We start from the raw sequence: 72,089 nt of genomic DNA on the forward strand, positions 1-72,089 counted from the left end.
ATATATTTCGATATTCTGTTATACTCGTGAAATACATGTTATATTAAACGAGAAACCATTCAATATTCTCTATATATTGGGTCACTGACATAGAACTAGAACGTCATACTGGGTCACTGACTGAGAAATAGAACGTCATACTCGGCTACTGACATAGAACTAGAACGTCATATTGGGCAATTGACTGAGAGCTAGAATGTCATATTGGGCCACATTGCATATTGTTCTTCTGGATTTTATATACATCCGACCATCATATGTTCCGTACTCTACAAGGCGATGAACCCCCGCCATTACAACTGTACTTTACTCAATCCGTATGTCGTTGTATAGTATTTCCTTATTAATCGTCGGGACCGGGAGCCATTCCGATCCACTGGGTAGTCTGTTTGGCGGTTCCGCCATGTTCTAGAGAGACATTGCGTGGCTGGGATGGCGTTGGAGGCCATCTGTGCCTGGTATCACAGCCCTAAATCTTGTAATCCCCATCAATGTGGTCGTAAGGAGTTACAGGTTGATTTGAATTCGTCGTCACATTGTTTAAACCGCTGTTAACCCTAATAGCGCCAAGTCGCCATGTTTACACAATATTTTCACCACTGAATAGCAAATATTGTTCTTTCGTCGAAAAAAGATGAGCTCGATTTTCAAAGGAAATATTCAAGGAGTTTGTTATGATTAAAGAAATGAAGTATGTTCAGATCGGAAGTTTTTGTTTTCCGTCTTGTTAAAGCTAACAAGGTACGACGCTAATTAGTGACTCCTATAGTGATGTACTGTGGCCTGGACTGCACCGGGCTCTACACAAAACAGTCCCTCTTTAAAAAGAAAAACCAACCATTTGATAAGTTTTTAAGTGATGAAGCATTCGTTCATTACTTTGTATAAAGGTTCAGGTTGAAGATAAAACGAAGCTTTATCTCCTTAAAACACTGAAACAGATAACAAACCTACAGCACGTAGAAAAACAAACGATGATAATGTTTATAACGACGACCCTACCCTTGTGTACCCACGTCCACACCTTTTTACTTTATTTAGTCTTTGTTTTTCTTACATATCTGAAATGTTTTCTGTCAATTTCATTCAGTGCAGTCCAAGCTAACTGTCTCTAGTAAGGTTACACTTATTAATGTTATTGCGGAGAAAGCGTTGTATCTCACAAGAAAAATGAACCTGTTGTTTCAGGAATTATTGGCATTGTGAAATAAGATTTTACCCAAATTTGCCAATCATATTTTTTCCGAATGACTAACTTCCTGAACTTTTCGATCACGACTCACCAGTCGTTATGCGAGACATCGCTGCCGTTTTCAAGTATAGATAAAACGCTTAAGTAAAGACGTTTTTGTGCACGAAAGTAATTGATATTTGAAGCAAAATGAAAAAAAATACCTCAAAACAAAAACAGCGACCTCTGTATGCAGAAACATCGGGTGATCTCCTGATAACAGAAGTGTCGCCATTACCATAAGTCGGTACCCTGTACGGATATCGGGGTGTCGTAAAATGAAAACTTTATTACGGTTTATCTTGAAGCGGTAGAAAGGTAAGAAATATACGCGTACTGATATCTGTACTGACTATATCAATGTGGCCTTTAAAACCTTGTCGACATCCGCATTAGTGGCTTCATAGATTGATCACAAATCTGCCGTTTTCCATAATGATCGTTATCTATAGTTAAAAGTGAAAAAGTTCTTTGATATTTTCAGTATCTTTAAATCCTAATATTACGATGTCACCACACTAAATACACGTCTCAATTTTAAAGGAAATTTTAAGGGTCATATAAATTGTACTGTTACACTAACACAAACATTGACATAAAACTAGTTATCCGAAAATGTCCTTATGATTCAAATATTGACCTCTACGACTTATATTTTCACGATGTCCGATTTCATTCAAAGAGTATCAGATATACCAGGTTTGTCACAAAACATTTATAACGCGAAACTCTGAGAAAATCCCTTCCTCAAAGTAACAGTTATAAAACAATCATCTAGAGAAACCCAACACCGTCAGGAACTCTTTGGTAACAGTTATAAAACATCACCTAGAGAAACCCAACACTGTCAGGAACTCTTTGGTAGCAGTTATAAAACATCACTCAGAGAAACCCAACACTGTCAGTAACTCTTTGGTAACAGTTATAAAACATCACCTAGAGAAACCCAACACTGTCAGGAACTCTTTGGTAACAGTTATAAAACAACACTCAGAGAAACCCAACACCGTCAGGAACTCTTTGGTAGCAGTTATAAAACATCACCTAGAGAAACCCAACACTGTCAGGAACTCTTTGGTAACAGTTATAAAACAACACTCAGAGAAACCCAACACTGTCAGGAACTCTTTGGTAACAGTTATAAAACATCACCTAGAGAAACCCAACACTGTCAGGAACTATTTGGTAGCAGTTATAAAACAAGACATAGAGAAACCCAACACTGTCAGGAACGCTTTGGTAACAGTTATAAAACATCACCTAGAGAAACCCAACACTGTCAGGAACTCTTTGGTAGCAGTTATAAAACATCACCTAGAGAAACCCAACACTGTCAGGAACTCTTTGGTAGCAGTTATAAAACATCACCTAGAGAAACCCAACACTGTCAGGAACTCTTTGGTAGCAGTTATAAAACATCACCTAGAGAAACCCAACACTGTCAGGAACTCTTTGGTAGCAGTTATAAAACATCACCTAGAGAAACCCAACACCGTCAGGAACTCTTTGGTAGCAGTTATAAAACATCACCTAGAGAAACCCAACACTGTCAGGAACTCTTTGGTAGCAGTTATAAAACATCACCTAGAGAAACCCAACACCGTCAGGAACTCTTTGGTAGCAGTTATAAAACATCACTAGAGAAACCCAACACTGTCAGGAACTCTTTGGTAACAGTTATAAAAAAAGACATAGAGAAACCCAACACTGTCAGGAACTCTTTGGTAGCAGTTATAAAACATCACCTAGAGAAACCCAACACTGTCAGGAACTCTTTGGTTACAGTTATAAAACAAGACATAGAGAAACCCAACACTGTCAGGAACTCTTTGGTAGCAGTTATAAAACAAGATCCAGAGAAACCCAACACTGTCAGGAACTCTTTGGTTACAGTTATAAAACATCACCTAGAGAAACCCAACACCGTCAGGAACTCTTTGGTAGCAGTTATAAAACATCACCTAGAGAAACCCAACACTGTCAGGAACTCTTTGGTAACAGTTATAAAACAAGACATAGAGAAACCCAACACTGTCAGGAACTCTTTGGTAGCAGTTATAAAACAAGATCCAGAGAAACCCAACACTGTCAGGAACTCTTTGGTTACAGTTATAAAACATCACCTAGAGAAACCCAACACTGTCAGGAACTCTTTGGTTACAGTTATAAAACAAGACATAGAGAAACCCAACACTGTCAGGAACTCTTTGGTAGCAGTTATAAAACAAGATCCAGAGAAACCCAACACTGTCAGGAACTCTTTGGTTACAGTTATAAAACATCACCTAGAGAAACCCAACACCGTCAGGAACTCTTTGGTAGCAGTTATAAAACATCACCTAGAGAAACCCAACACTGTCAGGAACTCTTTGGTAACAGTTATAAAACATCACCTAGAGAAACCCAACACTGTCAGGAACTCTTTGGTAGCAGTTATAAAACAACATCCAGAGAAACCCAACACTGTTAGGAACTCTTTGGTAACAGTTTTAAAACATCACCTAGAGAAACCCAACACTGTCAGTAACTCTTTGGTAACAGTTATAAAACATCACCTAGAGAAACCCAACACTGTCAGGAACTCTTTGGTAGCAGTTATAAAACATCACCTAGAGAAACCCAACACTGTCAGGAACTCTTTGGTAGCAGTTATAAAACAAGACACAGAGAAACCCAACACCGTCAGGAACTCTTTGGTAGCAGTTATAAAACATCACTAGAGAAACCCAACACTATCAGGAACTCTTTGGTAGCAGTTATAAAACAAGACATAGAGAAACCCAACACTGTCAGGAACTCTTTGGTAGCAGTTATAAAACATCACCTAGAGAAACCCAACACTGTCAGTAACTCTTTGGTAGCAGTTATAAAACATCACCTAGAGAAACCCAACACTGTCAGTAACTCTTTGGTAGCAGTTATAAAACATCACCTAGAGAAACCCAACACTGTCAGGAACTCTTTGGTAGCAGTTATAAAACATCACCTAGAGAAACCCAACTCTGTCAGGAACTCTTTGGTAGCAGTTATAAAACATCACCTAGAGAAACCCAACACTGTCAGGAACTCTTTGGTAGCAGTTATAAAACAAGACATAGAGAAACCCAACCCTTTCAGGAACTCTTTGGTAGCAGTTATAAAACAAGACACAGAGAAACCCAACACTGTCAGGAACTCTTTGGTAGCAGTTATTAAAAAACACTCAGAGAAACCCAACACTGTCAGTAACTCTTTGGTAACAGTTATAAAACAACACTCAGAGAAACCCAACACTGTCAGGAACTCTTTGGTAGCAGTTATAAAACAAGACACAGAGAAACCGAACACTGTCAGGAACTCTTTGGTAACAGTTATTAAAAAACACTCAGAGCAACCCAACACTGTCAGTAACTCTTTGGTAACAGTTATAAAACAAGACATAGAGAACCCCAACACTGTCAGGAACTCTTTGGTTGCAGTTATAATACAAGACATAGAAAAACCCAACACCGTCATGAACTCTTTGGTTGCAGTTATAAAACAAGACATAGAGAAACCCAACACTGTCAGGAACTCTATGGTAGCAGTTATAAAACATCACCTAGAGAAACCCAACACTGTCAAGAACTCTTTGGTAGCAGTTATAAAACAAGACACAGAGAAACCCAACACTGTCAGGAACTCTTTGGTAGCAGTTATTAAACAACACCCAGGGAAACCCAACACTGTCAGGAACTCTTTGGTCGCAGTTATAAAACATCCCCTAGAGAAACCCAACACTGTCAGGAACTCTTTGGTAGCAGTTATAAAACATCACCTAGAGAAACCCAACACTGTCAGTAACTCTTTGGTAGCAGTTATAAAACATCACCTAGAGAAACCCAACACTGTCAGGAACTCTTTGGTAGCAGTTATAAAACAAGACATAGAGAAACCCAACACTGTCAGGAACTCTTTGGTAGCAGTTATAAAACATCACTAGAGAAACCCAACACTGCCAGTAACTCTTTGGTAGCAGTTATAAAACATCACCTAGAGAAACCCAACTCCGTCAGTAACTCTTTGGTAGCAGTTATAAAACATCACCTAGAGAAACCCAACACTGTCAGGAACTCTTTGGTAGCAGTTATAAAACATCACCTAGAGAAACCCAACACTGTCAGGAACTCTTTGGTAACAGTTATAAAATATCACCTAGAGAAACCCAACACTGTCAGGAACTCTTTGGTAACAGTTTTAAAACATCACCTAGAGAAACCCAACACCGTCAGGAACTCTTTGGTAGCAGTTATAAAACATCACCTAGAGAAACCCAACACTGTCAGGAACTCTTTGGTAGCAGTTATAAAACATCACCTAGAGAAACCCAACACTGTCAGGAACTCTTTGGTAGCAGTTATTAAAAAACACTCAGAGAAACCCAACACTGTCAGTAACTCTTTGGTAACAGTTATAAAACAACACTCAGAGAAACCCAACACTGTCAGGAACTCTTTGGTAGCAGTTATAAAACAAGACACAGAGAAACCCAACACTGTCAGTAACTCTTTGGTAGCAGTTATAAAACATCACCTAGAGAAACCCAACACTGTCAGGAACTCTTTGGTAGCAGTTATTAAAAAACACTCAGAGCAACCCAACACTGTCAGTAACTCTTTGGTAACAGTTATAAAACAAGACATAGAGAACCCCAACACTGTCAGGAACTCTTTGGTTGCAGTTATAAAACAAGACATAGAAAAACCCAACACCGTCATGAACTCTTTGGTTGCAGTTATAAAACAAGACATAGAGAAACCCAACACTGTCAGGAACTCTATGGTAGCAGTTATAAAACATCACCTAGAGAAACCCAACACTGTCAAGAACTCTTTGGTAGCAGTTATAAAACAAGACACAGAGAAACCCAACACTGTCAGGAACTCTTTGGTAACAGTTATAAAACATCACCTAGAGAAACCCAACACTGTCAGGAACTCTTTGGTAGCAGTTATAAAACAAGACATAGAGAAACCCAACACTGTCAGGAACTCTTTGGTAGCAGTTATAAAACATCACCTATAGAAACCCAACTCTGTCAGTAACTCTTTGGTAGCAGTTATAAATCAACACCCAGAGAAACCCAACTCTGTCAGTAACTCTTTGGTAGCAGTTATAAAACATCACATAGAGAAACCCAACACTGTCAGGAATTCTTTGGTAACAGTTTTAAAACATCACCTAGAGAAACCCAACACTGTCAGGAACTCTTTGGTAACAGTTATAAAACATCACCTAAAGAAACCCAACACTGTCAGGAACTCTATGGTAATAGTTATAAAACAACATCCAGAGAAACCCAACACTGTCAGGAACTCTATGGTAATAGTTATAAAACAACATTCAGAGAAACCCAACACTGTCAGGAACTCTTTGGTAACAGTTATAAAACATCACCTAGAGAAACCCAACACTGTCAGGAACTCTTTGGTAGCTGTTATAAAACATCATCTAGAGAAACCCAACACCGTCAGGAACTCTTTGGTAACAGTTATAAAACATCACCTAGAGAAACCCAACACTGTCAGGAACTCTTTGGTAACAGTTATAAAACAAGACATAGAGAAACCCAACACTGTCAGGAACTCTTTGGTAACAGTTATAAAACATCACCTAGAGAAACCCAACACTGTCAGGAACTCTTTGGTAGCAGTTATAAAACAACATCCAGAGAAACCCAACACTGTTAGGAACTCTTTGGTAACAGTTATAAAACAACATTCAGAGAAACCCAACACTGTCAGGAACTCTTTGGTAACGGTTATAAAACAAGACTCAGAGAAACCCAACACTGTCAGGAACTCTTTGGTAACAGTTATAAAACATCACCTAGAGAAACCCAACACTGTCAGGAACTCTTTGGTAGCAGTTATAAAACATCACCTAGAGAAACCCAACACTGTCAGTAACTCTTTGGTAGCAGTTATAAAACAAGACTCAGAGAAACCCAACACTGTCAGGAACTCTTTGGTAGCAGTTATAAAACATCACCTAGAGAAACCCAACACTGTCAGGAACTCTTTGGTAACAGTTATAAAACATCACCTAGAGAAACCCAACACTGTCAGGAACTCTTTGGTAGCAGTCACATAATATAACACAGACGCCAGGGAAACCCAGCATTGCCTCATGGGTATGAACTCTCTCGTAGGAGGTATAACAACGAAAAAGCAGAGAAACCCAATGCAAAGCTTGTTTGACTCGGTTATAACGGACAGAGAGTTATTGTAGCTATTATAACACGTACACCAGATGCAGATAAAAACTCTTTGTAACGGTTATATAACACAAACGTCGAGAGGAAGCCCAACACAGGCACGAACACTTTAGTAACTGTTAAAGAAAAACTCTTTTGTCATGGTTTTAACTTCGAAAGCAAGAGACAAGCACCGACATTTGCATGAAACTTTGACAAAATGGTAGTGTGACGTCATACGATTTCGGTTAAAGAAGCAGTACGAGTTCATGAAGTTGACGCCTTTACAAATCGCGTTCATTGTCAAACAGTGTGTTTGAAGTCGTGAGGTCGTCCCTACTACCGTAGCCCGACCTATAGCACACCTGAGCTCATTTGGAGCGGCCGAACAGGTGAAACAATACTTCAAAGGCTATTTGTCCGTCTTCAAATTTGACCAAAATGACACCCATTTGAAATATCGCCAGAGCCGGGAAACAGCGTTATTAGTAAATTGAAGGCACACATTAGCCTTCATCTTCACCGGCCTAGCCGAGATTTTTGACACGATAATCAGAAATACTTTATTAAGTGTCACAGGTAACAGGTCCTGAGCCTTTGATGTTTGCCGACCACACTGGACCACATTACTCTTGATTACACTCACAGCCACACATTATCAACACGCGGAACATTTCCTCAATACTAAAATAATCAGGAATTGTATTAAAAACGAAGGCCAAAGAAATATACTAGTAGAACATTTGGTTTTAGGTACACACGAAGTAAGGGACGGGATTGGTAAAGGGGTTTGGGTAAGAGGTTCGGGTCAGGGCTGGTAAAGGGGTTTGGGTAAGAGGTTCGGGTCGGGGTTGGTAACGGGGTTTAGGAAAGAGGTTCGGGTCGGGGTTGGTAAAGGGGTTTGGGTAAGAGGTTCGGGTCGGGATTGGTAACGGGGTTTGGGTAAGAGGTTCGGGTCGGGGTTGGTAAAGGGGTTTGGGTAAGAGGTTCGGGTCGGGGTTGGTAAAGGGGTTTGGGTAAGAGGTTCGGGTCGGGGTTGGTAAAGGGGTTGGGGTAAGAGGTTCGGGTCGGGATTGGTAACGGGGTTTGGGTAAGAGGTTCGGGTCGGGGTTGGTAAAGGGGTTTGGGTAAGAGGTTCGGGTTGGGGTTGGTAAAGGGGTTTGGGTAAGAGGTTCGGGTCGGGGTTGGTAAAGGGGTTTGGGAAAGAGGTTCGAATCGGGGTGGGTAGGTAGGCAAGTAGTAAGCGTTGTGTCACATCAACAATACAAATGATGTTACAATTTCTTTTTGTTTCTTTCAATTTGTCACATTTTTCTTATCATTGCCATATTTAAATTCCAAAGGTCAGTCTGCATGCCGACTTTGAAAACTTTATTGAACATGATTTGGACTGGATCGAGCCTTGGGAATTTTTTCATTCATGAAGAAACTCTTGACCAGGTTCGTATAGTCTTGTGTACACCCAGATACATGTCTCTGGTACACCTGTCTCTGGTACACCTGTCTCTGGTACACTCTGGTACACATGTCTCTGGTAAACCTGTCTCTGGTACACCTGTCTCTGGTACACCTCCACAATAATTATATACGGTAATCAAATCGGGATGGAGATGTCTCATCCGTCCAAAAATAGCTATGTTTGTACATCAAAGGGTGCCATCAAGTATTTCACGTATTAATTATCTTTCAAATTATATTGTTACTAAAATGTGCAAATGCAGAATTGTATTGTATATAGTGGTGATTAGGTGAAAATGGCCGAACCCGATATCAATGACAGCAGCAGCGAATTCTGCAATATCGTCTAACAATACGGTTCGGATTATTGTTTGTTTCATATATCATCACGATACAAGGGGATAACTACGTTTGACCAATACACCAATCTTTGTAAAAAGAAGGAAATCAAAGGTTGTTGCAAAAGAAACACGAGATATTAACAAAACAAATAGAGAGTCAGATACAGTCGGGCTACTAACACGAATTAAACTGAACCATACAACTGTACTGTCAGTGATGTTAGGGACATCATATAACTGTTTCGCCCTCAAGGACTCCTCAGTGACGTTAGGGACACTATACAACTGTGTAGTCCCTCTAGGACTCCTCAGTGACGTTAGGGACACTATACAACTGTTTCGTCCTTCTATGACTCCTCAGTGACGTTAGGGACATCATACAACTGTTTCGTCCACCAAGGACTTGTCTGTGATGTTAGGGACATCATACAACTGTTTCGTCCTTCTAGGACACATCAGTGATGTTAGGGACATCATACAACTGTTTCGTCCTTCTAGGACTCCTCAGTGACGTTAGGGACATCATACAACTGTTTCGTCCTTCTAGGACACATCAGTGATGTTAGGGACATCATACAACTGTTTCGTCCCTCTATGACTCCTCGGTGATGTTAGGGACATCATACAACTGTTTCGTCCCTCTATGACTCCTCAGTGATGTTAGGGACATCATACAACTATTTCGTCCCTCTATGACTCCTCGGTGATGTTAGGGACATCATACAACTGTTTCGTCCTTCTAGGACTCCTCGGTGATGTTAGGGACATCATACAACTGTTTCGTCCTTCTAGGACTCCTCAGTGACGTTAGGGACATCATACAGTTGTTTCGTCCTTCTAGGACTCCTCAGTGACGTTAGGGACATCATACAACTGTTTCGTCCTTCTAGGACTCCTCGGTGATGTTAGGGACATCATACAACTGTTTCGTCCCTCTAGGACTCCTCGGTGATGTTAGGGACATCATACAACTGTTTCGTCCCTCTAGGACTCCTCGGTGATGTTAGGGACATCATACAACTGTTTCGTCCCTCTATGACTCCTCAGTGACGTTAGGGACATCATACAGCTGTTTCGTCCTTCTAGGACTCCTCGGTGATGTTAGGGACATCATACAACTGTTTCGTCCCTCTAGGACTCCTCGGTGATGTTAGGGACATCATACAACTGTTTCGTCCCTCTAGGACTTGTCGGTGATGTTAGGGACATCATACAGCTGTTTCGTCCCTCTAGGACTTGTCGGTGATGTTAGGGACATCATACAGCTGTTTCGTCCCTCTAGGACTCCTCGGTGATGTTAGGGACATCATACAACTGTTTCGTCCTTCTAGGACTCCTCGGTGATGTTAGGGACATCACACAGCTGTTTCGTCCCTCTAGGACTTGTCGGTGATGTTAGGGACACTTTACAGGAATAATGGAGGGAATGGCAAACAGAAAAAACCGCTTACCAGAGATGAGGAGGGGACGGAATGTACCCTGAAACATCAAATTTTACGTAACATAACATACAAATGTCTACCTAGGATTTTACTAATGTCATCAAAATATCGTATCGTAGATGTATTCTCTTAGTAAAGGGTACAATATGGAATAGAATTAATAAAAAAATAAATCCAAATTAAAGAAAGCACGTGTTTGTGAACTTTTTATTGCACACAGCCTAAGTGTTGACTAATAGTAATCCTCTGTGCTGAGTACAGAAAGTATGTTTACACTAGTAAGTTCTCATAACAAATTACGCTCTCAAACTTTTATATATTCGCTTCTGATATCTGAATAAATGCTTTTCGAACAGTAAAAAAAATATGTTTTGTTTGCCCGTGTTGTGCATAAGAAAACTTCAGCATTATTGCTATTTACTTATCATATTGTTGATGGATTTAATTTTATAAATTTGAAGTAATTCTAATATAACACTAATTTTTCAAGACTTTCATACAATGTCAATCATTCTACAATGAAAGTGTTATATATGTATAGGGGGTTTTCTCATTATGATCAACATACTAAACCTCAATCACTACTTGTTGAAGACGAAATGATGTTCACGTGTTGAGAGGGTTGGCTAGCCAAACTATCCATTGCTTAGTCCGGACAGAAGGGTAGGGCACCTGGGATAACAAATAAATTATAGATGACTGGAAAGACTGACAAAACATCAGAAGACTCTCTGTCATAATGGAATAATACAACTACACTGAAAAATTAAAGAATTCCAACAATCTATTGTTGATAAAATTCAAAACGAATGTAAAGTCCGATACACATGCTTGTTGTGTCTACTGTCGTCTATTGAGTACGATCACAAAGCTACACACATTGTTTTGTTGTTATCGGTAGGGTCAACGAGTGCAATCTCCTCTCATCAACACCAGATCAATGCGATCAATGATTTAAATCGATTTTACCCGATGTTCGATAATTCAGATTATTTGAAATATGATATCAATGGAATGTTGGAATTAGCCCGTGCTAAGTATATATATAATTAAAGATAAACGAGCATAGTTAATAGCAATCCATTTGTATGGTACCTTTACATTGTTAACTTCCCGTGCAAATATTCGTTTGTCGACTTTCATTACATACCTAATCTAGCGATCATATGTGTATATATAGGTGTCAGTGTGTTTCAGGGCCAGCTGGAAATACCGGATGTGTCCGAACCGGAAGTCAGTTTTCGGTAACTTGGTAATTAATTGTAATTGCCAGGATTCTCACTGTTTTACCTTCGTTAGTTTTCGGCAAATAATTCAGTCCGAGTTTGTGTCCAAAGACGAGAAGGGGAAATACCGACGTGAGAATAGTCACGGTTTACACAATAATTAGACAAACAGTTTGATTGAAAGATGGTGGACCAAGGTGGAATGCAGGAGGAAATATCTTTAATTAAAAAAAAAATAGTATTACGGTACGGTTAATTCATTGTAGGTCTAGTTACATTGAATATTATCGTTAATCACTTAGCTTCAATTTCATAGATCTCGTTCAATTTCTGTGAAATACCATTGTGCTAGTCGATGGATAAAGCGCCGGGTCATGACGTGTTGGGTACAGGTAAACCTTCCAACAGGTGTGCTGTTTGTAGATATTGATTAGATTTTACAGGTTCAAAAGGAAATAACTTAATTCACGCAGTTGGATATCAAGGTACACCTTTCCATACCTCCGAACGTCGAACGTGCTGGGTGTTGTGTTTACAGGAAATTAATGACGTGGTTTTACTTTAATTTGAAGAATATTTCGCTAAGATTTGAAAATACCAATAACATGGTATTCCGTAAAAAGCGAGGAAATTGTTATTCGTGAAGGATTCCCGAACGACACGTGTGAAATACTTTATTGTTATTATCCAGTTTTTTTCGACATAAGAGGATACATTCTGATGACGTGTCGCCTATATTTAGTTTACGTGTAAACAATTTAGAAATGTTCACATCAATGTTGTACATGTAAATTAAAACTTTTTGAAGCCTGTTTCAACACCCCAAGATTATAACGAGAAATTTAATGGCTAACAGGCACGTGAAAGGGTCATTATGGTGAAGCATGGGAAAGGTACATCACTCACCTCGCCTACAATGTACACGAGATTCGGAATCAACATGGAACTGACTGACTAATCAGTCGAAAATCGATCATCGATTAAAATCAATATTGTCACCCATTGCATAAAGGACCTGAAATATTTTAATAAATTGCCTCGATTTAAAGGGCAACTCCCAAACATTAATTCTTTCTCTTTTGTAGTTCAGCAATTATTTAACAGATTTTTACTAATTCTTTTCACCGTTGATTGAAGTTTCGAGTTACACATTTTAAGAACGACTTTCTCCTCTTTTGAACATGGTAACATGCTAGGACAATCACGGATCTGCCTAACTTACGGCCCAGAGGTTACCTCCTTGTCCTATAGGTATTTTGATTGATTCGATCCCGGGTAATATTTCCTTTAACCTTGCCTCAATAGTTTGAAGCTTATGTAGCAATTTACGCACGCCACTGTCAATCACCAATTTAATTAATTATGAAAAGCATGAGTGAAGTTCTATCCCTGGGAAATGAAATACCCGTCCCAGATCGGAGTGTTGTATACTCGAAAATACAATACTGGACACCGATGATAACATTTACAACCTAGAAACGTCTTCTGTTTTCTAAAGGCTGTTTTAGACGAGTTAGGTCATTTGTAGAGTTAGCTGAACTTGAGAAACACTAACGCAGTTTAACAATACAAACTATAATTTAACATTGTTTCGCCATCTCAGTACACATATTAGCTATATATAGGCTACACATGGATAATATCATACAGCAAACAAGAGGATGAGCATGTCTATATTATCAGATATAAACATGAATGTGCGATAGTGCGCTTACATCGGGGACGGTTGAAATATAATAATTCCACTTAGTCTGAACACGTCATAGAGATAAGTAGTACAGAAAAGGGTCCCTAGCGACAGACCGAAGGTATGGAATAGCAGAAATAATTCCACTTCCGTTTGGAATTGATAAAAATTATTTTGAAATATAAAGCTGATGTACTAACTTTAACAGCAAGATGTCTTCCAGAACTTAACGAACTTTTAATAATATTCACTCTCAGTTGGTGATAAATATTATATACACTTTTTTTCTTCCAAAAAATTGACCCTCCCGTCGTCGAAGGCAATACGGCAAAATAAATAATGTACTGTACACTGACATTAATTTCGTACCGAATGTGTGTTCTGTATCGGAACCCAATGTGAGATCCTCACTAACATCGTACAGGTGATAAGGGATCGTTTTGTGAAGAGAGAGGTATCATCAGGATAAAAATACGCAGAACACCTTCAAAGGGACTTCCCGGAGACGGCCGGATAACAACAACCGTATCACTACATGTGATAGGTTCAAAGGTCAGTTTCAATACATACCGTCAAGTGCACACAAATAGGTCTTTGAAAAACACCATTGACATGAAACCCCGGAGGACTGAGAGCCATCCGTAGAAGTATGAGAGTGTTATAGCCTTGTTAAACTTAACATGTATAGATATTAGGCCGTCTCTAGAGTGTTATAAGGCTACATGAGTGTCATGACCTTTTCAGATGATAAAAGAAGCGAGAAAACATAAATGACGACTTGGTACAGAAAACAGTTTGTTTCGCCAGCAAAGGTCAATCCCCAACACGAGGGCACCTTGTTAGAGTCTTCTCTCTTACTTTTAATGTGAAGCGGGATTTGTACAATTCACGGTAAAACACGAGCTAAAAATACTGGCCATACCAGAAATAACCTGACTCTGTCGACACTACTACTTGCTTTCAAATACAGACAGGGACTACATCAATTACGCGACATTTTATTTCCTGACCCAGAACATTTGGATTAGAGGTGACGTAAAACTACGTTAAATTCGATCACCCAGCTGTAAAATTACAGCATCATATCAACATCATATCGAGGAATTCAGAGAATCGGAAATGAAGACATTTCATTTGCATTGCTTTGTGATAGACTGAGGAAGACGGCCACTTATCTGGTAGACGGAGAGAATCCTCGCCAAGGGCAGCGCTGCTCTAAGGTCGAGCCACGACGGGCCGCATTTAATGTTCACACATAACTTTACCCTTTAATATTTGCACTTTATCTTGTTTAAGTGCAGACCTTTTCCATATGATCAACCGTTTGCCCTACAGCTTTGATAGATGAGACAGAATAGCGGCTATAGTGCAGCATGTGACCTCTTAATGAATTAATATCTGTTTACATAATAAGGTGACATTTAATGGCAAGTAAACACTTCGAGAAAAAAGGCGAAATACCAATGCATAAACAGCTAACACTGCATAAAATTAGAATGTATATACAACAAAGAAAATTAAAATGCAATATAGCGGGCACAACTAGAAACACTATCTACATAATATAGGTTACAAACATACGAAAGCAACAAAAGGAAATACTACAGGACAGACATCACAACAAAAGGAAATACTACAGGGTAGTACAGACATCACAACAAAAGGAAATACTACAGGGTACTACAGATATAACAACAAAAGGACATACTACAGAGACAGTACAGACATCACAACAAAAGGAAATACTACACAGTAGTACAGATATCACAACAAAAGGAAATACTACAGAGACAGTACAGACATCACAACAAAAGGAAATACTACAGGGTAGTACAGACATCACAACAAAAGGAAATACTACAGAGACAGTACAGATATCACAACAAAAGGAAATACTACAGAGACAGTACAGATATCACAACAAAAGGAAATACTACAGAGACAGTACAGACATCACAACAAAAGGAAATACTACAGGGTAGTACAGATATCACAACAAAAGGAAATACTACAGAGACAGTACAGATATCACAACAAAAGGAAATACTACAGGGTAGTACAGACATCACAACAAAAGGAAATACTACAGAGACAGTACAGACATCACAACAAAAGGAAATACTACAGAGACAGTACAGACATCACAACAAAAGGAAATACTACAGAGACAGTACAGACATCACAACAAAAGGAAATACTACAGTACAGATATCACAACAAAAGAAAATACTACAGTACAGATATCACAACAAAAGGAAATACTACAGGGTAGTACAGACATCACAACAAAAGGAAATACTACAGAGACAGTACAGACATCACAACAAAAGGAAATACTACAGAGACAGTACAGACATCACAACAAAAGGAAATACTACAGGGTAGTACAGATATCACAACAAAAGGAAATACTACAGAGACAGTACAGATATCACAACAAAAGGAAATACTACAGGGTAGTACAGATATCACAACAAAAGGACATACTACAGGGTAGTACAGATATCACAACAAAAGGAAATACTACAATACAGACATCACAACAAAAGGTAATACTACAGGGTAGTACAGACATCACAACAAAAGGAAATACTACAGAGACAGTACAGATATCACAACAAAAGGACATACTACAGAGACAGTACAGATATCACAACAAAAGGAAATACTACAGGGTAGTACAGATATCACAACAAAAGGACATACTACAGGGTAGTACAGATATCACAACAAAAGGAAATACTACAGAGACAGTACAGACATCACAACAAAAGGAAATACTACAGAGACAGTACAGATATCACAACAAATGGAAATACTACAGAGACAGTACAGATATCACAACAAAAGGAAATACTACAGGGTAGTACAGATATCACAACAAAAGGACATACTACAGGGTAGTACAGATATCACAACAAAAGGAAATACTACAGAGACAGTACAGACATCACAACAAAAGGAAATACTACAGAGACAGTACAGATATCACAACAAAGGAAATACTACAGAGACAGTACAGATATCACAACAAAAGGACATACTACAGAGACAGTACAGATATCACAACAAAAGGAAATACTACAGAGACAGTACAGACATCACAACAAAAGGAAATACTACAGAGACAGTACAGATATCACAACAAAAGGAAATACTACAGAGACAGTACAGATATCACAACAAAAGGAAATACTACAGAGGACAGTACAGACATCACAACAAAAGGAAATACTACAGGGTAGTACAGACATCACAACAAAAGGACATACTACAGAGTACAGTACAGATATCACAACAAAAGGAAATACTACAGAGACAGTACAGATATCACAACAAAAGGAAATACTACAGAGACAGTACAGATATCACAACAAAAGGAAATACTACAGTACAGATATCACAACAAAAGGAAATACTACAGAGACAGTACAGACACCACAACAAAAGGACATACTACAGGGTAGTACAGACATAACAACAAATGGAAATACTACAGAGACAGTACAGATATCACAACAAAAGGAAATACTACAGAGACAGTACAGACATCACAACAAAAGGAAATACTACAGGGTAGTACAGACACCACAACAAAAGGACATACTACAGGGTAGTACAGACATAACAACAAATGGAAATACTACAGGGTAGTACAGACATCACAACAAAAGGAAATACTACAGAGACAGTACAGACATCACAACAAAAGGAAATACTACAGAGACAGTACAGATATCACAACAAAAGGAAATACTACAGAGTAGTACAGATATCACAACAAAAGGAAATACTACAGGGTAGTACAGACACCACAACAAAAGGACATACTACAGAGACAGTACAGACATCACAACAAAAGGACATACTACAGGGTAGTACAGACATCACAACAAAAGGAAATACTACAGGGTAGTACAGACATCACAACAAAAGGACATACTACAGAGACAGTACAGACATCACAACAAAAGGAAATACTACAGGGTAGTACAGATATCACAACAAAAGGACATACTACAGAGACAGTACAGATATCACAACAAAAGGAAATACTACAGGGTAGTACAGACATCACAACAAAAGGAAATACTACAGGGTAGTACAGACATCACAACAAAAGGACATACTACAGGGTAGTACAGACATCACAACAAAAGGACATACTACAGAGACAGTACAGATATCACAACAAAAGGAAATACTACAGAGACAGTACAGATATCACAACAAAAGGAAATACTACAGGGTAGTACAGACACCACAACAAAAGGACATACTACAGGGTAGTACAGACATCACAACAAAAGGACATACTACAGGGTAGTACAGATATCACAACAAAAGGAAATACTACAGAGACAGTACAGATATCACAACAAAAGGAAATACTACAGAGACAGTACAGATATCACAACAAAAGGAAATACTACAGGGTAGTACAGACACCACAACAAAAGGACATACTACAGGGTAGTACAGATATCACAACAAAAGGAAATACTACAGAGACAGTACAGATATCACAACAAAAGGAAAATACTACAGAGACAGTACAGATATCACAACAAAAGGAAATACTACAGGGTAGTACAGACACCACAACAAAAGGACCTACTACAGGGAGTCACAGACATAACAACAAAATGGAAATACTACAGAGACAGTACAGATATCACAACAAAAGGAAATACTACAGGGTAGTACAGACACCACAACAAAAGGACATACTACAGGGTAGTACAGAATCACAACCAAAGGACATACTACAGGGTAGTACAGATATCACAACAAAAGGAAATACTACAGAGACAGTACAGACATCACAACAAAAGGAAATACTACAGAGACAGTACAGACATCACAACAAAAGGAAATACTACAGGGTAGTACAGACATCACAACAAAAGGAAATACTACAGAGACAGTACAGACATCACAACAAAAGGACATACTACAGGACAGACATCACAACAAAAGGACATACTACAGGGTAGTACAGACATCACAACAAATGGAAATACTACAGAGACAGTACAGATATCACAACAAAAGGAAATACTACAGGGTAGTACAGATATCACAACAAAAGGAAATACTACAGGGTAGTACAGACATCACAACAAATGGAAATACTACAGAGACAGTACAGATATCACAACAAAAGGAAATACTACAGGGTAGTACAGACATCACAACAAATGGAAATACTACAGAGACAGTACAGATATCACAACAAAAGGAAATACTACAGGGTAGTACAGACATCACAACAAATGGAAATACTACAGAGACAGTACAGACATCACAACAAAAGGACATACTACAGGGTAGTACAGACATAACAACAAATGGAAATACTACAGGGTAGTACAGACATAACAACAAAAGGAAATACTACAGAGACAGTACAGACATCACAACAAAAGGAAATACTACAGAGACAGTACAGATATCGCAACAAAAGGAAATACTACAGGGTAGTACAGACATCACAACAAAAGGACATACTACAGGGTAGTACAGACATAACAACAAATGGAAATACTACAGAGACAGTACAGATATCACAACAAAAGGAAATACTACAGGGTAGTACAGATATCGCAACAAAAGGAAATACTACAGAGAGAGTACAGATCTCACAACAAAAGGAAATACTACAGAGACAGTACAGACATCACAACAAAAGGAAATACTACAGAGACAGTACAGACATCACAACAAAAGGAAATACTACAGGGTAGTACAGATATCACAACAAAAGGAAATACTACAGTACAGACATCACAACAAAGGAAATACTACAGAGACAGTACAGATATCACAACAAAAGGAATACTACAGGGTAGTACAAGACATCACAACAAAAGGAATACTACAGAGACAGTACAGATATCAAACAAAAGGACATACTACAGAGACAGTACAGATATCACAACAAAAGGACATACTACAGAGACAGTACAGATATCACAACAAAAGGACATACTACAGGACAGACATCACAACAAAAGGACATACTACAGAGACAGTACAGACATCACAACAAAAGGAAATACTACAGAGACAGTACAGATATCACAACAAAAGGAAATACTACAGGACAGATATCACAACAAAAGGAAATACTACAGAGACAGTACAGACATCACAACAAAAGGAAATACTACAGGGTAGTACAGACATCACAACAAAAGGAAATACTACAGGACAGATATCACAACAAAAGGAAATACTACAGTACAGACATCACAACAAAAGGAAATACTACAGGGTAGTACAGATATCACACCAAAAGGAAATACTATAGGGTAGTACAGATATCACAACAAAGGAAATACTACAGAGACAGTACAGACATCACAACAAAAGGAAATACTACAGTACAGATATCACAACAAAAGGAAATACTACAGTACAGACATCACAACAAAAGGAAATACTACAGGGTAGTACAGATATCACAACAAAAGGAAATACTACAGTACAGACATCACACCCAAAGGAAATACTACAGAGACAGTACAGATATCACAACAAAAGGAAATACTACAGGGTAGTACAGACATCACAACAAAAGGAAATACTACAGAGACAGTACAGATATCACAACAAAAGGAAATACTACAGAGACAGTACAGATATCACAACAAAAGGACATACTACAGAGACAGTACAGATATCACAACAAAAGGACATACTACAGGACAGACATCACAACAAAAGGACATACTACAGAGACAGTACAGACATCACAACAAAAGGAAATACTACAGAGACAGTACAGATATCACAACAAAAGGAAATACTACAGGACAGATATCACAACAAAAGGAAATACTACAGAGACAGTACAGACATCACAACAAAAGGAAATACTACAGGACAGATATCACAACAAAAGGAAATACTACAGAGACAGTACAGATATCACAACAAAAGGAAATACTACAGGACAGATATCACAACAAAAGGAAATACTACAGAGACAGTACAGACATCACAACAAAAGGAAATACTACAGGGTAGTACAGACATCACAACAAAAGGAAATACTACAGGACAGATATCACAACAAAAGGAAATACTACAGTACAGACATCACAACAAAAGGAAATACTACAGGGTAGTACAGATATCACAACAAAAGGAAATACTATAGGGTAGTACAGATATCACAACAAAAGGAAATACTACAGAGACAGTACAGACATCACAACAAAAGGAAATACTACAGTACAGATATCACAACAAAAGGAAATACTACAGTACAGACATCACAACAAAAGGAAATACTACAGGGTAGTACAGATATCACAACAAAAGGAAATACTACAGAGAGAGTACAGACATCACAACAAAAGGAAATACTACAGAGACAGTACAGATATCACAACAAAAGGAAATACTACAGAGACAGTACAGACATCACAACAAAAGGAAATACTACAGGGTAGTACAGATATCACAACAAAAGGAAATACTACAGTACAGACATCACAACAAAAGGAAATACTACAGGGTAGTACAGATATCACAACAAAAGGAAATACTACAGAGACAGTACAGACATCACAACAAAAGGAAATACTACAGAGACAGTACAGACATCACAACAAAAGGAAATACTACAGTACAGATATCACAACAAAAGGAAATACTACAGTACAGACATCACAACAAAAGGAAATACTACAGGGTAGTACAGATATCACAACAAAAGGAAATACTACAGAGAGAGTACAGACATCACAACAAAAGGAAATACTACAGAGACAGTACAGATATCACAACAAAAGGAAATACTACATGGTAGTACAGACATCACAACAAAAGGACATACTACAGGGTAGTACAGATATCACAACAAAAGGAAATACTACAGAGACAGTACAGACATCACAACAAAAGGAAATACTACAGTACAGATATCACAACAAAAGGAAATACTACAGAGACAGTACAGATATCACAACAAAAGGAAATACTACAGTACAGATATCACAACAAAAGGAAATACTACAGGATAGTACAGATATCACAACAAAAGGAAATACTACAGAGACAGTACAGACATCACAACAAAAGGAAATACTACAGAGACAGTACAGATATCACAACAAAAGGAAATACAACAGAGACAGTACAGCTATCACAACAAAAGGAAATACTACAGTACAGATATCACAACAAAAGGAAATACTACAGGGTAGTACAGACATCACAACAAAAGGAAATACTACAGAGACAGTACAGATATCACAACAAAAGGAAATACTACAGAGACAGTACAGACATCACAACAAAAGGACATACTACAGGGTAGTACAGATATCACAACAAAAGGAAATACTACAGAGACAGTACAGACATCACAACAAAAGGAAATACTACAGGGTAGTACAGATATCACAACAAAAGGAAATACTACAGTACAGACATCACAACAAAAGGAAATACTACAGGGTAGTACAGATATCACAACAAAAGGAAATACTACAGAGAGAGTACAGACATCACAACAAAAGGAAATACTACAGAGACAGTACAGACATCACAACAAAAGGAAATACTACAGTACAGATATCACAACAAAAGGAAATACTACAGTACAGACATCACAACAAAAGGAAATACTACAGGGTAGTACAGATATCACAACAAAAGGAAATACTACAGAGAGAGTACAGACATCACAACAAAAGGAAATACTACAGAGACAGTACAGATATCACAACAAAAGGAAATACTACATGGTAGTACAGACATCACAACAAAAGGACATACTACAGGGTAGTACAGATATCACAACAAAAGGAAATACTACAGAGACAGTACAGACATCACAACAAAAGGAAATACTACAGTACAGATATCACAACAAAAGGAAATACTACAGAGACAGTACAGATATCACAACAAAAGGAAATACTACAGTACAGATATCACAACAAAAGGAAATACTACAGGGTAGTACAGATATCACAACAAAAGGAAATACTACAGAGACAGTACAGACATCACAACAAAAGGAAATACTACAGAGACAGTACAGATATCACAACAAAAGGAAATACAACAGAGACAGTACAGCTATCACAACAAAAGGAAATACTACAGTACAGATATCACAACAAAAGGAAATACTACAGGGTAGTACAGACATCACAACAAAAGGAAATACTACAGAGACAGTACAGATATCACAACAAAAGGAAATACTACAGAGACAGTACAGACATCACAACAAAAGGACATACTACAGGGTAGTACAGATATCACAACAAAAGGAAATACTACAGAGACAGTACAGACATCACAACAAAAGGAAATACTACAGGGTAGTACAGATATCACAACAAAAGGACATACTACAGGGTAGTACAGACATCACAACAAAAGGAAATACTACAGAGACAGTACAGATATCACAACAAAAGGAAATACTACAGGGTAGTACAGACATCACAACAAAAGGAAATACTACAGAGACAGTACAGACATCACAACAAAAGGACATACTACAGGACAGACATCACAACAAAAGGAAATACTACAGGGTAGTACAGACATCACAACAAAAGGAAATACTACAGGGTAGTACAGACATCACAACAAAAGGAAATACTACAGAGACAGTACAGATATCACAGCAAAAGGAAATACTACAGTACAGATATCACAACAAAAGGAAATACTACAGTACAGACATCACAACAAAAGGAAATACTACAGGGTAGTACAGATATCACAACAAAAGAAAATACTACAGAGACAGTACAGACATCACAACAAAAGGAAATACTACAGGGTAGTACAGACATCACAACAAAAGGAAATACTACAGTACAGATATCACAACAAAAGGAAATACTACAGAGACAGTACAGATATCACAACAAAAGGAAATACTACAGGGTAGTACAGATATCACAACAAAAGGAAATACTACAGTACAGACATCACAACAAAAGGAAATACTACAGAGACAGTACAGATATCACAACAAAAGGAAATACTACAGGGTAGTACAGACATCACAACAAAAGGTAATACTACAGAGACAGTACAGATATCACAACACAACAGGAAATACTACAGAGACAGTACAGATATCACAACAAAAGGACATACTACAGAGACAGTACAGATATCACAACAAAAGGACATACTACAGAGACAGTACAGACATCACAACAAAAGGAAATACTACAGAGACAGTACAGATATCACAACAAAAGGAAATACTACAGGGTAGTACAGATATCACAACAAAAGGACATACTACAGGGTAGTACAGATATCACAACAAAAGGAAATACTACAGAGACAGTACAGACATCACAACAAAAGGACATACTACAGAGACAGTACAGACATCACAACAAAAGGAAATACTACAGAGACAGTACAGATATCACAACAAAAGGAAATACTACAGGGTAGTACAGATATCACAACAAAAGGACATACTACAGGGTAGTACAGATATCACAACAAAAGGAAATACTACAGAGACAGTACAGACATCACAACAAAAGGACATACTACAGAGACAGTACAGACATCACAACAAAAGGACATACTACATGGTAGTACAGACATCACAACAAAAGGACATACTACAGGGTAGTACAGATATCACAACAAAAGGACATACTACAGGGTAGTACAGATATCACAACAAAAGGAAATACTACAGAGACAGTACAGACATCACAACAAAAGGAAATACTACAGAGACAGTACAGATATCACAACAAAAGGACATACTACAGGACAGACATCACAACAAATGGAAATACTACAGAGACAGTACAGATATCACAACAAAAGGACATACTACAGGGTAGTACAGACAACACAACAAAAGGAAATACTACAGAGACAGTACAGATATCACAACAAAAGGACATACTACAGGACAGACATCACAACAAAAGGAAATACTACAGAGACAGTACAGATATCACAACAAAAGGACATACTACAGGACAGACATCACAACAAAAGGAAATACTACAGAGACAGTACAGACATCACAACAAAAGGAAATACTACAGGGTAGTACAGATATCACAACAAAAGGAAATACTACAGTACAGACATCACAACAAAAGGAAATACTACAGAGACAGTACAGATATCACAACAAAAGGACATACTACAGGACAGATATCACAACAAAAGGAAATACTACAGAGACAGTACAGATATCACAACAAAAGGAAATACTACAGAGACAGTACAGATATCACAACAAAAGGAAATACTACAGAGACAGTACAGATATCACAACAAAAGGAAATACTACAGAGACAGTACAGATATCACAACAAAAGGAAATACTACAGAGACAGTACAGATATCACAACAAAAGGAAATACTACAGAGACAGTACAGATATCACAACAAAAGGACATACTACAGAGACAGTACAGATATCACAACAAAAGGACATACTACAGGGTAGTACAGATATCACAACAAAAGGACATACTACAGTACAGATATCACAACAAAAGGAAATACTACAGAGACAGTACAGATATCACAACAAAAGGAAATACTACAGGGTAGTACAGATATCACAACAAAAGGAAATACTACAGAGACAGTACAGATATCACAACAAAAGGAAATACTACAGTACAGATATCACAACAAAAGGAAATACTACAGTACAGATATCACAACAAAAGGAAATACTACAGGGTAGTACAGATATCACAACAAAAGGAAATACTACAGAGACAGTACAGCTATCACAACAAAAGGAAATACTACAGTACAGATATCACAACAAAAGGAAATACTACAGGGTAGTACAGATATCACAACAAAAGGAAATACTACAGAGACAGTACAGATATCACAACAAAAGGAAATACTACAGAGACAGTACAGATATCACAACAAAAGGAAATACTACAGGGTAGTACAGACATCACAACAAAAGGACATACTACAGAGACAGTACAGATATCACAACAAAAGGACATACCACAGTGTAGTACAGACATCACAACAAAAGGAAATACTACAGGGTAGTAGAGATATCACAACAAAAGGAAATACTACAGAGACAGTACAGATATCACAACAAAAGGAAATACTACAGAGACAGTACAGATATCACAACAAAAGGACATACTACAGAGACAGTACAGACATCACAACAAAAGGACATACTACAGAGACAGTACAGACATCACAACAAAAGGAAATACTACAGAGACAGTACAGACATCACAACAAAAGGAAATTCTACAGAGACAGTACAGACATCACAACAAAAGGACATACTACAGGGTAGTACAGATATCACAACAAAAGGAAATACTACAGAGACAGTACAGACATCACAACAAAAGGACATACTACAGGACAGACATCACAACAAAAGGAAATACTACAGTACAGATATCACAACAAAAGGAAATACTACAGGGTAGTACAGACATCACAACAAAAGGAAATACTACAGGGTAGTACAGACATCACAACAAAAGGAAATACTACAGTACAGACATCACAACAAAAGGACATACTACAGGACAGACATCACAACAAAAGGAAATACTACAGGACAGACATCACAACAAAAGGAAATACTACAGGGTAGTACAGACATCACAACAAAAGGAAATACTACAGAGACAGTACAGACATCACAACAAAAGGACATACTACAGGACAGACATCACAACAAAAGGACATACTACAGGGTAGTACAGACATCACAACAAAAGGAAATACTACAGAGACAGTACAGATATCACAACAAAAGGAAATACTACAGGGTAGTACAGATATCACAACAAAAGGAAATACTACAGAGACAGTACAGATATCACAACAAAAGGAAATTCTACAGAGACAGTACAGACATCACAACAAAAGGAAATACTACAGAGACAGTACAGACATCACAACAAAAGGAAATACTACAGGGTAGTACAGACATCACAACAAAAGGAAATACTGCAGGACAGTACAAAGACAAAAAGCACAACAAAGACAACACACAAACCAAAACAAGAGGAAACACGACAGAGACAGAGGAGAAACCAAAACAACAGGAAACACGACAGAGACAGAACAGGAACCAAAACAAGAGGAAACACGACAGAGACAGAACAGGAACCAAAACAAGCGGAAACACGACAGAGACAGAACTGGAACCAAAACAAGAGGAACACGACAGAGACAGCAGAGAAACCAAAACAAGAGGAAACACAACAGAGATAGACCAGGAACCAAAACAAGAGGAAACACAACAGAGACAGAACAGAAACCAAAACAAGAGGAACACGACAGAGACAGAACAGAAACCAAAACAAGAGGAAACACAACAGAGACAGAACAGGAACCAAAACAAGAGGAAACACGACAGAGACAGAATAGGAAACAGAACAAGCGGAAACACGACAGAGACAGCAGAGAAACCAAAACAAGCGGAAACACAACAGAAACAGAACAGGAACCAAAACAAGAGGAAACACGACAGAGACAGAATAGGAACCAGAACAAGCGGAAACACGACAGAGACAGCAGAGAAACCAAAACAAGAGGAAACACGACAGAGACAGAACAGGAACCTAAACAAGAGGAAACACGACAGAGACGGAACAGAAACCAAAACAAGAGGAAACACAACAGAGACAGAAGAGAAACCAAAACAAGCGGAAACACGACAGAGACAGAACAGAAACCAAAACAAGAGGAAACACGACAGAGACAGAAGAGAAACCAAAACAAGCGGAAAAACAACAGAGACAGAACAGGAACCAAAACAAGAGGAAACACGACAGAGACAGCAGAGGAACCAAAACAAGAGGAAACACAACAGAGACAGACCAGGAACCAAAACAAGAGGAAACACGACAGAGACAGAACAGGAACCAAAACAAGAGGAAACACGACAAAGATAGAACAGAAACCAAAACAAGAGGAAACACAACAGAGACAGAAGAGAAACCAAAACAAGCGGAAACACGACAGAGACAGCAGAGAAACCAAAACAAGAGGAAAAACAACAGAGATAGACCAGGAACCAAAACAAGAGGAAACACAACAGAGACAGAACAGGAACCAAAACAAGAGGAAACACAACAGAAACAGTACAGGAACCAAAACAAGAGGGAAAACAACAGAGACAGAACAGGAACCAAAACAAGAGGAAACACAACAGACACAGAACAGAAACCAAAACAAGAGGAAAAACAACAGAGATAGACCAGGAACCAAAACAAGAGGAAACACAACAGAGACAGAACAGAAACCAAAACAAGAGGAACACGACAGAGACAGAACAGGAACCAAAACAAGAGGAAACACAACAGAGACAGACCAGGAACCAAAACAAGAGGAAACACGACAGAGACAGACCAGGAACCAAACAAGAGGAAACACGACAGAGACAGAACAGGAACCAAAACAAGCGGAAACACGACAGAGACAGAACAGGAACCAAAACAAGAGGAAACACAACAGAGACAGACCAGGAACCAAAACAACAGGAAACACAACAGAGAAAGCACAGGAACCAAAAGAGGAAATGCCTACGATATTCTTCTTCTGATGGTTGAGCATCTTGTTTAGAGTACGCTGTGAGTATGTATCGAATTCTAAAGGGAATGTTCATGAACATATGGAGCAAAATTATTGCAAAAATGTAACATACCAAACCATATGTGGCATAGCAATACCAAACGCTCGTGGAATCTGATAAATTGTTCATTGATTAGAAATCTTGGTAATGTTAGCGATTCCAACATAAAAGCCATTGTTTTAAAGAAAACCAGACGTAAAGTTATCGTTCGTATTGTCATAAGTCACGGCTCAAGTGGGGAAACAAGGGGGTTTAAGTGTGTCGGCTATCACACAAGGTAAATATTTACAGTACTGAGGCGATTTGACCCGCGTGCTCGTCAGAATGTAAAGCGCTGTTAGCTAGCTGCTATCCTGATGGCATTTTCAAAATAACAAACTTGAATTGTTCTCTTTAACGTTCCGTTTTACGGTCCTAACTTTTCTCGGTAGACTTTTGTACCTTGACCTGAAGCTTGGCTTTAATGTTATTGTTTCAAAATTTCATGAAGAGACCTATCAATACAGGAGTAAGATAATCTAACCGATATATATATACTTCACCGATATGGGTAATAATTCACCGGATACGGCTCACCATTAATGCAGACATAAACACGTACAGTGCTGTTTTATGGGAGGTATTGCTCATATATAAACACCTATGTTTCCAGGTTTACTCCAGAGGTATTCCAAATGTGATGCGGAGAGGTTAACCGGAAGTACCATTACTCGGTCGGAAGTTACATTGTATGACAGACCGAATACGACTATAGATAAGAATGGAGACACGTTGGTATCGGTGATCAGGGGTAATAGAGAATTGCACTTGTTACGCTGCTTATTAGTGATGTATATTTGCATGTTTAAGCTAGTCTGAACAATTACACGGGGTAGAATATTAGCTATTGACACCTATCCATTCTTGTTTCACGTTCTCCATACCCCACTGTCAGCTATCAGCGAACATTACGTAAGGCGATAAGAGGGGAGGTCACCCTGATACTGATGTTGTTTCATGGTACATGTACTTAACGAACCCGGAGGATACAAACTTAGCTTCATTCCATTTAATGAGAAATCAAAACCTGCCCTGTTATGTTGTTATCGCGGAGCTGTCCGGGATTCTCTGTGTTACGGAACGTCCTTGGTATATCAGCATTTTACGAGAATTAAACAGGTGCTATCTTTGACTAGTTAGGTATTCCTTCCTGTCAGTGTGCTAAATGGTCATGAGAAAGGCCTAAGACCACATCTCGTTAACCTACTTGTTTCATTGACATATTAGCCAATCAGAAGCGATTAGATAAGTCGCCCTAACCTCCTTCCTGTCTTATTGTTGGATACCTGATGATAGTCTTTGTCTGTTAAAGTACACAGCATGTAAACAACAGTCCGATTATGTCACACTAATTACCGTTGTGGACGGAAAAGCTGTAACACAAGTAACACTGGTAGGATCGTCTCTTTGACGATGATACGGTTTTATAGAGGAGCACGTGACGTAGTTAACTTTAATCTATTACAGTTTCACGTGCGAGAAGTCATCGGAATCCCCATAGTAATCAGACATTCCATCGCTTCTGCTTCACACCAATAATTCATCGGGAACAATTAGCTGCTCATCATGTCTTAATCAGATGCACAGCTGGTGGAAACACAAGTTTACGTGGTGAAATGTGATAAGCTGTACAGGTGCACATGTTTTAATGACTGACCTTTTATCATATAATACCGCGGGGGAAAACAGCGCCAGTCGGTATCAACTGGCTTCAATAAGACATTACAATGATTCTAGTCAAAAGTATTTAGTGTTGAACTTAAAAAAGATCATAAATTTACTGCATTTTTAAGAGAGAAGAACAATACATGTTTTGCAAATATTGAACCCTGATTGCTTGTGCTGTGGCCATTTGACCACAAAGAGAAATAAGGTCTCAGGGATGGGCACGCAAGTACCGGAAATCAAACTGACAAACTAACATTCTGATCGGATCACGCTCCGTATAACTGTTGATCCGAGTTAGTTTCCTAATCAGCCGGCTTCCTTTGATGTCACAGGTACGACCAAGTGTCAAGCAGGCTTACATACATAACCCGTTACCCCAAACTAATTAATATCATCTTACATTAAAACACCACGTGGTTTTCGAATAAGGTCTCAAAACATATATTGCGTCATACGAAATCTAAACCTGTGGTATCCATTTTTTACAATCCGGTAATTACTATAATATATTGGTTAACAATACACGTCTAAATGAGATTTAAAACGGTCAGCGCCAGCCCTGTAAACAATGAACGCGTTACCGGACATACATTGAAGTGCTGCTTTGATCGTCAGAATGTCGGTTGTGCTACATATTCACGAACGTCCCTGATTGGGCCAAGGACAGATACTGAATGCGCTATATAATTGGTATACTGGGCCTGGCCAGGTGCGCTATAAAATTGGTATATTGGACATAGGACAGGTCCTGGATGCGCTATATAATTGGTAAATTGAGCCTGGTCATGTCCTAGATGCGCTCTATAATTTGTATATTTGGCTTAGGATAGGTCCTGGGTGCGCCATAAAACTAGCATATTGGGCGTAGGATAGGTCCTGGATGCGTTGTATAATTGGTATATTGAGATTAGGACAGGTCCAAGATAGCTCAATAATTGGTATACTGGGCCTGGTCAAGTCCTAGATGCGCTCTATAATTTGTATACATTTTTGTATTTGGCTTACGACAGGTCGTGTGTGCGCTATTCAATTGGTATATTGGGCCTAAGACAGGCCCTAGGTGCGCTCTAAAACTATATCGTGGGTTCTAGACTGGTCTCATGTGCTCTGTGAGATTGTTATCCTAGATCTAGGACTGGTCTCGGATGCTCTAGCTAGATAACTGGTATAATGCGCCAATGACTGGTACCGGATGAGCTATACAATTGGTAGCACGGGTATATAGGACGGATCCCGGATGTACTATCTATGATTGGTATCCATGGCTTAGGACAGTCACTGATGCGCTATTAAAACGGTATCCTTGGACATTTCAGAACGTGCTATATTATTGGTATCCTCAATCTGGCCCTGGATGCGCTACATAACATTATACATTTAGAACTAGCGAGAAATTGGAATGGTGCGAGGAGAGAAATGATAAATTTCGTGCTTGTGAAGACATTGGAAAGACTATGCTATAGTTTGATGAGTGACGATGCCATAGTTTGATGAGAGACGATGCTATAGTTTGATGAGTGACGATGCTATAGTTTGATGAGTGACGATGCTATAGTTTGATGAAAGACGATGCTATAGTTTGATGAAAGACGATGTTATAGTTTGATGAAAGACGATGCTATAGTTTGATGAAAGACGATGCTTTAGTTTGATGAGAGACGATGCTGTAGTTTGTTGAGAGACGATGCTATAGTTTGATGAGAGACGATGCTATAGTTTGATGAGAGACGATGCTATAGTTTGATGAGTGACGATGCTTTAGTTTGATTAGAGACGATGATATAGTTTGACGAGTGACGATGCTATAGTTTGATGAGAGACGGTTCTATAGTTTGATGAAAGACCATGCAATAGTTTGATGAGAGACGGTGCTATAGTTTGATGAGAGACGGTGCTATAGTTTGATGAAAGACGATGCTTTAATTTGATGAAAGACGATGCTATAGTTTGATGAGAGACGATGCTATAGTTAGATGAGAGACGATATTATAGTTTGACGAGAGACGATGCTTTAGTTTGATGAGTGACGATGCTTTAGTTTGATTAGAGACGATGATATAGTTTGACGAGTGACGATGCTATAGTTTGATGAGAGACGGTTCTATAGTTTGATGAAAGACCATGCAATAGTTTGATGAGAGACGATGCTATAGTTTGATGAGAGACGGTGCTATAGTTTGATGAAAGACGGTGCTATAGTTTGATGAAAGACGATGCTTTAGTTTGATGAGTGACGGTGCTATAGTTTGACGAGTGACGATGCTATAGTTTGATGAGAGACGGTTCTATAGTTTGACGAAAGACGATGCTATAGTTTGATGAGAGACGATTCTATAGTTTGATTAGAGACGATGCTGTAGTTTGACGAGGGACGATGCTATAGTTTGATGAGAGACGGTGCTGTAGTTTGACGAGGGACGATGCTATAGGTTTGATGAGTGACGCTTCTTTACCTTGATAAGAGACGGTGCTATAGTTTGATGAGAGACGGTGCTATAGTTTGATTAGAGACGATGCTATAGTTTGACGAGAGACGGTGCTATAGTTTGATGAGTGACGATGCTATAGTTTGATGAGAGACGATTCTATAGTTTGATTAGAGACGATGCTATAGTTTGATGAGAGACGATGCTATAGTTTGATGAGAGACGATGCTATAGTTTGATGAGAGACGATGCTATAGTTTGATGAGAGACGGTGCTATAGTTTGATGAGAGACGATGCTATAGTTTGATGAGTGACGATGCTTTAGTTTGATTAGAGACGATGATATAGTTTGATGAGAGACGGTGCTATAGTTTGATGAGAGACGATTCTATAGTTTGATGAGAGACGATGCTATAGGTTTGATGAAAGACGATGATATAGTTTGATGAAAGACGATGCTATAGTTTGATGAGAGACGGTGCCATAGTTTGATGAAAGACGATGCTTTAGTTTGATGAAAGACGATGCTATAGTTTGATGAGAGCCGGTGCTATAGTTTGATTAGAGACGATTCTATAGTTTGATGAGAGACGATGCTATAGTTTGATGAGAGACGATGCTATAGTTTGATGAGAGACGATGCTATAGTTTGATGAGAGACGATTCTATAGTTTGATGAGAGACGATGCTATAGTTTGATGAGAGACGGTGCCATAGTTTGATGAAAGACGATGCTTTAGTTTGATGAAAGACGATGCTATAGTTTGATGAGAGCCGGTGCTATAGTTTGATTAGAGACGATGCTATAGTTTGATGAGAGACGATGCTATAGTTTGATGAGTGACGTTGCTATAGTTTGATGAGAGACGATGCTATAATTTGATGAGAGACGATATTATAGTTTGATGAGAGACGGTGCTATAGTTTGATGAGAGACGATGCTATAGTTTGATGAGAGACGATGCTATAGTTTGATGAGAGACGATTCTATAGGTTTGATGAACGACGATTCTTTACCTTGATGAGAGACGATTCTATAGTTTGATGAGAGACGATGCTATAGTTTGATGAGAGACGATGCTATAGTTTGATGAGAGACGATGCTATAGTTTGACGAGAGACGATGCTATAGTTTGATGAGTGACGATGCTTTAGTTTGATTAGAGACGATGATATAGTTTGACGAGTGACAATGCTATAGTTTGATGAGAGACGGTGCCATAGTTTGATGAAAGACGATGCTTTAGTTTGATGAAAGACGGTGCTGTAGTTTGATGAGAGCCGGTGCTATAGTTTGATTAGAGACGATTCTATAGTTTGATGAGAGACGATTCTATAGTTTGATTAGAGACGATGCTGTAGTTTGACGAGGGACGATGCTATAGTTTGATGAGAGACGGTGCTGTAGTTTGATGAGAGCCGGTGCTATAGTTTGATGAGAGACGATGCTATAGTTTGATGAGAGACGATGCTATAGTTTGATGAGAGACGATTCTATAGTTTGATGAGAGACGATTCTATAGTTTGATGAGTGACGATGCTGTAGTTTGATGAGAGACGATGCTATAGTCTGACGAGTGACGATTCTTTAGTTTGACGAGAGACGATTCTATAGTTTGATGAGAGACGATGCTATAGTTTGATGAGAGACGATTCTATAGTTTGATTAGAGACGATGCTGTAGTTTGACGAGGGACGATGCTATAATGTTATCATTCGATGAGAGGTAATGTGATGATTCAATGAGAAAGAAATGATGTTGAGATGATTGGGTGAGAGATGGTGTGGAAATGTTGGAATGAGAGGAAGCGATGTTGAGACATTCCATGAGACATTGTGACGTCTTCTTTGCTTCATTCGACACGGTCAGCGATCAAAGCGTATACAACAGAGAACGGGATACCTCGTATCATTTTGCTTTTTAATGCAATTTTGACATGGTGCCCAATATAGCTGTGTCACACCTGTATTAGATACCTATACTTAATATACATACCTGCCTTGTTACCTGTAGCCTCGCCCAACATCATCTCTTCACCACCTGGGATTCCCAGGTTTCGTCTGAATTCCAATTAACGCCGTTGTCAAAATCTCGACATCTTTTCCCCCGGTAGATGATTTATCGTTTGAAATACAAATTATGGCTTTACTTGAAAACAAAACCTTCATTTGAAAATCCCACGGTAACAGGCCATAGTCGCCAGCACAAAGATTCGCTCTACCTAGGGCCATACTTTACAGGTAGTTGGGCCTTGTCGGTAACATCAAAGGGACTACGAGGTCCCCTCGCGTGTGTCTTACGATTAACCTGGCGGGGAAAGAGGGCAGTTGTTTGATACAGATCTGCACCAGGTGGGTATTATCTAGTGACATAACTGAAATAAATACATTTTTTATTCTAAATGTGTTTGAGTTAACTGACCATGTACACCACGACCGGTGACCTGTAAATTTATCAAGTCGTCCGTGGCCCGATTTAAGTGTCAACGTTTACTGCTTAACGCCACTAGTCCTAATGTCTCGTAGTTCGAAATTCGGATGGTGTGAAAGCTTGATCATTTCAAACGCTCCGGAAAGTATTCCTATTCGAAGTAAGGATATCTCATGATTTTATGACAAGTACTTAAACACGGAGTATAAATATATGTTTGTATATTTACACCCACCTAAATGAGATAAACACGGAGTATATCTCATTTAGGTGGGTGTAAATATACAAACATAATTAAGCATAATTAATTATATCAGTGACATAGACACTTTAATGTACCTTAAGATCACTTTATCGGTGGATATAAAATACAGAAAGTGTCTTTTTTTTCACATAAAGCAAGAAAGATGAAATGAAGAGTTCATAAGTATCCTACACGTGACTCTATACAATAAAATGGCGAACGATATTACAAACAGGGTATAGAACGATACTGGAGCGTAGTTTGTCAAATAAACGACTTAGGCCCAGGGGGAAAATACACCGAAGATGAAATCGTGAGAATGATTAAATTTCTAGTAGATGACATCTTTGTTAAGTTTGGTGACATGATCTTATAGACTATTGGTGTAACCTTGGGGACAGACTTTGTGCTTATTAGAATATGTAACAGAGGTCTTGCAAGTACTCTCATTTCCACACGTATTTAAATAAATGAATATTAGTAATAATGGAGAAAAAAGAAGAAATAGGCCGTGTAGATTAGATATACATTGTATCACAAAGTAATTGAAATCATCGACATTACAGACTCTTTAACATCATCGTGATCGTTTTAATTTCCCCATGGTTGATTTTTTTCCATTTCTAGATAGTAATATCCATGGTTCCCATGTTTAGGATGTGAACATGTCCTATTTGATTCGATACATTTCCCTTCACACCGATTACCTCAACAGTTAATTCGATATTTGTGCCAGTTATTATGATTATAATTATCTACACAGATGTCGACTATACACAAACCAAACAACTCAGGATTTCAAGGGGTGCAAGTTGGTGAAGATTATGATGAAGTTTAAGGGCCATATCACGATCTCATTGACACATATCCTGTTACTTTGTGCAATATCAATTCAGACGCTTTCGATGCTTGTTGACTTGCTTGTTATCATCAGAAGGAACCGACACTCAATCACAGGAAACCTTCAGCCAATAACGAGATATCTACAGCCAATCACAGTGAGGATACATGTTCAAACAATCATGGGGGAACCTACAGCCAATCACAGGGAAGGGAACAGACAACCAATCAAGGGAAACCTAAAGCTGATCGAAATGCACCTACATCTAATCATGCGAAAGGGAGCCTACAGCTGTTTAAGTGGAAGGAAACTGACAACTAACTACGAGCGATCTACATCCAATCACGGGAATCTGCAATCGATCACGGGGAACATATAACCTATCAGAGGGAACCAACATGCAATCGCATGAAACCTGCCACCAATCATGGAGAACCTAAAACCAATCACGGGGAACCGACCAATCTCGGGGAACCGACAACCAGTTAAAAGAAGCTTACAGCCAGTCTGAGAGAACCAACAACCAATCAAAGGAATCTACAGTCAATCGCGGGGAAAATACAGGCAATCACAGTTCAAACAATTACGGGGAACCTAAAGTAAATCAGTGAGTAGGAAACCGACCACCAATCACCTACAGTCATGCATAGGGAACCTACAACTATTCACAGTGATCATACAACCAAGCATCGGGAACCGGCAGTCACAATGAACCTACATGTACAAATAATTAAAGTGAACCTACAGTCATTCACAGGGAACCTACTGCCAAACAAAGGAACCTACTGCCAAACAAAGGAACCTACTGCCAAACAAAGGAACCTATAGCCAATCAAAGGGAACCTACAGCCAATCAAAAGAACCTACATCCAAACAAAGGGACCTACAATCAATCAAAGGAAACTTCAGCCAATCAAAGGAACCTATAGCCAATCAAAGGGAACCTACAACCAATCAAAGGGAACATACAGCAAAACAAAGGGACCTACAACCAATCAAAGGAAACTTCAGCCAATCAAAGGAACCTACAACCAATCAAAGGGAACAAACAGCCAATAAAAGGGGACATACAGCAAAACAAAGGGAACGTACTGCCAATCAAAGGGAACCGACAGCAAAACAAAGGGACCTACAACCAATCAAAGGAAACTTCAGCCAATCAAAGGAACCTACAGCCAATGAAAGGGAACCTACAGCCAATCAAAGGAAACCTACAGCAAAACAAAGGGACCTACAGCCAATCAAAGGGGACATACAGCCAGTTAAAGGAACCTACAGCTAATCAAATGGAATTAAAACCAATCACAAGGAGCCTACAGCCAATCAAAAGAACCTACAGCCAATCAAAGGGACCTACAATCAATCAAAGGAAACTCCAGCCAATCAAAGGGAACCTACAGCCAATCAAAAGGAATATACAGCAAAACAAAGGGACCTACAATCAATCAAAGGAAAGTTCAGCCAATCAAAGGAACCTACAGCCAATCAAAGGGAACCTACAGAAAAACAAAGGGACCTACAACCAATCAAAGGGAACTACAGCCAATCGAAGGAAACTTCAGCCAATCAAAGGAACCTATAGCCAATCAAAGGGAACATACAGCAAAACAAAGGGACCTACAACCAATCAAAGGAAACTTCAGCCAATCAAAGGAACCTACAGCTAAACAAAGAGAACCTACAGCTAATCAAATGGAATTAAAACCAATCACAAGGAAACTTCAGCCAATCAAAGGGAACCTACAGCCAATCAAAAAAACCTACAGCCAATCAAAGGGACCTACAATCAATCAAAGGAAACTTCAGCTAATCAAAGGGAACCTACAGCCAATCAAAAGCAACATACAGCAAAACAAAGGGACCTACAACTAATCAAAGGACACTTCGGCCAATCAAAGGAACCTACAGCCAGTCAAAGGAACCTACAGCTAATCAAATGGACCTTAAAACCAATCACAGGGAAGCTACAACCATTCACGTCACGGGAAGCCGACAGCCAGTCACAGGGAAGCTACAGCCATTCACGTCATGGGAATCCGACAGCCATTCACAGGGAACCTACAGCCATTCACGTCATAGGAAGCCGACAGCCAATCACAGGGAGCCTACAGCCATTCACGTCATAGGAAGCCGACAGCCAATCACAGGAAACATACAGCCATTCACGACATAGGAAGCCTAAAGCCAATCACAGGTAACCTACAGCCATTCACGTCATGGGAAGCCGACAGCCAGTAACAGGGAACCTACAGCCATTCACGTCATAGGAAGCCGACAGCCAATCACAGGGATCCTACAGCCATTCACGTCATAGGAAGCCGACAGCCAATCACAGGGATCCTACAGCCATTCACGTCATAGGAAGCCGACAGCCAATCACAGGGATCCTACGGCAAATCAATAAAATCTGACTACTGATCACAGAGAACCTAGTGCCAGTTTGAATCTCATATATCAGACGCTTATGGTTATCACAGGTTTGTCAATATAGCTATACATATCACTAAAGGTAGAGATTCACAACATCCAGTTGTTAACGATTTCCCGAAATCTTGGTTTGATCTTTTCCACCAATAACAAATAAATGCATGCATCAGTCATTCTATACATTAGGTTGCAGCGTAAATAAAGATATATTTACTACGGACAAACTTATTTCAAAGCTGCGTCATAATCGTCCCGGCCCCGCCCCTCGACCATACACCCCCGGCCCCACCCGAAACCCCACCCAACCCCACACACTTCCCTTGTCTGTAGTACTTACAGATTCTCCCTTCCTCTCTACTCTTCATTGTACCGACACGTTTGCCCCAGCATCACTGCTTCACTCCAGCTGTTGATCGCGCTGTACCGAAATACCAGACAAAACATATTTTAAAAGAATTCTGCGGAATTCTTTAAATTAACTTAGTGCATAGCCCGTATCCTAACGTATGTTTACACCTGAGAAGTGTGATTGCACTTGAATTGATCTTTTTATTTCGAGCCGAAGGCAATATTGCTGGCATTTCGATAGAGTTGTGAAACTTTCTCAACAATATCAAAGCGTCTGGCCTCCAGCTAGCGATGGGGACCTCTTTAGTTTACATTTTCGTGTTTGCTTGGGTTTTTCCCGGTTCAGTCCGTACATAATTTGATGACACAATATGAGAAATTCTCTTCCTCATGGACCCCAAACAGCTGTCGTCGAATGTCATCGTTTGTTCTGAACAATCATCGAATCAAACTCTTGACACTTTGCAGTGATCATAGATAATTTTGGACTCCTGATTACATTAAAGTACGAGAGATTCAAGATTATGTTAAATATTTCAAGTCCAATAACCCTTAATTCATAGTGAGAATTGTAAACGTATGGCCTTTGTACTTATCTACTTGAGTATTATACAAATACACATTCTATTGTGAGAACGTAGTTTCCTATATCATATAAATGAATCAACGAAATGAAGGAATAGTTAGTTCTGTCCACAATTAATTATATTTGGTTTACGAAATACGAAGCAAGCAATAGATATAGGTAACATAAGTAATTGTCATCATGGGAAAACATGATTTGTTATATCTGAGGGTTTGCAAAATACATGAAATGTGTCCAACTTCATATAACATATCAGTGTTTCCTCACCACGCCCTGTTATCACATACAATTCCTATTTGAAGATATTCCATTGATGGAATTACTACAATATCTTATAGTTCCAGATTTAAAAAAGTACAAAGAGAAATTGTTTCCAAACATTTGTATAGTGTCTTTACATTCAGTGATTTTTTTCAATATATTCAAAAATGCCTATGACTTTAGGCAGTATTACCAGAGACACATAATTATATGTATATATGTCTCTGGTATTACGCCATGCAGAGTTTCATCAGGATCACTGGAATACAATTTCATGAGGCTTTGTTTGAAGAGTTATCTTTAAAACAATAAGAGACACTTTCGTTGTCAAAGTTGTCCTAAACAATTATAAAAACATAGAAGAAAAAGTGCGTCAAACGTACAATATAACCATTTAACAATTGTATGTATATGTAATGTAATGTATTAATTACAAAAGAAATAAATATATTAGTTCCGAACCTCTGTCTGTATTCAAACGAATCAAAACGTTGCACTCTGTCTTTTGAGACTATGAAATGCCTCAACAGAACTTTCCAGCAATTTATGAAGGTAAAGCTAGGTTTTGTTTCTAATGTAAATGTTTATTACGACGTAAACATTATTCAAGTAACCACATATGACGTAGGCAGTTTATTGATACATCATGTGACGTTAGCATATATGGGTACAAATATATGACGTAAGCAGTATGACGTAAACAGTATATGAATACCTATCATGACGTAAGCAGTATTTGTGACCCTATCATATACACTACTAAGACTAAACATCGAAATGATGTCAGAGAGTCAATGGCATTAGATTAGATACCCCAGTAACTTTAAACACAGGGACATATATCGTCCCCTCCCGCCTTGTAATTAAGGGCTAGGGGACGTGATGTGTTTCTTACTCTGTCGACTGATCATTTATTTACGCCTTTCCTCCCCGGTAATTAGGAACGAACTCGTCACCTTAGCGATAAGAGAAACCATCGATCGCCATTAATGCTGTTGTTAATTATATATTACGGAATGTATCATCCGTATTTTTTGTAGTTGGTCGCTGTAGACTAAGTCATGTACATGGCTTCTGAAGGATGTCGACGATATAAACATTTATACCACGTCCTATTCAGTGTTTCCCCACAATTCATAACAGAAAACCAACTCAAGCGCGTATAGCCACTAAAAGAATTTTACTTTTAAAACTGTACAATATGCAGTTCATTATATATTTAATTTCATTTATATTGATAATGTAAATCATCTTACATAAAATCTCAAATAAAACAATCCTTCAGATCATATGTAGGTTACAAAATATAAGCTGTAAAGTACATCATACCCTCAGCTTTCCATTGATTTGCATAGTTGATTTCCTATTAATCCAAAATATAGTACCACTTCAATAATGTCGATTGATTTAAAAGGTCATGAGGTCGAAACAGTGTATCACTAATATCTGGCGACACTTTTTTGCAGTCTCACAATCGACCATGGAGTTATCATTCTGTGAATGACGTAACCAGGATTTGACCTAGATTTGGCGAGTGTCGTCAATGAAGCAGAGGACGTTTACTCTACCGGAACACCTGGTCTTATTTTCCTTGTACTTTTTTCTAGGAATCTCCATGTACATCTTTTTGTTTATGTTTTGCCCTCGTTTTCTCCATTTTGAACGAGAGTTATGGTTTCGTTATTATGTTGGTATTCCTGGCTGTTTCTGGAGGAATTATATTATTAAAGTTATCGACAGTGTATCGTTGACAAAGTTTCAGTAATGTCGGTGATGAAATAGGTTAATTTACAAAAGAATGACACCCCCCCCCCCCCCCCCTTTTTTTTTAAATTTTATTTTTAACTATGCTTATTAATAGCAGGATAATCAATTACAAAACTTCACAAAACAGAACTACGTGTCTGTCATGATCTGGATCCAACTGTTTTCCCTTGTAGGCCCGACTATATCTATATATATATATACATCCTGATATTTCAGCCATAACAAAATAGTATACCCTATATCTATATACCACATGTAAAGGCAAAGTTAATTACAGTAACGGTACTGATCTCGGTCTTAATGTCGCCAATAACGCCATGATCCGGTAATCCCACCAGATGTCGCTCCACCACCCGATTATCAACCGGACACAAGTTAACTCGCAGCTTATGATAATCCCACCTGAAGCTTTCATATCAAACAGAACATGGCTTAAAAAGATTCTAGTAAGGAAATTGATCTGAAAGCTTTTTAATTTTATTACAAAATATTGATTAATAAAAATTAGGTTAACTGTCGTGTGCATTTAAAATCCTGCTACAAAATCGTGAGCTTATAAGTGTGCTGACTTGGTATTCCCCACAGTTTCATTACTATTCCTTAACTAAAGAGTTGTCAAAAGACAATATAGCTCGCCGAGTGGGTTAATATTCGAGATTAGTTTTTTTATTATTACTTTATTTTTCAATTAGGTCAAAGGTCACGGTAACTGTGGCCAAGGTGAAAGATTCTTAGGTAGTCATAGTCAAGGTCAACAGGTCAGCAAATGTAGTTCTAATGGGAGCATCACAAGGATCTAAGTTGTATCCTCATTAGTAACAAAACACCGCTGTTTTATAAGAAAAACAAACAAACAAACAATAAACTTTAACCTAGTTTCATACGGAGACACGACGACAAAGCAGTAGCGCTCCTGGGATTTTGTCCCGGCAAGCTAAAACAGTTCCTTGACTAAGATATTTCCCTTAAAGTCCAATAATATGTTTCCATAGACCGAAGTATAAGTCTTCTACGGCAGTTTATTGGAGATGCAAAACTCAATACCTGCTTGTATGGTCCGAAGAAGAGCCCCCTTTCCCGAAAATCTCTCTGACTTGAAGTGCCATGTCTCATCTTATGGGAGGATGAGGAATAGGAGTGTCGTCATCAAGACGCCGTTTCAGACACTGGGATCTTGGTTCTGATTGGATATAGCGTGAAGGTATGCTTAATTAATTTATTATCACGTTACGATATATACGATCGCGAACGAGGACGTAGGTGTTGACAATCTTTACACTGACAATACTGACATGTAAACGGGTAAATCTTAATTCGCAACTTATCAAACCGAAAATCTTAATTCGCAACTAATCAAACCACGTAAAGTACAGCAAATGAAGCCTTACACGGAAATCCTTTAAAAGGCTACAAGGTAACTGTGATCGGGTGTGTCGGGAGAGTGAGCGTCTTCTCCTTTACCGGCGACACCCGAATTACTAGGCTAGATTATATCTAGTTAATGTCACGTTCTAAGAATGAGAAAAAAGGAAATGACAACGAAACTTTCTCTTCATGTTTTATTAAGGAAATAATGATGCAATCTTGATTTTTTCCGTAGTCATTATCAATCCGCGTCTCTCGAAAGCCTGTGTTGTAAGGATTTTCCGTCAGCAGTTAGCATCTGTCTGGGGAATAAAACGCAGATTTCGACATGGCAGGCCAGCTTCAAATAAACGGCGTGGGTGACAGTGTTGTACGTTGACAGATAGCGAGCTAAAGAGGTACCTTGTCGATATTGTTTAGTCATTCAACGGTCGAGATGTTCACGCTAGAGGCGATAAATGATTTATTTTACTTTCCATCGTCATGGTAACGGTAGAGAGACGCTGTTTCGGGTTTATGACATATCTCCCGAGTATCCAGGAATCTAATTCGACTCCAACCTTCTCATCAATAGTTGGTTTGACCTTTGGATTGATGCTATAGTCTACAAAATTAAATTATCTGGCACATCGTGTCAGCGCCCCTATACATCAGGTACGTATCCTTTCCTTTACTTTGGGTTAAATCTACTTTTGTATGACAAATTTCTGACGACACCTATCCTCATCAACATTTCGAAGAATCATGAGCGACGCTGGCGTTGCATTTCTGAATCATGGTAAACAGAATTTGGTAGGGCGTTTCGATTTCTCGTGACAGATGCCAAGTTATTCCATATAGCGGCTCCTCTCCTCCAAACACCAATTACCATCAGTCACTGTATGAAAGTTTGGAATACGGCAATGGTTCTGTCTCCGATCGCAGTGATCGTGACGGCTGGTAGAGGTGGCCAAGTTACCACTCTTCCATTTATCTTTAATTTCTATAATATAATATTTTAGTAGATATATTATTGTTTTAGATTTTATCTTTTTAACTCTTAATCTTTATGACGATAGCTTCAAACTTGATCATCCTGGTATACCGTTCTTGCGCTGTTGTGACAAATCTGATGAACTGCGAAGCCGTTCATGTTGAATTGGTCTCAAGAGCAACTCGATTCATCACCCCATGAAACCGACCTAAACAGCATTCAATCCTTATATTTCAATTTCTTTCTAATAAGTGAAAGAAGTTCAAGTCTGCAGTTACTAGAATATTTGCAAGAATACCTGGTAATGGTTTGTGTTAAAAGAAATAGTCCATCATAAGATGATGACCAAACTGTATTATTAAGAAAAAAAATGGTATTACGCAACATATTAACCAGAAAACAGTATGAAAAATAGCATGAAATCTTACTTTTATCGTGGAATTTACCATTTACTATGAAAACGCTCCGCCAGCTGCGCGGAAGAATAATGACTAGACTGTGTTCTCCGGTTGCCTCCCGCTTCGATTCAAACTGAACTATCTTTACATATTATGTTACGGAGTTGGTTGTGACCTTGATAAGAGCTCTACAGCTGATAACAAGGTGAAGCTTCATTTATTGAATGTTTACTGAACTTCCTTGTATACATTGATTGAAATGGAGGCCTTATTTCTACCGCCTGTCACACAGGGATATGACACGCATCGGACGATTTACAGGATCGGGATAGAATCGCGCCGTTTAAGTGAAGATTATGAATTCATTTTGATTGAAAATGGGCATATCTAAAGTATTATGACCTGAATTTGAATATATACAAAAATCAACTCTGTGTCGGGAATAAGGGATTTTACCCGGTTTTTTTTTTAATCTAATTTATATTTTTAGAATCTTAGTTAATGTAGGCCAACATGAGGTCCAGTATGTAGGCTTATATCTAACAGAACAGTCTCATTCACTTTAGCCCTGATCATCTCATATGTATGTTATTATTAAGCCTATTGAGATTTTCCACGCATAGACATAATGTATGCATACATGTAGGTCAGGGGCCTGCAGGATCGGGCATGAGGAGGAAGGGGGGGGGGGGGGGGGGGGGGGGGGGGGGGGGGGAGGGGGGTAGAAATTGACACATTAGGTGTTAAAACTTCATTTAACGTCGTTTACGAAGTCAGCAATCAACGTGAGTTACGTAGAACTTTTATTACGACGTCGCTGAGGGAACACATGTTGCATTGAATGTCACTTGTGTTAACCGTAACGCCGGAATCTAGAGAGGTAAAACACTTCCGTCTTCTGTCATATGAATGAACTACGACGAGTAGGCGATGTCAATAGACCTACGTGAAATATAGTTGACTATTCGTGGAATGCGAGTTATTTCATATCAATTATTGAGACAATTACCTTTATTTGTTTGACTTTGATAATATTTCAAAGGATATTTGACAACACAGATATTAAAGTAATTATTATAGGTACAGCTGATGCTGAAGTAGGAGGAGACAACTCTAATCATACAGGCGAGACAAATGTGATTGATAGTTTAATATTGACACAGAGTCGACACCGAACATATCAAAGGCCGCTTTATCTTAATCTGCACTTTTAAATGTTGACCATTAAGATTTTTTTATAAAAATAACTACTCCGCCACGTAACACCCTGGGATAGTGTTGTATCAGGAATAGTGCCGTATCGCTGGTGTACACCAGTGAGAGTGTGACCGGCTCAACGCATTCCACCAAACTTATCAATATTTCTACCATTATTAGTTTGTTTTTCTGACTTTTAACCTGTCATTCTGATCGCACAGTCCCGTATCTATGCTGGCGATATGCCTACATAATACGTTGTTCATTTCAAGTCCACTTTTACTTTCATCACGGATTCTTTGTGGGTTTATAAAGCCCCACGTGGACTTTCTGTCCCGGCTGATCAAAGGATGGGGTCAATAAAGACACCCTTCTCTAGCGGCGCGTCATGCTAAATACAGTCTCGCCCAGATTCTCGTTTCAACGTGATTATAAACCAATTTCACGTTTAAAAAATCTTCGTTACGATACTATGTCTCCAGGTTGACGCTCAGTGGTGGCCCCTATAATTGGCTGTTAATGTTATCTAAATACCCAAACGCTCAGCCAAATTATAGTAATATCAGATTTTTGTTTCCTTTGATGTTGCGGCACTTCATTGTCACAAGTATGCTTGTATTGTCTACACAATATTGCCTGCATGCAGGTAAAACGTACTGGTGACGTAGGATATTGGAAGGGAGACTTAACGTCAAAATACTTCTTGCTTTAATTGACAGAGTTATTCAGACGCGGATTTTCTATTCTCTGTCTCTTCATTATCCTGACGTTTTGAATTGTAATCTCCGTTTGTTGAGATCAAAGAGAAAGACCAAGACCCCGGGCTAATGATGCTTGTTCAGTCGATTTCTTCGAGTCTGATGTAGAGGAGCAGGGTCATTCCTGTTGAATAATGACTTTAAAACACTACAACTTTCCTATTTATTGGAAGATATCGTATTTTTCATATCATACCATAATTTATAATGAGTAAAGGGTACTTGCTTACGCATTTAAGTCATTATAAAACATTGGCTGTCAATATTATACTTGTACATTTTTTGTATATCAAACGTATCTGATAAACTGTTATCATGATTACAAAAATGTATCAAACTTGTTTTATCAATTGGTATAATACTACAATATATCAAACTTATCTGATGAATCGTTATGATATTTCATAGAGAATAATACATGACTTTTCCCAAAACGGACCCAATATTGGCCCATCGAACCCAAAATTGGCCCTCGGACCCCTTTGGCCAATATGGGGGTCTCAATATTTAGTTAAAATAACAAATACAACTTCACAAGAATAATCAAATTCAATTTTTAATGTACAGAGTATTGGCCAAATTCTCCTTTAGTTCGGTCGAGCTAATGTCCTCTACATTCCTGAATTCATTCTGTGAATTTAGATATGAAGTAAATTTTTTGATGTCAGACTGAGTTTTCTTTACGGTGTAATTGTTTCTCATCCGAGCTACAAACTCACGTGTTCCGTCGGTATCGATCTTGTCCTGGGTCTGAGCGTCCACGGTTTCTGAGTCAAATACATGGATGAATTCTGTGTCTGTGATGTCGTCTGCCGCTACAAGTCCCGATTCATGGTTAGCATCTTGAATGACTTCGTCTATTGAAATGGTGAGGTTATCAGTTTCCTCTCTAAGCATATGTTCTTTTTGAGCTAAATATTCCAGCTCGGCAATTCTTGCTGCGAGTTAATTCAAAATCTCCTCTCCAGTATCTGCATTACGGACGTGTTTGGACGCAACACGGGAGCTACCTTAAACCCCGAGAGACCCGAATGGTTTAATGAGACACAAAATCTAGAGGGGTTCCGCGAAAAGGGCCAATATGAATCAATAATGCATGGGTGACGATTACGGGGCCCGGCGATTTGGCGCCATAATGTATATTCGAAGAACCTCTATTTATTACTAAGAATACAATGAAATGAAATAATTCTATTTAAAACACATAGATATATGTATCTTCATATATCACATAATATTACAATGTATCAAATTTGGCCACTACACTATCATAAAACGACATCAAATGTAATAATTTTATATAGATACAGAAATACTGCGGATTTAATAATGTTATAACGATAGTGTATACTAACTACATTGTATGTCCAATATCTGCCACGTAACATCTACTGTACTATATCTACAGTCGACTACTGACGTAACATCTACTATACTCCATCTACAGTCGACTACTGACGTGACATCTACTATACTCTATCTACAGTCGACTACTGACATAACATCTACTATACTCTATCTACAGTCGACTACTGACGTAACATCTACGATACTCTATCTACAGTCGACTACCGACGTAACATCTACTATACTCCATCTACAGTCGACTACCGACGTAACATCTACTATACTCCATCTACAGTCGACTACTGACGTAACATCTACTATACTCTATCTACAGTCGACTGCTGACGTAACATCTACTATACTCTATCTACAGTCGACTGCTGACGTAACATCTACTATACTCTATCTACAGTCGACTACCGACGTAACATCTACTATACTCCATCTACAGTCGACTGCCGACGTAACATCTACTATACTCCATCTACAGTCGACTACTGACGTAACATCTACTATACTCTATCTACAGTCGACTACCGACGTAACATCTACTATACTCTATCTACAGTCGACTACTGACGTAACATCTACTATACTCTATCTACAGTCGACTACTGACGTAACATCTACTATACTCCATCTACAGTCGACTACTGACGTAACATCTACTATACTCCATCTACAGTCGACTACTGACGTAACATCTACTATACTCCATCTACAGTCGACTACTGACGTAACATCTACTATACTCTATCTACAGTCGACTACTGACGTAACATCTACTATACTCTATCTACTGTCGACTACTGACGTAACATCTACTATACTCTATCTACAGTCGACTACTGACATAACATCTACCATACTCTATCTACAGTCGACTACTGACGTAACATCTACTATACTCTATCTACAGTCGACTACTGACGTAACATCTACTATACTCTATGTACTGTCGACTACTGACGTAACATCCACTATACTCTATCTACAGTCGACTACTGACGTAACATCTACTATACTCTATCTACAGTCGACTACTGACGTAACATCTACTATACTCTATCTACAGTCGACTACTGACATAACATCTACCATACTCTATCTACAGTCGACTACTGACGTAATATCTACTATACTCTATCTACAGTCGACTACTGACGTAACATCTACTATACTCTATCTACTGTCGAGTACTGACGTTACATCTACTATACTCTATCTACAGTTGACTACTGACGTAACATCTACTATACTCTATCTACAGTCGACTACTGACGTAACATCTACTATACTCTATCTACAGTCGACTACTGACGTAACATCTATTATACTCCGTCTACAGTCGACTACTGACGTAACATCTACTATACTCTATCTACAGTCGACTACTGACGTAACATCTACTATACTCCATCTACAGTCGACTACTGACGTAACATCTACTATACTCTATCTACAGTCGACTACTGACGTAACATCTACTATACTCTATCTACAGTCGACTACTGACGTAACATCTACTCTACTCCATCTACAGTCGACTACTGACGTAACATCTACTATACTCTATCTACAGTCGACTACTGACGTAACATCAACTATACTCTATCTACAGTCGACTACTGACGTAACATCTATTATACTCTATCTACAGTCGACTACTGACGTAACATCTACTATACTCCATCTACAGTCGACTACTGACGTAACATCTACTCTACTCCATCTACAGTCGACTACTGACGTAACATCTACTCTACTCCATCTACAGTCGACTACTGACGTAACATCTACTATACTCTATCTACAGTCGACTACTGACGTAACATCAACTATACTCTATCTACAGTCGACTACTGACGTAACATCTATTATACTCTATCTACAGTCGACTACTGACGTAACATCTGCTATACTCCATCTACAGTCGACTACTGACGTAACATCTACTATACTCTATCTACAGTCGACTACTGACGTAACATCTACTATACTCTATCTACAGTCGACTACTGACGTAACATCTACTATACTCTATCTACAGTCGACTACTGACATAACATCTACCATACTCTATCTACAGTCGACTACTGACGTAACATCTACTATACTCTATCTACAGTCGACTACTGACGTAACATCTACTATACTCTATGTACTGTCGACTACTGACGTAACATCCACTATACTCTATCTACAGTCGACTACTGACGTAACATCTACTATACTCTATCTACAGTCGACTACTGACGTAACATCTACTATACTCTATCTACAGTCGACTACTGACATAACATCTACCATACTCTATCTACAGTCGACTACTGACGTAATATCTACTATACTCTATCTACAGTCGACTACTGACGTAACATCTACTATACTCTATCTACTGTCGAGTACTGACGTTACATCTACTATACTCTATCTACAGTTGACTACTGACGTAACATCTACTATACTCTATCTACAGTCGACTACTGACGTAACATCTACTATACTCTATCTACAGTCGACTACTGACGTAACATCTATTATACTCCGTCTACAGTCGACTACTGACGTAACATCTACTATACTCTATCTACAGTCGACTACTGACGTAACATCTACTATACTCCATCTACAGTCGACTACTGACGTAACATCTACTATACTCTATCTACAGTCGACTACTGACGTAACATCTACTATACTCTATCTACAGTCGACTACTGACGTAACATCTACTCTACTCCATCTACAGTCGACTACTGACGTAACATCTACTATACTCTATCTACAGTCGACTACTGACGTAACATCAACTATACTCTATCTACAGTCGACTACTGACGTAACATCTATTATACTCTATCTACAGTCGACTACTGACGTAACATCTACTATACTCCATCTACAGTCGACTACTGACGTAACATCTACTCTACTCCATCTACAGTCGACTACTGACGTAACATCTACTCTACTCCATCTACAGTCGACTACTGACGTAACATCTACTATACTCTATCTACAGTCGACTACTGACGTAACATCAACTATACTCTATCTACAGTCGACTACTGACGTAACATCTATTATACTCTATCTACAGTCGACTACTGACGTAACATCTGCTATACTCCATCTACAGTCGACTACTGACGTAACATCTACTATACTCTATCTACAGTCGACTACTGACGTAACATCTACTATACTCTATCTACAGTCGGCTACTGACGTAACATCTACTATACTCTATCTACAGTCGACTACTGACGTAACACCTACTATACTCTATCTACAGTCGACTACTGACGTAACATCTACTATACTCCATCTACAGTCGACTACTGACGTAACATCTACTATACTCCATCTACAGTCGACTACTGACGTAACATCCACTATACTCTATCTACAGTCGACTACTGACGTAACATCTACTATACCCTATCTACAGTCGACTACTGACGTAACATCTACTATACTCTATCTACAGTCGACTACTGACGTGACATCCACTATACTCTATCTACAGTCGACTACTGACGTAACATCTACTATACTCTATCTACAGTCGACTACTGACGTAACATCTACTATACTCTATCTACAGTCGACTACTGACGTAACATCTACTATACTCTATCTATAGTCGACTACTGACGCAACATCTACTATACTCTATCTACAGTCGACTACTGACGTAACATCTACTATACTCTATCTACAGTCGACTACTGACGTAACATCTACTATACTCTATCTACAGTCGACTACTGACGTAACAACTACTATACTCTATCTACAGTCGACTAATGACGTAACATCTACTATACTCCATCTACAGTCGATTACTGACGTAACATCTACTATACTGTATCTACAGTCGACTACTGACGTAACATCTACTATACTCAATCTACAGTCGACTACTGACGTAGCATCTGCTATACTCTATCTACAGTCGACTACTGACGTAACATCTACTATACTCTATCTACAGTCGACTACTGACGTAACATCTACTATACTCTGTCTACAGTCGACTACTGACGTAACATCTACTATACTCTGTCTACAGTCGACTACTGACGTAACATCTACTATACTCTATTTACAGTCGACTACTGACGTAACATCTACTATACTCTATCTACAGTCGACCACTGACGTAACATCTACTATACTCTATCTACAGTCGACTACTGACAAAACATCTACTATACTCCATATACAGTCGACTACCGACGTAACATCTACTATACTCTGTCTACAGTCGACTACTGACATAACATCTACTATACTCTATCTACAGTCGACTACTGACGTAACATCTGCTATACTCCATCTACAGTCGACTACTGACGTAACATCTACTATACTCTATCTACAGTCGACTACTGACGTAACATCTACTATACTTCATCTACAGTCGACTACTGACGTAACATCTACTATACCCTATCTACAGTCGACTACTGACGTAACATCTACTATACTATATCTACAGTCGACTACTGACGTAACATCCACTATACTCCATCTACAGTCGATTACTGACGTAACATCTACTATACTCTATCTACAGTCGACTACTGACGTCACATCTACTATACTCCATCTACAGTCGACTACTGACGTAACATCTACTATACTCCATCTACAGTCGACTACTGACGTAACATCCACTATACTCTATCTACAGTCGACTACTGACGTAACATCTACTATACCCTATCTACAGTCGACTACTGACGTAACATCTACTATACTCCATCTACAGTCGACTACTGACGTAACATCTACTATACTCCATCTACAGTCGACTACTGACGTAACATCTACTATACTCCATCTACAGTCGACTACTGACGTAACATCTACTATACTCCATCTACAGTCGACTACTGACGTAGCATCTACTATACTCTATCTACAGTCGACTACTGACGTAACATCTACTATACTCTATCTACAGTCGACTACTGACGTAACATCTACTATACTCTGTCTACAGTCGACTACTGACGTAACATCTACTATACTCTGTCTACAGTCGACTACTGACGTAACATCTACTATACTCTATTTACAGTCGACTACTGACGTAACATCTACTATACTCCATCTACAGTCGACTACTGACGTAACATATACTATACTCTATCTACAGTCGACTACTGACGTAACATCTACTATACTCCATCTACAGTCGACTACTGACGTAACATCTACTCTACTCCATCTACAGTCGACTACTGACGTAACATCTACTATACTCTATCTACGGTCGACTACTGACGTAACATCTACTCTACTCCATCTACAGTCGACTACTGACGTAACATCTACTATACTCTATCTACAGTCGACTACCGACGTAACATCTACTATACTCTATCTACCGTCGACTACTGACGTAACATCTACTATACTCTATCTACAGTCGAGTACTGACGTTACATCTACTATACTCTATCTACAGTCGACTACTGACGTAACATCTACTATACTCTATCTACAGTCGACTACTGACGTAACATCTACTATACTCTATCTACAGTCGACTACTGACGTAACATCTACTATACTCTATCTACAGTCGACTACTGACGTAACATCTACTATACTCTATCTACAGTCGACTACTGACGTAACATCTACTATACTCTATCTACAGTCGACTACTGACGTAACATCTACTATACTCTATCTACAGTCGACTACTGACGTAACATCTACTATACTCCATCTACAGTCGACTACTGACGTAACATCTACTCTACTCCATCTACAGTCGACTACTGACGTAACATCTACTATACTCTATCTACAGTCGACTACTGACGTAACATCAACTATACTCTATCTACAGTCGACTACTGACGTAACATCTATTATACTCTATCTACAGTCGACTACTGACGTAACATCTGCTATACTCCATCTACAGTCGACTACTGACGTAACATCTACTATACTCTATCTACAGTCGACTACTGACGTAACATCTACTATACTCTATCTACAGTCGGCTACTGACGTAACATCTACTATACTCTATCTACAGTCGACTACTGACGTAACACCTACTATACTCTATCTACAGTCGACTACTGACGTAACATCTACTATACTCCATCTACAGTCGACTACTGACGTAACATCTACTATACTCTATCTACAGTCGACTACTGACGTAACATCTACTATACTCTATCTACAGTCGACTACTGACGTAAGATCTACTATAATATATCTACAGTCGACAACTGACGTAACATCTACTATACTCTATCTACAGTCGACTACTGACGTAACATCTACTATACTCTATCTACAGTCGACTACTGACGTAACATCTACTATACTCTATCTACAGTCGACTACTGACATAACATCTACCGTACTATATCTACAGTCGACTACTGACGTAACATCTACTATACTCTATCTACAGTCGACTACCGACGTAACATCTACTATACTCTATCTACAGTCGACTACTGACGTAACATCTACTATACTCTATCTACAGTCGACTACTGACGTAACATCTACTATACTCTATCTACAGTCGACTACTGACGTAACATCTACTATACTCTATCTACAGTCGACTACTGACGTAACATCTACTATACTCTATCTACAGTCGACTACTGACGTAACATCTACTATACTCTATCTACAGTCGACTACTGACGTAACATCTACTATACTCTATCTACAGTCGACTACTGACGTAACATCAACTATACTCTATCTACAGTCGACTACTGACGTAACATCTACTATACTCTATCTACAGTCGACTACTGACGTAACATCAACTATACTCTATCTACAGTCGACTACTGACGTAACATCTATTATACTCTATGTACAGTCGACTACTGACGTAACATCTACTATACTCTATGTACAGTCGACTACTTACGTAACATCTACTATACTCTATCTACAGTCGACTACTGACGTAACATCTACTATACTCTATCTACAGTCGAATACTGACGTAACATCTACTATACTCTATCTACAGTCGACTACTGACGTAACACCTACTATACTCTATCTACAGTCGACTACTGACGTAACATCTACTATACTCTATCTACAGTCTACTTCTGACGTAACATCTACTATACTCTATCTACAGTCGAGTACTGACGTAACATCTACTATACTCTATCTACAGTCGACTACTGACGTAACATCTGCTATACTATATCTACAATCGACTACCGACGTAACATCTACTATACTATATCTACAGTCGACTACTGACGTAACATCTACTATACTCTATCTACAGTCGACTACTGACAACATAACATCTACTATACTCTATCTACAGTCGACTACTGACGTAACATCTGCTATACTCCATCTACAGTCGACTACTGACATAACATCAACTATACTCTATCTACAGTCGACTACTGACGTTACATCTACTATACATTATCTACAGTCGACTACTGACGTAACATCTACCATACTCTATCTACAGTCGGCTACTGATGTAACATCTACTGTACTATATCTACAGTCGACTACTGACGTAACATCTACTGTACTATATCTACAGTCGACTACTGACCTAACATCTGCTATACTCTATCTACAGTCGACTACTGACGTAACATCTACTATACTCTATCTACAGTCGACTACTGATGTAACATCTACTGTACTATATCTACAGTCGACTACTGACGTAACATCTACTATACTCTATCTACAGTCGACTACTGACGTAGCATCTACTATACTCTATCTACAGTCGGCTACTGACGTAACATCTACTATACTCTATCTACAGTCGACTACTGACGTAACATCTATTATACTCTATCTACAGTCGACTACTGACGTAACATCTACTATACTCTATCTACAGTCGACTACTGACGTAACATCTACTGTACTCCATCTACAGTCGACTGCTGACGTAACATCTACTATACTCTATCTACAGTCGACTACTGACATCACATCTGCTATACTCTATCTACAGTCGACTACTGACGTAACATCTACTATACTCTATCTACAGTCGACTACTGACGTAACATCTGCTATACTCTATCTACAGTCGACTACTGACGTAACATCTGCTATACTCTATCTACAGTCGACTACTGACGTAACATCTACTATACTCTATCTACAGTCGACTACTGACGTAACATCTACTATACTCTATCTACAGTCGACTACTGACGTAACATCTACTATACTATAGCTACAGTCGACTACTGACGTAACATCTACTATACTCTATCTACAGTCGACAACTGACGTAACATCTACTATACTCTATCTACAGTCGACTACTGACGCAACATCTACTATACTCCATCTACAGTCGACTACTGACGTAACATCTACTATACTCCATCTACAGTCGACTACTGACGTAACATCTACTATACTCTATCTACAGTCGACTACTGACGTAACATCTACTATACTCTATCTACAGTCGACTACTGACGTAACATCTACTATACTCTATCTACAGTCGACTACTGACCTAACATCTACTATACTCTATCTACAGTCGAGTACTGACGTAACACCTACTATACTCTATCTACTGTCGACTACTGACGTAACATCTACTATACTCTATCTACAGTCGACTACCGACGTAACATCTACGATACACTATCTACAGTCGACTACCGACGTAACATCTACTATACTCTATCTACAGTCGACTACCGACGTAACATCTACTATACTCTATCTACAGTCGACTACTGACGTAACATCTACTATACTCTATCTACAGTCGACTACTGACGTAACATCTACTATACTCTATCTACAGTCGAGTACTGACGTAACATCTACTATACTCTATCTACAGTCGACTACTGACGTAACATCTACTATACTCTATGTACAGTCGACTACTGACGTAACATCTACTATACTCTATGTACAGTCGACTACTTACGTAACATCTACTATACTCTATCTACAGTCGACTACTGACGTAACATCTACTATACTCTATCTACAGTCGACTACCGACGTAACATCTACTATACTCTATCTACAGTCGACTACTGACGTAACATCTACTATACTCTATCTACAGTCGACTACTGACGTAACATCTACTATACTCTATCTACTGTCGACTACTGACGTAACATCTACTATACTCTATCTACAGTCGACTACTGACAACATAACATCGACTATACTCTATCTACAGTCGACTACTGACAACATAACATCTACTATACTCTATCTACAGTCGACTACTGTCGTACCATCTACTATACTCTATCTACAGTCGACTACTGTCGTACCATCTACTATACTCTATCTACAGTCGACTACTGACGTAACATCTACTATACTCTATCTACAGTCGACTACCGACGTAACATCTACTATACTATATCTACAGTCGACTACTGACGTAACATCTACCATACTCTATCTACAGTCGACTACTGACGTAACATCTACTATACTCTATCTACAGTCGACTACTGACGCAACATCTACTATACTCCATCTACAGTCGACTACTGACGTAACATCTACTATACTCCATCTACAGTCGACTACTGACGTAACATCTACTATACTCTATCTACAGTCGACTACTGACGTAACATCTACTATACTCTATCTACAGTCGACTACTGACGTAACATCTACTATACTCTATCTACAGTCGACTACTGACCTAACATCTACTATACTCTATCTACAGTCGAGTACTGACGTAACACCTACTATACTCTATCTACTGTCGACTACTGACGTAACATCTACTATACTCTATCTACAGTCGACTACCGACGTAACATCTACGATACACTATCTACAGTCGACTACCGACGTAACATCTACTATACTCTATCTACAGTCGACTACCGACGTAACATCTACTATACTCTATCTACAGTCGACTACTGACGTAACATCTACTATACTCTATCTACAGTCGACTACTGACGTAACATCTACTATACTCTATCTACAGTCGAGTACTGACGTAACATCTACTATACTCTATCTACAGTCGACTACTGACGTAACATCTACTATACTCTATGTACAGTCGACTACTGACGTAACATCTACTATACTCTATGTACAGTCGACTACTTACGTAACATCTACTATACTCTATCTACAGTCGACTACTGACGTAACATCTACTATACTCTATCTACAGTCGACTACCGACGTAACATCTACTATACTCTATCTACAGTCGACTACTGACGTAACATCTACTATACTCTATCTACAGTCGACTACTGACGTAACATCTACTATACTCTATCTACTGTCGACTACTGACGTAACATCTACTATACTCTATCTACAGTCGACTACTGACATCATAACATCGACTATACTCTATCTACAGTCGACTACTGACAACATAACATCTACTATACTCTATCTACAGTCGACTACTGTCGTACCATCTACTATACTCTATCTACAGTCGACTACTGACGTAACATCTACTATACTCTATCTACAGTCGACTACCGACGTAACATCTACTATACTATATCTACAGTCGACTACTGACGTAACATCTACCATACTCTATCTACAGTCGACTACTGACGTAACATCTACTATACTCTATCTACAATCGACAACTGACGTAACATCTACCATACTCTATCTACTGTCGACTACTGACGTAACATCTACTATACTCTATCTACAGTCGACTACTGACGTAACATCTACCATACTCTATCTACAGTCGACTACTGACGTTACACCTACTATACTCTATCTATAGTCGGCTACTGACGTAACATCTACTATACTCTATCTACGGTCGACTACTGACGTAACATCTACTATACTCTATCTACAGTCGACTACTGACGTAACATCTACTATACTCTATCTACAGTCGACTACTGACGTAACATCTACTATACTCTATCTACAGTCGACTACTGACGTAACATCTACTATACTCTATATACAGTCGACTACTGACGTAACATCTACTATACTCTATCTACAGTCGACTACTGACGTAACATCTACTATACTCTATCTACAGTCGACTACTGACGTAACATCTACTATACTCTATCTATAGTCGACTACTGACGTAACATCTACTATACTCTACAGTCGACTACTGACGTAACATCTACTATACTCTATCTACAGTCGACTACCGACGTAACATCTACTATACTCTATCTACAGTCGACTACTGACGTAACATCTACTATACTCTATCTACAGTCGACTACTGACGTAACACCTACTATACTCTATCTACTGTCGACTACTGACGTAACATCTACTATACTCTATCTACAGTCGACTACCGACGTAACATCTACGATACACTATCTACAGTCGACTACCGACGTAACATCTACTATACTCTATCTACAGTCGACTACCGACGTAACATCTACTATACTCTATCTACAGTCGACTACTGACGTAACATCTACTATACTCTATCTACAGTCGACTACTGACGTAACATCTACTATACTCTATCTACAGTCGAGTACTGACGTAACATCTACTATACTCTATCTACAGTCGACTACTGACGTAACATCTACTATACTCTATGTACAGTCGACTACTGACGTAACATCTACTATACTCTATGTACAGTCGACTACTTACGTAACATCTACTATACTCTATCTACAGTCGACTACTGACGTAACATCTACTATACTCTATCTACAGTCGACTACCGACGTAACATCTACTATACTCTATCTACAGTCGACTACTGACGTAACATCTACTATACTCTATCTACAGTCGACTACTGACGTAACATCTACTATACTCTATCTACTGTCGACTACTGACGTAACATCTACTATACTCTATCTACAGTCGACTACTGACATCATAACATCGACTATACTCTATCTACAGTCGACTACTGACAACATAACATCTACTATACTCTATCTACAGTCGACTACTGTCGTACCATCTACTATACTCTATCTACAGTCGACTACTGACGTAACATCTACTATACTCTATCTACAGTCGACTACCGACGTAACATCTACTATACTATATCTACAGTCGACTACTGACGTAACATCTACCATACTCTATCTACAGTCGACTACTGACGTAACATCTACTATACTCTATCTACAATCGACAACTGACGTAACATCTACCATACTCTATCTACTGTCGACTACTGACGTAACATCTACTATACTCTATCTACAGTCGACTACTGACGTAACATCTACCATACTCTATCTACAGTCGACTACTGACGTTACACCTACTATACTCTATCTATAGTCGACTACTGACGTAACATCTACTATACTCTATCTACGGTCGACTACTGACGTAACATCTACTATACTCTATCTACAGTCGACTACTGACGTAACATCTACTATACTCTATCTACAGTCGACTACTGACGTAACATCTACTATACTCTATCTACAGTCGACTACTGACGTAACATCTACTATACTCTATATACAGTCGACTACTGACGTAACATCTACTATACTCTATCTACAGTCGACTACTGACGTAACATCTACTATACTCTATCTACAGTCGACTACTGACGTAACATCTACTATACTCTATCTATAGTCGACTACTGACGTAACATCTACTATACTCTACAGTCGACTACTGACGTAACATCTACTATACTCTATCTACAGTCGACTACCGACGTAACATCTACTATACTCTATCTACAGTCGACTACTGACGTAACATCTACTATACTCTATCTACAGTCGACTACTGACGTAACATCTACTATACTCTATCTACTGTCGACTACTGACGTAACATCTACTATACTCTATCTACAGTCGACTACTGACAACATAACATCGACTATACTCTATCTACAGTCGACTACTGACAACATAACATCTACTATACTCTATCTACAGTCGACTACTGTCGTACCATCTACTATACTCTATCTACAGTCGACTACTGACGTAACATCTACTATACTCTATCTACAGTCGACTACCGACGTAACATCTACTATACTATATCTACAGTCGACTACTGACGTAACATCTACCATACTCTATCTACAGTCGACTACTGACGTAACATCTACTATACTCTATCTACAGTCGACTACTGACGCAACATCTACTATACTCCATCTACAGTCGACTACTGACGTAACATCTACTATACTCCATCTACAGTCGACTACTGACGTAACATCTACTATACTCTATCTACAGTCGACTACTGACGTAACATCTACTATACTCTATCTACAGTCGACTACTGACGTAACATCTACTATACTCTATCTACAGTCGACTACTGACCTAACATCTACTATACTCTATCTACAGTCGAGTACTGACGTAACACCTACTATACTCTATCTACTGTCGACTACTGACGTAACATCTACTATACTCTATCTACAGTCGACTACCGACGTAACATCTACGATACACTATCTACAGTCGACTACCGACGTAACATCTACTATACTCTATCTACAGTCGACTACCGACGTAACATCTACTATACTCTATCTACAGTCGACTACTGACGTAACATCTACTATACTTTATCTACAGTCGACTACTGACGTAACATCTACTATACTCTATCTACAGTCGAGTACTGACGTAACATCTACTATACTCTATCTACAGTCGACTACTGACGTAACATCTACTATACTCTATGTACAGTCGACTACTGACGTAACATCTACTATACTCTATGTACAGTCGACTACTTACGTAACATCTACTATACTCTATCTACAGTCGACTACTGACGTAACATCTACTATACTCTATCTACAGTCGACTACCGACGTAACATCTACTATACTCTATCTACAGTCGACTACTGACGTAACATCTACTATACTCTATCTACAGTCGACTACTGACGTAACATCTACTATACTCTATCTACTGTCGACTACTGACGTAACATCTACTATACTCTATCTACAGTCGACTACTGACAACATAACATCGACTATACTCTATCTACAGTCGACTACTGACAACATAACATCTACTATACTCTATCTACAGTCGACTACTGTCGTACCATCTACTATACTCTATCTACAGTCGACTACTGACGTAACATCTACTATACTCTATCTACAGTCGACTACCGACGTAACATCTACTATACTATATCTACAGTCGACTACTGACGTAACATCTACCATACTCTATCTACAGTCGACTACTGACGTAACATCTACTATACTCTATCTACAATCGACAACTGACGTAACATCTACCATACTCTATCTACTGTCGACTACTGACGTAACATCTACTATACTCTATCTACAGTCGACTACTGACGTAACATCTACCATACTCTATCTACAGTCGACTACTGACGTTACACCTACTATACTCTATCTATAGTCGACTACTGACGTAACATCTACTATACTCTATCTACGGTCGACTACTGACGTAACATCTACTATACTCTATCTACAGTCGACTACTGACGTAACATCTACTATACTCTATCTACAGTCGACTACTGACGTAACATCTACTATACTCTATCTACAGTCGACTACTGACGTAACATCTACTATACTCTATATACAGTCGACTACTGACGTAACATCTACTATACTCTATCTACAGTCGACTACTGACGTAACATCTACTATACTCTATCTACAGTCGACTACTGACGTAACATCTACTATACTCTATCTATAGTCGACTACTGACGTAACATCTACTATACTCTACAGTCGACTACTGACGTAACATCTACTATACTCTATCTACAGTCGACTACTGACATAACATCTACTATACTATATCTACTGTCGGCTACCCACGCAACACATACATGTACTATACTCTATTTTCTACACGCCTTTTCATTGGTTTATTTTGCTGTATCTATTTCTACATGCATTTTCATTGGTTTATATTTGCTGTGTCTATCCCTGTGACACGCCTTTTCATTGGTTTATGCAGGGACTGCCGCCTTGAACACAAACCCCGTAACTCAAAATCGGCATAACGAATGAAACAAACGAACGAAAAAGACAAATTGATAATGAAACCAATAAAAAGGTTATTTAGAATAAGACAATGTGTTCAGTTAGCATTTTCTGCTTCATCGATGACACTCTTCGTACAAATCTAGGTCAAATGGGGAGTTAGGCTGCTCCCAGAATGAGAAACTCTACGTTGGTGACAACGAAATCACTACGCTTATCAACAAGCATAATGGTAACAAGTCCTTGAATATCGCATCCAAGGGGCATATCGTTCCTTCCTAAGGCATATAAATACATACCGGAAGTATGTAGACTATGCGTAAGTGTAGCAGGGATGTTGCTATCTAGAAATGGAAAATCCTATCGGAATTGAAATCGTCATACTTTTCACAGATTTAAATTGTAAGCTGTTCCTGCTGGTAAGTTATTATTAAAGATCGAGATAAGCGACTGTTGTTTAAGATTTTGCGCTGTCCTTGATTTCAAGATCTACATGTTATATCAAAAAGACATGACAAATACACATTTTGTTATTTGAAGATAACACATCGCCAATATAGCTATAGGTGAAATTGAGGAACATTGCAGGGTCTCTATTACCATGGTGTTCGGATAAGTCCTTCAATAAAATCGGTATCGTAGGAAGATAAAACGAAGTCGGCCACAGTAAATTCCCGTACGTACGTATGCAAAAAGTCTTGTGAAGACCTTGTCATTAACCTCAACAAAGATGTTGTCGACCAGAAATACATTTATTATCATTGTTTCCTCTTCGGTGTACTTTCTCTGTGCCTCATTCATATATATTTAATGAAATGCAATCTAGTACAATTCACAATCATACAATTGGAAATAAGTTCTTTTCACAAGAAAACGAAAGCGTTCCATAAGTTTTGAATGGGGAATGGTAGCATAAGATTGGGAAATAAAAAAAATAATTTTGAGTTTTGGTAAGATTGGTTAATCAATATTACGAACTAAACACACAAGACTCAAGTCTACATGTACTTATGGTGGGATAGATACCATAGCCGTATATGTACATACTGTTCCGTCATTAATTTGAAAGTGATCAAACTACCACTAGGCCCTGCCTTTATTTGTCTCTAACAGTTTTCTGACAATTTCACACTTCTGCCAGTTTCATGTGTATGAAACTCGGGCGGCAAACATTGCATGTGCATCAGTCATTTCCAATTTTCTATTAACCACAACTGAATCACACATCGCTCGTACATCGTGTCCACATTCAGGTCTTTGAATAAAATACTCACGTTCTTCTGTTTACTTCAATACCTCGTCGCTCTCAATGTTTTCATTGTTTTTTTTTGTTTGTCTTTTTTCTCTAAGATGTTGTGTTGGCTGCTATTCACGATTGTGGCTTTAAATCGATTGAGCATCCGCCTTATTCACCTGATCTCGCTCCATCAGACTTCCATCTAATTCATACTGAAAACAGCTATTTCAGGCACCCACTTTCAGTCCGATGAGGACGTCATACATGAAGTGGATGACTTTCTGAACAGCCAAGAAAAGGAGTTATATAGGTACTGCAGGGGGTTATGTTGAAAAGTGATACAATATGTCCGGCAAAATTCAAATCCTTCAATATGAGACTCACAACATATAAATCAGCCCTCGTACTTCTTGTTGACAAGATATATCAACAGATTATTGGCAAGGGGGACAAGCTGTGTCCCTACATTTTCCCGACTTATTCTTCTTTTCATACGGAAGAGAATTAGTTTATGACCCCGTTCTGATCTCCTAGAGTAATTTCCCTTCGTTTTAACCTGTCAGTACACATTGATAGTCTAACAGCCGGTGGGGCCGAGATGGTGAAGACTATCAAATCTAAGTTTGACATGGATGGTGTCGATGACGCATGAGACGCTTAACTTTCAGGAACACTTGGTTTAATTCTGTTTTTTTTTATTTTGGAGATTTTAACCTATGTATTATTGACTGATATATTGCACGTCTTTCAAGTGATTTGTGGTTATAACTGTGGATTTGTACATATCGGTATTACAATTATCTAATTAAAAATATGTATGAATACAAGGCATCATTTTTCCTTGTATCTTTCTGATAACACAATTATCATTTTTTTGTATAATACACTGCTATACAATGTATCAGACCTGCCCAATGCACTGTTGTAATGCTCTCAAACATATCCCGTTCAATACATCGTAATTAACATTGAAGCCGAGCCTTACTTTTTAAGTAAGTGTCAATCAAAAGTCTAACATTGCCATTTTGCTACAATTGATGATATCGGGTCGTTATTTTACGGCTGATAACACAGTGCTGCCCTACATATATATACATTGTCGTTTAGATCGTCTCGGATCTCGTAGCGATGATAAGCCACTCCGTCAATAGACTGGTAATGATACGGTGAGGTGATAGTGGCCGACTTTGATCAAGGTTACTATACTCATTAGAAGGACGTGACTCGGAAAACATTGTTTCCCTAGCAGCACGAGACATCGGCCCAGCGTTTGATTGCATCTGTTTGAGTAATGTAAACTTTAAGCGCTTTTCATTTCTAATAACGTCTGCTCATTATTCCATTTTGCACGCCATTTTGCAAGTCTGGCGCCATTTTGAAGATTTTGAAAATTAACGCACACGAACGTTCGAACCCGAGCAAACTTCAAGGGAGACATCAAAGAGTCGTGGCGGCAGCTACAAACACGGAAAACTGGGAAGATTAAAAGAGAAATCGCTTTGGTCATTTGAAAATATAAATTCGGTTTTACGGGTTTGTTCTTGCTGGCTAACGTACGTAATTATAAGTACAAAATACTAAGGTCCACATCTCTGGAAGTTTAACGATAATAAATTGGCGACTTGTTCTCCGCTCACCCCTGTTATTAAGTAGGTCGTCTGTCTGATCCAACGTGGACCTATAGACATACAAAAGTATAACTTTATTATTAAGTTATTGATGGCCTTCTATAAAAATATGTCTATTCAAAATTTCACTCTAAATTACTCTAATTGTCAGTGGTTCGTAAAAATTAAAAACAAACAAAATATTCAAAATACTTTTTCAAACTTTGGTGCTTTCTGTTGTTTTTCCTGTCCACTGTACTCCTACCCTACGTCGTAGCTATGGTCAGGGTACATTAAATTCTCTCCACACCCTGCGAGAAATATTATAAAAAACAAACGTTCTAACGCTGCTGGTTGATGAGTTGCAAATCAAAGTTAAAAAGAAACACTAGGTAATAGTCTGAAGTAAAACGTAGAAAACTGCGGGAAAAGCCAAAAGTTGTCAATAAACTTTTTAGAGTGTATTAGTAATAGGTAAGAGGCTCGGTAAGATCAAAGAACGGAAGTCGAATTTCTTACAGTCTGATAACACACCAGCACGAGTTCTAAGTGAGAAGATATCCCAAACACACAACCAGACACGATGTAGGTATTGCCAAAATCACTTTCAAATCAAGTACCAGGTTTAACAGGCAGAAGCCTATAGAACAATACTGTGAGCGATTATTGAGGGAGGCTATCGAGCACAAATTAATTTGACAGACCGCCTTTTTTAAAGAGAGTCATTAGCACCAATGGAGCGGGTGCTCTGAAAGGTATATATTGGCGGGAAAATGTATGCGGAGCAGACGACCTAATCTACACGTGGTGGTATATATCACTGGTAATATATGTAAACATTTAATAAAGCCCGTAACATCAAAGATACGCCACTGTCTACACATAAGTTCACTTTAAACAGTTCAGTTAGCTTTAAATGTAACACATCAATCCGTCACACATACAGATGCTGTATATATCACGTGCTTGTTTACGGCGTGAATAGCGGGACGAAACGTCCGAATACAATATTTCATAATAAGAGCTCGGGGAACGTTTGTAAAGAATTCGATGCTGAAGCTGTGATATTTTAGGTGGCGAGTTTATCAGTAACACACGGACACGAAGTTTAAGACAACATCAAACGCTACATCCATCCTCCGTCAGTACAGCTCCACCTGCTGAGGGGATTCCTGTTTCTGCCAGCGAAGACAACCTTTGGCTGTTATCACGGGCACCATACCTGCCTGTATACATGTAGATTGTACAATGACTTTGTGTGATTGTCGACAACAGACATGACGATGAGTATTTGCTGTCAATTCCCTGTTTACGCGTGTACCTATGTTTGATGTGGTGTTAAGTGACGGTTCATGCCAGCCACGTGGATTCTATAAGAGGTTGGGGACATTTTCGGCCCCTTTCAGCTGTCAGGCTTATCGTCATACCATAAAGTAAAACAAAAGGAAATGCTTTTAAGGACTTTGAACCTATTGCCCATGAGTTTTGATCTATTGTCCGAAATTTTGGATCTATAATTGCCCGAGAGTTGGACCTGTTACCCAAGAGTTTGCGCCTAATGCCCGAGATTTTGGTTTTATGTCCGAGAGTTTATACTTGTCGACCGATACAAGATAGATTGGACCTGTTCTTTGAAAGCTTGATCCCATTACTGAACAGTTTAGGGACAATCTCGCGAGAGTTCAGACCTTGGTTGCAAGAGAGTTCGGACCTTTACCGGAAGTCCTGATCTGATGTACTTCAGAGCTTTTACTAATAATGCAAGGGAACGGTATCGCGTATCACAGACGGAAGCGCTGTTACAATTGATACAGACGGGAATTGACTATACATCCAGCTCAAAAGAGTAACTACTGTTTACTTGATACATGATTGAGAATGGATGCTATGAACACTTTTTTTTTTTCAATTTTCCGCTTGTACTTGTGTTGCAGAAAGCCATGGTGTTTCACTATTCTAACTATAGTCTCTCTTTAATAACGTTTGGTTAATGATAATGGAATCTAAGAAAACATTTGTGAAATATATTAAATACATTTCACCAAGAAATAAAACAAATTATCTAGACCATGGTGTAGATGAAAGAACCCTTCCAATTAGTGGTTGATTTATTTATGAACTAACAACGCCACCTGTCGGCCGTCCTTCAAAGCACGAACGATAAGTCATCGATGCTTTGATTGCATATTTCAAGACAGCTGTAGTGTGGGCGTATACGACTAATGTACCATTCATCATTATATTCCGCATATTGTCTTTTAAAACCCGAACCAGGTGATTACTCAAAACATTTATAAAGTGTTAACAAGAACGGGTGGCTGGAAAGATCGTTTTAGTGAGCAGGACTATCAAATATCGTTAGATCGCCGAGCTGCCTTACTGCACTCGTACCGGCCACTAAGGCATATTATATGAGATATTCCTGTGGCCCGCCCCTAGGCTTTGAAGTCTGTCATTACTGACAACCTATCTGAAGTATTTTGCACCTAGTCCCAAACGTATGTAATCGACCGTTTATGCTATCTTGTCCATCAGGAGATAATGACAGAGTGGGGAGCGATCGGGGACAGTATCGGCCCCGCAGATCTACGGGTCATTTGTATAATAGATCCCAAGATTCACTAATTAGGGTAATTTACAGGTGCTGCTACTAAGTACTGGACAGACATAGATCATCGGGCGGACAATTCACCAGACATCAAATGGAATATACCTCTAAAGGGAAAGAAATGTTCAACAAAAGTCCAACCGTTAAGTCATTTTGGGTATCAAGTCAAAGTACGTTCGGTCTTAACTAGTAACCGGAGACGGTCAACAAAGGCGGTATTTAAAAAGTATAAATATTTTAATTCTAATTATAAACATCAAACATGAATCAGTGTGATCATCACGCCCCCTGGTTCATACCCCATACTATCAATAATGTAAGCACAACGGAATTCTGTTGGTCAAAATTAAAATAATAAAACATCAAGAAATAAATAATAAATCATATCGAGGAGCATAATAGTATTGCGTAAACTTTATCTTTTTATTTTCAACTTTCGCGAGACAAGTTATTTTACTTTATACGTATTTTACATATCATGCCATTCTGATATCCCTCAAAATGTGTTGGGGAATAAAAACCAATTTACCCCAACCACCCAAAATATATGTTGTCTTCCTTCGTCATTTGTGTTTCTAAGCTATATATCTATTTATTAGCACAATGTATCATATGCACTATGTGTTGGTGATCCGAAGATATAGATTTGAATTTCCTGTCGTAGTTGTACCGAGAGAAATATATATATCAAACAACAGAAAAACCCGAAAGTTTGTAGATGTAATATATCACTTAGTCTGCAGGAGTAATATATCACTTAGTCTGTAGGAGTAATATATCACTTAGTATGTAGGAGTAATATATCACTTAGTCTGTAGTTGTAATATATCACTTAGTCTTTAGGAGTAATATATCACTTAATCTGCAGGAGTAATATATCACTTAATCTGTAGATGTAATATATCACTTAGTATTCAGATGTAATATATCACTTAGTCTGTAGATGTAATATATCACTTAGTCTGTAGTAGTAATATATCACTTAGTCTGTAGGAGTAATATATCACTTAGTCTGCACAGTAATATATCACTTGGTCTGTATGAGTAATATATCACTTAGTCTGTAGGAGTAATATCTCACTTAGTCTGTGATATTATATATCACGAAGTCTGTGATGTAATGTATCACTTAATCTGTAGGAGTATTATATCATTTAGTGTGTAGGAGTAATATATCACTTAGTCTGTAGGAATAATATATCAGAAAATCTTTAAGAGAAATATATCACTTAGTCTGTAGATGTAATATATCGCTTAATCTTTGATGTAATATATCACTTAGTCGGTATGAGTAATATATCACATTGTCTGTAGTAGTAATATATCACTTAGTCTGTTGGAATAATATATCACTTAGTCTGTAGTAGCAATATATCACTTAGTCGGTAAGTAATATATCACATTGTATGTAGTAGCAATATATCACTATGTCTGTATGAGTAATATGTCATTAGTCTGTAGGAGTAATATGTCACTTAGTCTGTAGGTGTAATATATCATTTAGTCGGTAGGAATAAGATATCCTTTAGTCAGTAGGAGTAATATATCACTTAGTCTGTAGGTGTAATATATCAGTTAGTCTGAAGGAGCAATATATCACTTAGTCTGTAGGAGTAATATATCACTTAGTATTTAGATGTTATATATCACTTAGTATTCAGATGTAATATATCACTTAGTCTGCAGGAGTAATATATCACTTAGTATGTAGGAGTAATATGTCACCTAGTCTGTAGTTGTAATATATCACTTAGTCTTTAGTAGTGATATATCACTTAGTCTGTGATATTATATATCACGATGTCTGTGATGTAATATATCACTAAATCTGTAGGAGTATTATATCATTTAGTCTGTAGGAGTAATATATCACTTAGTCTGTAGGAGTAATATATCACTTAGTCTGTAGAAGTAATATATCACTTAGTCTGTAGAAGTAATATATCAGTTAGTCTGTAGTTGTAATATATCACTTAGTCTTTAGTAGTGATATATCACTTAGTCTGCAGGAGTAATATATCACTTAGTATGTAGGAGTAATATATCACTTAGTCTGTAGAAGTAATATATCACTTAGTCTGTAGGAGTAATATATCACTTAGTCTGTAGGAGTAATATATCACTTAGTCTGTAGAAGTAATATATCAGTTAGTCTGTAGGAGTAATATATCACTTAGCCTGTAGGAGTTATATATCACTTAGTCTGTAGAAGTAATATATCAGTTAGTCTGTAGGAGTAATATATCACTTAGTCTGTAGAAGTAATATATCACTTAGTCTGTATGAGTAATATATCATTTAGTCTGTAGGAGTAATATATCACTGATTCCTTTGAAGTAATATATCACTTAGTCTGTATGAGTAATATATCAATTAGTCTGCTGAGTAATATATCACTTAGTCTGTAGGAGTAATATATCACTTAGTCGGTAGTAGTAATATATCACTAAGTCTGTAGGAGTAATATATCACTTAGTCTGTAGTAGCAATATATCACTTAGTCGGTATGAGTAATATATCACATTGTCTGTAGTAGTAATATATCACTTAGTCTGCTGAGTAATATATCACTTAGTCTGTAGGAGTAATATATCACTTAGTCTGTAGGAGTAATATATCACTTAGTCTGTAGGAGTAATATATCACTTAGTATGTAGAAGTAATATATCACTTAGTCTGTAGATGTAATATATCACTTAGTCTGTAGTAGTAATATATCACTTAGTCTGTAGTAGTAATATATCACTTAGTCTATAGAAGTTATATATCACTTAGTATGTAGGAGTAATATATCACTTAGTCTGTAGAAGTAATATATCACTTAGTCTGTAGATGTAATATATCACTTAGTCTGTAGGAGTAATATATCACTTAGTCTGTGGGAGTAATATATCACTTAGTCTGTAGGAGTAATATATCACTTAGTCTGTAGGAGCAATATATCAATTAGTCTGTAGGAGTAATATGTCATTAGTCTGTAGATGTAATATATCACTTAGTCTGTATGAGTAATATATCATTTAGTCTGTAGGAGTAATATATCATTAGTCTGTAGGAGTAATATATCACATTGTCTGTATGAGTAATATATCACATTGTCTGTATGAGTAATATATCACTTAGTCTGTATGAGTAATATATCATTTAGTCTGTAGGAGTAATATATCACTGATTCCTTTGAAGTAATATATCACTTAGTCTGTATGAGTAATATATCAATTAGTCTGCTGAGTAATATATCACTTAGTCTGTAGGAGTAATATATCACTTAGTCGGTAGTAGTAATATATCACTAAGTCTGTAGGAGTAATATATCACTTAGTCTGTAGTAGCAATATATCACTTAGTCGGTATGAGTAATATATCACATTGTCTGTAGTAGTAATATATCACTTAGTCTGCTGAGTAATATATCACTTAGTCTGTAGGAGTAATATATCACTTAGTCTGTAGGAGCAATATATCACTTAGTCTGTAGGAGTAATATATCACTTAGTATGTAGAAGTAATATATCACTTAGTCTGTAGATGTAATATATCACTTAGTCTGTAGCAGTAATATATCACTTAGTCTGTAGTAGTAATATATCACTTAGTCTATAGAAGTTATATATCACTTAGTATGTAGGAGTAATATATCACTTAGTCTGTAGAAGTAATATATCACTTAGTCTGTAGATGTAATATATCACTTAGTCTGTAGGAGTAATATATCACTTAGTCTGTGGGAGTAATATATCACTTAGTCTGTAGGAGTAATATATCACTTAGTCTGTAGGAGCAATATATCAATTAGTCTGTAGGAGTAATATGTCATTAGTCTGTAGATGTAATATATCACTTAGTCTGTATGAGTAATATATCATTTAGTCTGTAGGAGTAATATATCATTAGTCTGTAGGAGTAATATATCACATTGTCTGTATGAGTAATATATCACTTAGTCTGTATGAGTAATATATCATTTAGTCTGTAGGAGTAATATATCACTTAGTCTGCAGAGTAATATATCATTTAGTCTGTATGAGTAATATGTCATTAGTCTGTAGATGTAATATATCACTTAGTCTGTATGAGTAATATATCATTTAGTCTGTAGGAGTAATATATCATTAGTCTGTAGGAGTAATATATCACATTGTCTGTATGAGTAATATATCACTTAGTCTGTATGAGTAATATATCATTTAGTCTGTAGGAGTAATATATCACTTAGTCTGTAGGAGTAATATATCACTGATTCCTTTGAAGTAATATATCACTTAGTCTGTATGAGTAATATATCACTTAGTCTGTATGAG

The 72,089-nt window shown here is 38.2% G+C and overlaps 1 protein-coding gene across 1 annotated transcript; it reads left to right on the plus strand.

The window, feature by feature from the left end:
• The first annotated feature begins 432 nt into the window (after positions 1-432).
• On the plus strand, positions 433-28,186 carry LOC117328398 (trichohyalin-like). The gene is made up of 2 exons (XM_033885927.1): positions 433-458; positions 26,593-28,186. The coding sequence occupies exons 1-2, from the start codon at positions 433-435 to the stop codon at positions 28,184-28,186; spliced, it is 1,620 nt and encodes a 539-aa protein (XP_033741818.1).
• The last annotated feature ends 43,903 nt before the right edge of the window (positions 28,187-72,089 follow it).

Source organism: Pecten maximus, chromosome 5, assembly GCF_902652985.1.
Source record: "Pecten maximus chromosome 5, xPecMax1.1, whole genome shotgun sequence".
NCBI classification, from domain to species: domain Eukaryota; kingdom Metazoa; phylum Mollusca; class Bivalvia; order Pectinida; family Pectinidae; genus Pecten; species Pecten maximus.

Coding starts and splice junctions, on each gene's coding strand:
- LOC117328398 (XM_033885927.1), top strand. CDS start 433: ATGGCGTTGGAGGCCATCTGTGCCTG. Junction 459..26,592: donor TTGGAGGCCATCTGTGCCTG/GTATCACAGCCC, acceptor GAAATACTGCAG/GACAGTACAAAGACAAAAAG.